We start from the raw sequence: 63,363 nt of genomic DNA on the forward strand, positions 1-63,363 counted from the left end.
CCCTAGTATTTTCTTGCAGGTGCAGATTCCATTTTTTGAATCAACAAACTCCATTTCACACAATCAAATACAACAACCTGGTCCAACTGTATAATATATACATTTGTATAACAAACTGTATTTTCTTTTTATTGAAATCTACAATTGGATTCACAATAAACACTTAATGACTTAATTTTATGCTACAAAAAATGAGAAACTGCATTTATTCCATTTTGGGTTATGATGCTGTAAGTAGGCGGCCACTTGTCTGAATTTTAATGATGCCATGTTTAGTGAGTAAACATTTGATGTAATATATTCCAATCTGCTACTTTGTTGTTGTTTTTCTTGTTATGCCGTAAGCACTATCTCATAGCAAACTCACGAGAATGTAAACCTGGTTATATGGGTTCCACCACAAATGCGTGAACGAAAAAAGCGCGCCTGACTAAACCGCGGTGACAAAACTGTGCCGACAAAACCGCGCGACAAATGAGCCCTGAAGCGCGCCGACTACAGCGCGCCGACAGAAGCGCGCTGTAACCTAACCCTAACCCTAACCCTAACCCTAACCCTAACCCTTACCTTAACTTAAATCGCGCTTCTGTCGGCGCGCTGTTGTCGGTGCGCTGTTGTCGACACGCTTTTGACATCGCGGTTTTAGCGCCGCGGTTTTGTCGGCGCGCTTATGATGTTCGCGCTTTTGTCGGGTCACGGGTTATATGATAAAGTTCCTCTTTTGCCATGACATATTGCAAAAAGCTGGGCTGGCTGTATCAGGCAACAAAATGAAACAGCTATGTCAAAAAGTCAAATGTACAGGAAAAAAGTGATGTTCAAATGGAGAAACGAGTAACAGCTTTAGCACTGAAGCATTTCATACTCCACTTGTATCAGCAAATTCCCATGAGATAACACTAGGAATAACTGGGGGAACATTGCAAACTTAAAAGTAGCCTGAAGTAAGGCAGTTTGAATGTCTGTGGTTGTGGCACTTTTATTTTACCATCTTATATCCCACCTTACTATTTCAATGGTGGCGTGGTTATGCTTTCCTTTATTTTTTAGCAAGGCAAAGATAGCATTCTCCTCATAGTAGCATGGGTGCATAAAAATGTAATGAGTGTTCAGCTTTGTTATAGGCAGGAACATGACAAACACTCTTGTGTTGGTCATAGCCTGAAATTGCTTCCTAATGATTGGTTACACAACCATTGTAGTCTTGGCAAGTTTTGTTTTGCAACGGAGCTCCGTTTACACCTGCATGTACAGGCAAATTACGTTGAGCAAGGAAACGTCCCATCTTTGCATATGCAAGACGAGTCAGGATTCCAGAACTGATTTTCCTTTTCAACTGAGAACTCTGGACATTATTTGAAAGTATATTAATAAGACGGAATGTAAGAAAGCCCCTTGTAAGTGTATTTGAATATTATTCCGTAGGTTATATTTCTTACTTCGGGTTCTATTATGCCAAGTTTAGACATAGAAGAGAGTGTGTGCTTAATTATAATCTTTTCGGGGTAAGTCCTGCAACATTTCATGCCATATATGGCTTACAAGTGTGATAAAGGGCAGAACGATGCCGCCTTCTTCTGGCCTTAAGTTTTGTCCCTGGAACTTATAACCCCGGCTGCACTGCCACCCACCGCATGCAGAGAGCCCACCTCTTCTTTCCCCACTCCCCTCATACCAGGGTGGGAAGAAGAAACGAAAAAAGCTGGTAGCAACTCCCCATCTCTCCTCCCCTTCCTCGCTTCTTCTTTCAAGATTCGCTCTGCAGCACAACTCTCGCCTTCGGCCGCCTTCCGTACTTCCAGTAGATGGCGCTCTGGCTGATCAGAACTACTAGACGACGCGAGTGGCGATTGGCTCCTCCAAGAATTGACGTCTCTGTCGGGGTGGGGAGAGGCGGCGCGAAGAGAGCAGTTCAGTGCGTGTGACTGGCCCAGCCCCTCTTTCCTTTCCTCTCTTCTGCTCTCCCGCCGGGCGCCTGAGGGGTAGTTTCTTAGCGGTTCGGAAGATCCGCTCTCGTTCGGCAACGGATCTCCGCCGTCGCCGCTCGGGTGCCCGGGAAGCAACCGCTCCATCCTGCCCATCTCTCGCTCGCATTTTGGCCTCTGCCAGCCATGGCCAAGAAGGAGAAGAAACCGTTCCGCCAGTCTATGGCCGAGTGGCGGCAATTCATCTACAACCGAAACAGCGGAGAGTTTCTGGGGCGCACGGCCAAGAGCTGGGGTAAGGGCGAGTGAGGGGAACGGGCACCCGGAGCCCAGAGGACGGGGTGGAGGGGCCGGCTCGGTCGACCTGCGACCCCAGCCGCTTTGGCCAGTCCCGGACCACGAGGCGAGTGGCGGGCCGGGAACTGCCGCGAGCGCCGAGCTAAAAATAGCCCAAGCGTGACAGCACGAAGCTGAGGAAGGCGGGGGGGGGAGGGCAGTTGGACCCCCTCCCCTCGAGAGGTGACTTGGCCCTCCCCTCCGGGTTCTGCAGGGTGGGGACGGGATAGCCGTCTGGGCAGCGCTTGGGCAGATGCGGGCTCCTTGGCTGCGGGGAAGGAGGGTGATTTCTTAACGCGTGTCCCCATCTGACTGCCCGCCTTCCTGTTCCTGCTGGTCCCACTCACCCCCCTGTCGGGGTTACAAAGGGACCACCTCCTGCCACCCGCAGGCTCCTCCCTTTTGGCAGCTGCGTCAGTGCACCGGGGGGAGCAGTGTCTCCTTCCCCCCCCCGTCTCCCCCCCCCCCCAAAAAGCTAGGCAGGGATAAGATTTCTCCCCTCGCCCGCTATGCCTTTGGGGAGCTGTTGCTTGCCACGTGCTACACACTTCGAAGATGCCTCGGTCGCTCTTGGCTATTGGAAGCGGCACGGATGGAGGGGAAGCCTACGTTTTTTTTTTTCCACAGCCGGTTTTTCCTTTTCGTTCCGATCGTTCGTTTTCAAGCCTTCCTCCCCCTTCCTTTCTTCCTTTCTTTTTTCCCTCCCCTCGTGTATGTTTTGGACACGATGCTTTGAATTACCAGCCGTGGTCTACTACTTCACAGAAGTGTTTAATGTTACAAGTTCTGAAGTTTGCCGTGGAAACTTTAAATTGGTGCGTGGGTGTTGCTTTTAATTACATTAGTTCATCGAGAGGAAGGGTGACATGGGGAAGTTAAAAGAAATATGCCAGTGTAGTAGAAGCAGGGATGGGCTTGCCTGAAGAATAATTTGCTTGAATAATTTGCAGCTCCAGTGCAGTGAGATAGGGTCCCCTCCCCTCTTTTTGTGCTTTAGGCACATGGTCAAAATGATGTGGAATAATTGAAAACAGAACACACATGTGTATTCTATTGCCAAGACCATCTGTCACAGTGTTTACTGTGCTGTAAATTTTTCTTCATTCATACAGAAATGGGATTTTTTCTCTCTCTCCTTTTTTTTTTAAAAAAATTGAGGACTAGAAAAGAAATTTCCATTCTGCCCTAATGATTTCCTTTCCCTGGTTTACCTTAAAAGTGTATGCACTCACAAGTGAATGTTAACAAGGAACATAGAAGAATATAAATATGTTAATAAATGATGCAATGTTCTTTACCATTTAAATTCTTCCTTATGTATGTATATCAAAGTAATATAAATGGGATTTCCTTTGATTATTCCCAATGGAATGGATATCTTTTTCAAGAAAAAAATAAGTCTTATACAGCTAAATATTTTAAAACTAATGAATTAAATCTTTGAATATTTTATTTTTTAATAAAAATAACGATATAATGGATTTTCTAAAGGGTATTAAAAGTGCAGTAAACTTTTTAATGCATATACTTCTGGTAATATGCTTATGGTCTGATTTGCTAATTGAATGCCACCTTATTTTGGGTGTGATATTGTTCTTCATGCTTATTGTACATTCTATGTACAAACCATTTGAATTTAGTCTGTTTTAAAAGCTTGGCATGCTGAATTGTAAGCAGTTATTTTTAAATAGAGCCACTATATTTTTCATGTATAAATTATTTTATACATGAAGTGAATAAAATTTAGTTGTAGAAAGATATTTACTGCTTTGGCTCTGAAATGAATTTTTTATAGAGGCTAAAGAAAAAAAATGAGAACAAAGCAGATACACATACTATGAAATCTGTTTTGCCTGTAGGACCTATGGTAGTTCTTACTTCTCTGTGTCATTTGTAGCTTCAATATTTTTAGATATTCTCAACTTAATTACATAGTTATTTAAAAGCTCTTTACTCTCACTATGGGAAAAAAAACAACTTGTACAATCTTGTACCAGTATATGTCTAAAAGTAAATCCCAATGTAATGGTCTTACTTTGAAGTAAGTGTATATGCTTTAGAAGCATGAAAGATCTAGAACGCCTGGGTGAAAAACATCTCTTCCCCCACCCCTTTTCTGGTCTTTAAATTTATAAACAATATGCCATCATGAAAGTATGAATCCATGAACATGTGAAAGTAGGTCTACCATGTTTAATCATGGTTTTTCTCTTTACCTGTTTCTAAATGTTATTCAGCTCTTACCTTCCGTAGAGTTATCAACTTATACAGCTCACTATGAAGTTTGTATCTAGAGAATATCCTAAATAATCAGCTCCATCAGTTTATTGCTAGGATAATTGGAAAGTCAATCATTTTGATTTTAGGTCTGGATCTTGGGCTTTAGAAATGATCTGATTTATTCTGAATTAGTGCGGCTGTCCAATCTTGATATGATTCCTGAATCAAGAGAGGGACCTTCCCTCCTATAAACTATTATACAGAAAATTCACTTGTTTTTTCCCACACTAAAATAATATGAATGTTTTTGGAAAACCAAACCATTAATTATAGATCTGTTTACCAAGCATCATAGAACTATATGATGATTTCAGATTCTTCTACACCACCCTAGATAAGTGAAAAATAATGGTAATTTAAAATTTGGATAATAAAGAAGCTTAAAATTCATTGAATGTTTAATAATTGCCTTGACAGAAAGTGCAATACAGATAGTCCTAGACTTACAACAATTCATTGTGATTGTTCGAAGTTACAACAGCACTGAAAAAAGTGACATGACCATTTTTCACACTTATGACCATTGCAGCATCCATGGTCATGTGATTTACATTCAGATGCTTGACTGCTGGTTCATATTTATGATGGTTGCAATGTCCCTGCGCCATGTGATCATCTTTTGTGACCTTTTAACAAGCAAAGTCAGTGGGGAAGGCAGATTCACTGAACAAACTGGGTTACTAACTTAACAACTGCAGTGATTCAATTAACAAATATGGCAAGAAAAGTTGTAAAATTGGACAAAACTCAAAAATTTCTCAGCAACATAAATTCTGGGCTCAATTGTTGTCATACGTTGAGGACTACCTGTATATGTCAGCTATTTCATGCTGGAGTGCTGTAATCTGTTTCATATGCCTTCTTTTACTTATATTCATATCAGCCTGAGACAATATGAGTTGTAATGAATATAAGAGTTATAGTCCAAAATATATGGCGAACACTATTCTGTCATTGAGCCTTGGTGCTTCTCTCCTGCTTTTACTATTGCCATGAGGAGAGTTGGTATTATTCAGATTCAATAAGCTAATTTATTTAAATTGTGGTTAGTAGTATAAACTGATTTATAAAACTTTGTTTTCTTTAATGATAGTCAAGATTACCCACAAACAATATTTTAATACCCTTGAGAAATATTTTTTGTACTGTTGTAATAAAAAGATATGATTTTATTATTACATCATTCCAATTCTTATTGAAATTTAGTCTATAAAAATGTGGATGTAGAGTGGGCACAGTGGTTTGGCACAATGTACTACTTACCTGTTAAAGCTTGCTGCAATACAGATAGTCCTCTAATTACAACCATCCGTTTAGAGTTCAAAGTTACAAAATTTGGATGCTTGGCAACTGGCATGTATTTAGGACAGTTGCAATGTCCCAGGTCATGTGATCACCTTTTGCTACCTTGTGACAAGTATACTCAATGAAGAAGCCAGATTCATTTAACAATGTCACTACCTTAACTGCAGTGATTCAGGCAAGAAAGGGCAAAACTTGTTTAACAACTGTCTTGCATAGCAATAGAAATTTTGGGCCCATTTGTTGTAGGTTGAGGTCTATATATATTATCAAAATCAAAATAGGACTTCCAAAAAAGAATTAATACATTCTTAACGATGATAGAATTCTACAGCTAGAAACGTTTCAAACTAATGGAGGAAACTGGCTCAAGATGAGTTGAAATTCCTAAAAAGCGAGAGGGAGAGACTAAAAGAGACTGTAAACAATTCTAATGTGAAAAAACCATAACAGCAGAATAAACTAAAACAAGTGTGACTGTAATATAGTGGATATCTGAAACAAAATAGAATATAAGATGCAAAATAGAAAAAGGAAGAGGACCTTAGATGTGTTAGGAGAGCAAAAGTTCAGAAGGAGCTGAGCTTGGAAGAATTGCTAAGAACAAGGTATCTAAAGATTTCTTTATATACATTCAAAAGCAATTAGAAAGAAAGAGAAGGATGGAGTGGGTTGAAACTTGACATTGATAAACAAAAACATGGTCAGCTGAATGGCATCTTAAGGTACTGAAGGAAATAACCTGACCATTGCCAACTATTTTAAAAGAAATTTTAAGGAATGGTGAAATGCCAGATTTCATTTAATACATACAAAATTATTTGAAATCCGAGTGTTACCTTTTCTCTAGGCTTTGCTACAACTCCTTCTGGACCATGCCATTCAATGGCTTTTGCAAATAAATCTTTTGAACCAGAAATTGCCAGAGGTGTTCCAAGGATAGGAACAACCTGCAGGTCTGTTTTGACCAGAATGCCTCAAACCTTTTTTGGTTTGAAGGATATATTTGTAGAAACTACTGAACTGTCCCTAGAACAGAATGTTCTAGAGGGAAACAGTCTGTTTTTGAATTGACAAATTTTGCACATCCATAATAAGTTACTATTCATGAAACCAGGGTCTTGATTTTCTAAGATATGTTTCAATATCTGTCTAAGAGCCTACCTACTGGGTGATTTCTGTACTTAAACTTTATGCCTGCTAATTATATGACCTTTTAACATGGTCAATTTGAAATAATGTATAATCTTTAACCCAACAATCTCCAACCTTTTGGCTCAGCAGACTGATGGAGGTGGCAACAGCAATGGTGGTGAGAAGAAATGATTTCACGCATGCATGTGCAATTTTCATAAATGCAGCTTCATGCACGCTTGCCCCCACTTCTGCTGCCTGGTTCTAAGTGGGCTGCGGCCCACACTGGGCTGCAGATCAGAGCTGTAGATCAGGGCTTGTTCTATCCAACTGCCTATATATTTAAACTGATTTCTGGAGATTTTAGGAGACCTATACAGGGAAAGGTACTTACTGATAATGCAGGCATCTTATTGCTCTCAGGCTGGAAGCCAGAAAATAAGTGTTAGAAAGCATATAAATTATAGATAATGCAAAGATGAATGCTACATTTTACTGTACATTCTTGACTTTTTACCGGTCACTTAATGATAGTTCAAAATCACGACAGCCACACATACACATCTGCAGTCATGTGATTACATTCTGGGACTTAGCAATCAACTCGTCTTTATATGTTTTTGCAACATCCTGAGGCTATGTGACCATGATTTGTAGTGTTTTGTGCCTGTTTCTGGCATTTACTTCTGGTTTCTGGGGGGAAAAAAAGTCCACTAGAGAAACTAGAGCCTCTTAAACACTGTCATAAAAAAGAGTCATAACTTAAAATCCAGTCACATGAAACCTTCACTTACTACTGCAATGACTTACAGTTGTATTTAAAGATTCAGTTTCAATTGTAAGTTGAGGAAACTTGTATAAAACCAGTGAGCTATTGGCCGCGGTTTCTCTCACATATGAATTATGTGTGCTAAGCAATTGCTTTCAGCTGTTCCTGTTTAATGCTTTTTTCTCAGGTTTTTCTCCCCCATTTGTTATATGCCATGTCATGTGTTTTGAGACAGCTCAAAACACTGTTGGACATTAGGGACTGGTTCTGTGGAGACAGGTTTTTCCGCGGAACAGAGGGGGCATGGTTTCGCATGCTGCCTACCAAATCGGGCTTCACTTGTTTGCACGACCTGGTTTCTGGCATGCCATTGCTTGGTCGAAGTCCACAGACCTGCTGTAAAACAATAAAAACAACAAAAGATTAACAACAAAGAAACAAAAAAATAATTTAAACCTTACATTCTGAAATTTTAGAATAAATAATGTCTTCACCATTGACCAACATTAAATCAGTCTTGAATCATAAACTTCTGGAGAGTTCCCCTAGGAACTGAACATCTTTAAGCCCCAAAGGGTCATCTCCAAGCAAATAAAATATTGCTTGGGAAAAAAATGTGCTATCACTATTTTTGGATTACTTCCTCATATCAATCCTGCATATGCCTATTTAGAGTTAAAGTACATTTTAGTATAGTGAGACTTATCTCCAGTGATGTAGAATTTGTGACTTTGAAACTTCTAGATTAGATTGTAGAAGCACTTGAATTTCTCCATTGTTGATGCACAGGGAAATTTTTTCCTAATATGGCGAAGATTATAAGTCTTCCTTGTGTTATAAAATTCATCTGGAAAGACTCCATGGGTTCTTTATTCTGAGTTTCATTAATTTTGAAAGTATCCAACATTTGAAGCAAAAACAAACTGGAGCAAAAACAGCTTTTTCATTTACCTTCCATTATTATTAAGAATTGATTGAAAGAGCAAAGAAATACTTATAAATCTTCCATAGTTGTGGGATAGCAATCATAACACTGAGATAATAATGAGTAGGGGGGTGTTTTGGAATTGTCATGTATGTTGGGCTTGGTCTCTGGGTGTTAGGTGAATTTCGTTGTATGGGTATGCTGTGTATATATATGTAAATGACAATAAAGTAATTTCATTTAATTTCATGTTTCATTTCGAGATTCTTTCATCAAGAGCAACCTCAATAATAATCAGTTTTATTATTATATCAGATTTCACAGTATGTAATAATCAAATATGTTGATTTTTGAAAGTATAACAAAATTCTCTCTTTCTTGTACAGAAGGTTACCATGACTATCCTTTTAGAAGCTTGTATTATTTAGAAGATAAACCATTTGAAATATTCAGCTACATAGTATCAGTATTATTTAAAATAATATTGTGTCTCGTATTATGTTAGGTTTCAGATGAATGTCAGTCTTTGCAATATAAGTGACTAAACTAAATTATTCAATGCATGTTTTGTTCATATTTTTTACATTTTATTTTTATTTTTTAGGCTTAATTTTGCTATTTTATCTCGTCTTCTATGGCTTCTTAGCTGCACTTTTCACATTCACAATGTGGGTTATGCTCCAGACATTAAGAACTGATATACCCAAGTATCGTGACCTGATTTCTACTCCAGGTAAGTATAATGAAATTGTCATTATAAATTAATAGAAAAGGTGTTTTACTTATGTTTATTTTCTCAACATTTACCATGTAATCATAACAATGGATTTCTAGTTCTTTCTGAAATATAACTCTGCATGGTTTATAACAGTATAGAAACCAGTATAATCAAAACAGGGCACTTTAGGCAGCATTCGCCAATAAAATTCAATGATACAATCTTCAGCTCCAATCTCACCCTATTCCAATGGTTGGGGGAAGAGCCAGCTATTATGGTGTTCCAGAGAGCCAAAGGATGGGGCTTGTGGAATCCCTGGAGAAGGATGTTGCACAAAGCAGGGACTGTTGCAGAAAAGACATGTTTTGTAGAGATGGTGGTACGTAGGAAGGAAACTGGAGTGTCATTCTAGTCATTCTCTACTACCCATTATTGTAGTAAATTAATTGTTTGAGTGTATTTCTCATTAATGTAGGTCTTTAGTTCATATTCTACATTGAAACACATTTTCTGAATTGATCATTAGGATTTGACTTCTTAATATATATTTATCATGGAATTAATACAAAATCGTTTCAGTGTTCTCTTCTTTGAGGTGGCTAGTACAAATTAATGACTAAGTTCAAATGAACTTTGTTTAATTGACAGACACTATCTACAGAATATAATTTGTTACAGGCATTTACAGTTTGCATGTCCAGATGGGCAAAGTTTAAAAAACTTATTCCATTCTGAACTGAAATGATAATTCAGAGCTAAAGATGAATATATTATTAATGGACTGGTTTAAAATAAAATCTGGATTATAGATATATGTCACACATGCAATTTTTTTCTTGCTGAGAGTCATGCTTACTTTTGAGCTACCTCCTGAGTACTGTATTCTCAAAAATAATGGATAGAATCATGATAAAAGCCAAAGTTGATTTCATTTAAATAATATTAATATGATTACACTCACACAATTAATTTAATTATTCCTTTATTTCAGATTAAAATTTAAAATTTAGTAACTTCATCATCCTTCTCTCTGTCTTCAATTGTCCACTTCTTCATATAGGTGAATGTCAACAAAAGATTGATATCTATTATATATATAATTCTATGTATGACAGTCATGTGCTATGACAGATATCACTGTCTAAAATAGCCATGCCCTGCAACTTGAGCTATAAGGTACAATTTATCCAGTAAAAAGTCCTACTTGTTATTAATGGATTGAGAATATTCCTGGGTAATTTTGCTATATTTCATGCAAAAATATACTGAAATAATAGGAAGTGGACTCCAGTGCACTTCTGGACACAATTTAAGATCCTAGCCATCTTCTAGAGTTCTTAAAGGTATAGGGGTCAGGTGTGGATTATTTGTGGGACTGCTGATCTCCAATTATGGCTATATAATTGGCATAATGGATACCTTTAAAACAGTGCTGGATTCAAGAAATACACTTTCTTTGTCATGGCATTTGCTCTACGGATGATTCTGACCTTGCTGGCCTTCCATAAGACAATAAAGACCCAGTTTTACTTTGAGATTTGAGCCTAAAGAAAGGAAGGGGAAGTAGAGTAGAAAATGATGGAGGGAGGAAAGGATGTAGAAAGGGGAAGGAGAGAGGGGGAAGAAAGTGTCGTATAAGGTATAAATATGGTGTATGGAGAGCAGAAGAGCCAATAACTGGTTATTTTTTCCCCCTTTCTTTGGTAGTTGATGGTAAGATGAATTGATGTAATTACTACATGATATTGACTATGTAATAGTATATATGTGATTATATACTATGAAAATGGAAAATAAAAAAAATTTCTATCGAGAGATTTGAGCCTATGTATTGAATAAGCCTGATTTTAATTGTGAGGATAGTTATTTTATTGTTTTTTAACTGTTCAGAATTGTGTGATGCTTGGGTAACTATACATACCATACAAATAGGTAAGTAAAAGTAAATTGTGCTTTGTTAGGGTGTTAAATAATTTTAGTATTGCTGATTAAGTAACACAGTGATGTATTGATAATTTAATGTACAATAATGACAAGATTTAGCTATTTAATCTTATGCAATCATGTAAAACCCAGTTCTTAAACTGTTTCTTCAAACTATTTTTATACATTTAGAAATTATCATTTTTGAGGGATACTTTGGATAAATAATTCACTTTTTTATTTTTGTAGGACTAATGATTTCACCAAAACCAGAAACTGCACTGGAATTTTCAATAAGCAAAAATAACTCAGGAAAGTATAATTATAATCGTTATGTGGAATCCCTTCATAAATTTCTAGGAGGTTTGTATACTTTCTCTTTTTTCCAAGAAATTTATATAAAGTACTAAGGGTCCCTGTTTTTCTAGCACTAACAATAATTGTTAGTAAAAGCAGCTATTTTTGTGATGATTAGGAAATTTTTTAAGGTTGTCAGACTTACTGACACCTGAAAAGCAAATTTTTTTGTGACAAATAAAGATCCTGAATTTAAAATGTGGTCACATTTGTTTATATACTGCTAAAAAAAAAACAATTCTTTTGGGAGCTTTTGGAAGATTAGTAGCTTACTAAATTGGCTGAGATGAATAACTATTAACTTATGGCTTTATGTGGAAATGTGATAGTGTTTGTTGCTCTAGTTATGAATATCTTTGATGTATATATTCAGTTTGTTAAACAAACATTTAAAGAGAGGCAAGAAGGAAAAAAGGGCAATTAAGATAATAAAATCACATTCATCTCTTCTGCATTACAGGCCTTTGTAAAAATGCAGCAGGCATTTGATCAGCTTAACCAAAAGCATGCATATAAGATAGTAAGCTTTTCTGTAGAATTCTTTTTCAGGTAATACTGTCACTGTTTCCTATGCATATTCTTAGAAAAGTTAATCACACTGTTCAGAGTAGCCTATTTTAAATAAATGTGCAGAGAGCTGAAACTCTTAACTGCAGCATTTAGGTGAAAAGGGAACATAGGAAAATGTTGAAAAGAGCAAGGAAGCCATGTGTAAGAATCAGCATAAAAAATCCGGTTCAGAACTTCATTGAAAGCAGGTTGCAATCAACTTAATTTGTTTGAGCGCCCTCATATTTTGTATTTTACATATTGCAGGCATGAGAAAGTAAGAGGGTAGAGGAAAGTCAGAGGGCAAGGAAAGGTGACAGAAAGTGGGGAAAAAAAAGAAATTGTCAAAGGATAAAATACAGAAAAATGAACAAAAATGGCAAAGGCGATGGCAGGTGAAGGTGAAAGAAGAGATGAATAGAAGGTAAACGAGAGAGAAAAAAAGAAGATAGAGGAGAAAGCAAACTAAAAAGAAGTGAATTGAAATAGATTTCAATGGTTACAGGTGCCTTTTTGGTAAGAATGTGCAAATGTGAAAATACTTCTTTAGTTGACATTAAGTACAGGATTACTTGTGCTGGAAGAAGTAGATTACCAAGGCCACAGTGCGAGTTCTACATTAGACATTGGCAAATACAACTTTTCAAATATTGAAACCACAAAAGCTGTTATGGTAGCACTCTAGCTTTTAAAGAAAAAAAAATAGATGGAAGCTTGAGATTTGCATGAAAATTGCTGTATTTTAAAAATTAATGTCAACTAGAATCCACAGTTAAAATGTGGTAGAACTCTACATTCTCATGTGGAAAAAAATGAACAATTGAACTAAACACAAGAAGTTTATATTGCAAACTGCAATTAATATGGATACTGAAATATATAGTAGTGGTTTCAAAATATAAATTTAAATTTTTGTTGAGCACTACAGTCAAATATCTGAGAACACTTTCAATGATTTAAGGCCATAGATAATGAGTGCCAACCTCTCGGCTTGCCTAAGCTGCATTGAGTGAAGAAGAACTGTCTTAAGCCACATACCGTGTTTCCCGAAAATAAGACAGGGTCTTATTTTCTTTTGACTACCACCCCCCCAATTTTGCGTGGGCCTTATTATTGGGGGGGCTTATTGGTTTGGGGTTGCCAGGTGGCTGCTCTCTTGAGAGCAGGCGCCCAAAGAGCCGGGCACAGCCTCAGGGGCAAACTGCTGTGTTTGTCCCACCAGAGTCTTCCAACAGCCAATCCACAACCATAGAGCGTAGTCCTAGAGCGGCTGCTGTCGGAAGACTTGGCAGCGGATCTCCGGAGTTTGGAAGCCAGTTATGCTTGGAGCATGGCGGCGGCAGAGGGGCCGCAGCGGCGCCGGCACCCTTGGCCAGCCCTGCAGGGAGAGCTGGGCATGGTGAGGCTGGGAGGCACGCGAGCTAGATGCAGAACAAGTGCTCGCACAACCTCTTTCCAGCCGGGCAGAACACCACGCAGCTTAGCACCTTTGGGATATTACTGGGTTGGTGAATAGCGCTCTGCCTGGCTGGAAAAGGGAAATTCCTGGGCGGCTGCTTGTGAGAGCAGCTGCCCGGCAACCCCCCACTCCAGCCGGGCACAGCACCACCCACTAACCTAGCGGTATCCCAAAGGTCTCAAGCAATGTGTGCGCCTTATCCCCCCATTCCCCCCGCTCCTGCTGCTTTGCGCCTTCAGAATATCGCTAGGTTGGTGAGTGGCACTCTGCCTGGCTGGAGGGGGGGGTTGTCCAGGGGGCTTATTATTGGGGGAGGGTGTATATTTTTGCCCACAGGAAAAATATGTCATGGTCTTATTATCAGGACATGTCGTAATTTTGGGGAAACACGGTATTAAACATACAACATCGTTAATGTATATAAAGACAAACTTCCTTTATTTTTAAATATTTTTTATTGTTTTATGGGGCGACACCTGGCTGTCCATAGTTGCAGGTTGAATACACCTGCTATAGATAGTCAGCATATAAAAACTAAAGCATTTGCAATGCATTAAAAAGAATCAATAAATATTGTGTTCAGATAGTCCTTAATGACCCTAATTGACCAACAACTCCATTGCTATGCAATACAGCCATTAAACAAAACATATATCTGCTTAGCAATGGTGGTTCTAGCAATCATAGTTGACTATCACTTTGTGAATCTACACAGTGGTTAAGTTAAAAACTATCCAGATCCAAACCATTTTTGGAAAAATGTAAGGGTTTGCCTCCAACTCAGCTTACCCCAGGGATGCAATGGCTTAATGGCTAAGACGCTGAGCTTGTTGATCAGAGAGTTCGGCAGTTTGAATCCCTAGTGCCGTGTAACGGAGTGAGCTCCAATTACTTGTCCCAGATTCTGCCAACCTAGCAGTTCGAAAGCATATAAAAACGCAAGTCGACTTCCGGGGGGCGTGGCCTGTTGCCGAGGAGGGCTCCACCGAGCTCCTCAGAGATCTGGTCTGTATATCTAAATAAAATCATAGATAGCACCCCTTTCTGGCTAAGAAAGGGGCAGGGAGAATAGCCCCGTAGGTTAGGATCTAATCGTAAACCACAGCCTTTTTTCTTTTTTTGGCTGTGGAAAGAGATTAGTTCCGGCCGAAGCGGAGCTCTTATCTCCAGCCATTTCTTCTCAGCTGCCTTTTTTTTTGGCAGCCCCAGACAGGCTAGCCCCCCCCCAGGACAAGACAAAGTTTTTTTTTCAAGCTAGAATTGATACGGGCGGGTCCCACCCCTGTGAGATTTATGTTTTTAGTACTATCGTAAATACCAGCACCATTCGTCTTAGAGACTTCTTTGTCTAATTAGACCTCAAAATGGCGATTTCTCTCCGTGGATGATTGATATACTTAGCCGGTGTTATCTTCCTGCAGACTGCTCCTTAAGAAAATAAATTTTTCTTTTTTGGAAATAGAGGGGAGCGAAGCTCTGCTTACTTGCTTATTTATTATGCCATCCAAATCAAAGAAGCGTCTTGCTACAAAAGAATTTAAAGAATTTTCATTGGAAACACAGCCTTTGTCTCCTATGTCTTCTGTTGAGGAACTTTTAACACAGGAATATCTCCTTAAAATGCTTAACGCTTTTAAGAAAGAAATCAGGGAATTTGTATTGGAATTATTTGATGATTTACAATCTAAAGTTAATCAAATGAAGGCGAATACTTTTGCAGCTGTGTCTGCCCTGTCAGATTACTCTGCTGAAATAGAAAACAAATTGGAAAGTCTGGAGAAGGCTAATTTTAATTTGACTACCAATATTCAAATTTTACAAGAAAAAATTAGAAATAACGAAGAACAGCTTATGATACTAAATTTTAATAGGAAGGCATTTGCAATTAGAGTCAGAGGATTCCGTGAAAAGAAGCAAGAGAATTTAAAACAGACCTTTGCTGAAGCCTTCAGCCACGCGCTGGGAAGCCCGGGACTTAACTTTGATTGGCAGATTCGGAAAATCTATCGCCAGAACTCATTGATAGCGGAACAGCGACAGCTCCCGAGGGACATAATTATATATTTCTCTACAAAAGAATCTAGAAACGCGATTGTGCAAAATTTTTATAATAATAGGCTCCGAATTGATGACCAGGACCTGATTGTCTTCAAAGAGATTCCTTTCCAGATATTGAGAGCAAGAAGGGACTACGCCTTTTTAACTAAAGAGCTTAGGAGTCAACAGATTCGATACAGATGGGAGGCACCTGCCGGCATCACGGTTACATTTGAGAATCAAAGATTTCGTCTTAACTCTATTTCGGAGGCTCAAGATTTCTATTGTAGGATTCTGAAGGCGGGACTTCCTGACGCGCTCGGAAGAGAGGAGAGACAAGCGGAAGGAGAAAGCAAACGGCTGGCCATGCGGCTGCAAGATGGAGGGGGTAGCCCCTCCTCTCTCGGAGAAGCAGAAGAACGCAGATCGAGAATTTAGATACTTCAAAAGACTTCCTAAAGTTGAGGACTGAATGGGGGTTTGAGACCTCTCTCCGGTAGAAAAAGTGGACTAATTTTTATCAGAAGGGAAAGCTGGATGAAACTACTTTGAGCTAGATTCTAAAGTAACGTTAGCACAAATTTGATAGTGGTTAAAAGAATGCGGAATGATTTATGTTGTTTAAACTTTGTTAGATGGGACTATTTTAAAATAGAAGGTTAACTGACTCTTGCTGAAAGTATTATTTGAAAATGATCCATGCTATTTAACTTTTATTTGAAGGGAAAGTTGGTTGTTATAGTTACTTTTTAAATAAACGCTAGTATAAATTTGATAGTGGTAAATATTAGACAAGCAAGAGATGAGGGTAAAATGTATGTGGAATGAATTATGTTATTTGTGGTAAATACCAGACAAGCAAGGGAAGAGGGCAAAATTTACGTTGTTTAAAGCTTATTAGAACAGGAAGCCGCTTGGGATTATCTTAAGATAACTGTAAAAAGAATGCGGAATGATTTATGTTGTTTAAACTTTGTTAGAAGCGACTACCTTAAAATAGAAGGTTAACTGACTCTTGTTGAAAGTATTACTGGAATATGTGGAATGATTCATGCTACAAATCGCTCTGAGCTATATTTTAAACAAATGTTAGCATAAATTTGATAGTGGTAAATATCAGACAAGTGGGGGATGAGAGTAAAATGCATGTGGAATGAACTAAGTTATTTAAATTCTACTAGAAGGGGAAGTCGGTTGGAATTATCTTAAGATAGAAATTGATTCCTGTGTAAAGTAATATCTGATCTATGTTGCTTAACTTTACTAAGAAGGGGAAATCTGGTTAGATTATTTTGAATTACGGTTTGAAAAAGGGGTAAAGAAAGATCATTCACGTTGTTTAAATTTTACTAGAAGGGAAAGTTTGATTACTTGTCTGTAAAGTTATATTTGAATATATGGCAGGAACTATGCTGCCTAAATCTTATTGGAAGGGATCATGAGGTTTAGGAAGGGAACGGGAGAGTCTACAGAAGATCGGGGTAAATAGCAAAGAAGTAAGAGACGAGAATAAAATATAGATAGAATGATTTATACTATTTAAGCATAGATAAAGATGGGGGGCTGAGATCAACACAAAGAGTGGTTTTTTTTTTTTTCTTTTTTATATATTACTTTTATTTTTAATCCATATATTTTAGATAGAAGGTAGTGCCAGGTGTGGGCCCTGGGAAGCCGGGAGGATTAGGGATGGGGATTGTGGGGGGTGGGGTGGGGGGGGGTTAACATAATCTTAATAAGAACAAGAATGTATTTATATACGGTGGTTCCTTTTTTTTTATTATTATTATTATCTTTTTTTTTTTTCCTTGGTTCATTTTACATTTATTAGATCAAACAACACTCGAATAAAGGCATACACCAAGGAGGGAGGTAGAGGGAAGGAAGAGGGAGGAGTAAGGAAGGAGTAAGGGGAATGTAAGGAGTATGTAAGGAGGGTGTCTGGGGAGTAAGGGGAGAAGGAAGGTTTGAGGGGAAAGGGAAGTAGGAGGGGAGTGTTAGAGGGAGAAAGGAAAGTTGGAGGGGGTAGATGGGGTGTATGGAGGATGCAAGGGTTAGGTGGGGTTGGGAATGATGAGTTGTGTTTCCTTTTTATCTGTTCGTTTTATTCCTTTTTTCCCTTTTTTTTTTTTCTTCTTTTCTTATAGTAAATACCCTGTGTATAAATGATTGCAAATGGAATGTGAAAATTGAAAATTGAATAAAATATAAAAGATAAAAAAAAAAAACAAAAAGCAATTTCAAACCGAAAAAAAAAAAAAAAAAAAAAAAAAAAAAAACGCAAGTCGAAAAAATAGGAACCACCTTTAGTGGGAAGGTAACAGCATTCTGTGCACCTTTGCCGTTTAGTCATGCCAGCCACATGACCACGGAGACGTCTTCAGACAGTGCTGGCTCTTCCGCTTTGAAACGGAGATGAGCACCGCCACCTAGAGTCTGGAACAACTAGCACATATGTGCGAGGGAACCTTTACCTTTACAGTTTATCCCATTCCCCTATCTCCTCCCCGGCATTTGCATTTTGGTCACCTGTTACTAGCTGCCTTTGCCACCATGATGCCCATTGCATCACACACCACACTATATCAGTGGGCAGTGTTCTTTCATGTTGCCTTCTTTCCCACCAACACAGCTGGGGCTTTTCTTGCCTTCTTACCAGGGCTCCTTTAGCACTCTGAACAGGGCCTCCATTTGTGTCCTTTCGTGAAAGAAAGAAGGGCAGAAGGTGCAGGGGCAAAAGGAGAGCCTGAACAGGGTGCAGACGGATAGCCTGGCTGATGCCTAAGGGAAACACCTAGCTGTACCAGTAGGAAAGAAGACTCCAGCTGCTAGAGTAGGGCAGTGCAACAAGTAGGTGGATGGCCTAAAGGTGATCATATAAGCCCATGGTTCTGAATTTTATTCACATGGCCAGGAGGATGCAGCAACAGGTGAAACTTCAAGGACTGTAATAAGTCCCATTGTTCAGTATTATCATAACTTCAAATGGCCACTGAACAAATGTATATTAAGGGAGGATTACCTGTATTTTTCTTGCATAGTTGAGATATAGTTCAGAAAAAGAAAGATTGGTTGCCAAAATTATGTCATTATGTTTATTGATTTACTTTGCTTAATACTATTAAATTTAAAATAGATTTATTAGCTTTGTATACAGAGAACTATTTGAAACAGATAATCACAATCAAATATAGAAACAAATAGATTTTTAATATTAACATCAATGTTTATAATTTTGAGATTTGTTGTACAATATTGTTCTCTTGAGTGAAACAAACCATTGGCTATTTTTTTTTATTTGACAAGTTCTGGTTTTGAAACCAGCATACCTTGCAAACAGGTTTAGTTGTTAATGTATCAATATGCAGAGAAATGCAATGCTTCTTGGTTCTACAAGAATTTTTCTGTTCAATAAAATGCTAGAACAATTTCACAAAGGAGAAGAAATGCAACATATGGACATTTGATACCTTTATGCCAAAGTTTGTGCGAAGATATGAAATGGAGTAAAATTGCCTACAGTGTGGATTTAGACATACTGAAATCTAAGATTAATTGAAGAGAAATATTCTCAACTCTTCTATGAATTTATGGCACAAGATTAAAGTTGTAAATTCAGGAATAAAATTTACTGAAGTTTTGGATTTCTCTTAATAAAAAGGTAGTAGGTGATGCTATGATCACTTCTATTTATTTAAGTTCACCTTTTGTTTAGCATGTATTCCCTGCCAAATAAAATTAAGGACAGATTTAGTAGCATATTTTATTATGAACCCCCCCCCCCCAAAAAAAAAATCCAGAAAACAAAGTACAATGAAACAAACATTGAAAGAAAAAAATTGTGAATTCTCAGAAACTTTCAATTAATGTAGTCATTAAAGCAAATACTGTGCAGCGTTTGAAAGTTAATCTGGTTATAACCATCTATTGCAACACTTTGAATTGCTTTTTTTCTCGTTGGTAATTCCCTTAAATGCATGAATCTTGGAATTGGGTTTGTGTTCACACTTCAAATGGTTCCCAGCTCTTGACAAGTTGAACATCTCTGCGCAGTAATGTTTTCTCAAAAGTTGGAAATGAATATTCTCCAAAGATTTTCACCTGCTAAATGATTCTTTAGTCTGTATATTTATTAAATAGTTAATGTCATGCACTCAATTGTTTTTTCTAGCATATAATGAATCAAAGCAAACCAGAAACATTCGGTGTTCTCCAGGAAAGCTCTTTGACCAGAAATCTGGAAATAAATCAGTGTGCCAGTTTAATCGTGATAACCTGGGACCTTGCTCTGGACTACAAGATGAAAATTTTGGTTATGACAAAGGAACACCATGTGTTATTATAAAAATGAATAGAGTAAGTTCAGTTACTCTTTTGGATTTCATAAGGCTTTCAGTTTTTCCTGTGGAAAACTGTTCAAAATTTGTAGCTGGATAGTATTTGCTTGAAGGTAAATTTCTGTGTATGTTTCTGGATGCTCTTATAATTCCTTCTTTTATGATCTTTTCTGATTTTTATGTTGAAGATAGCAGCTCATGGAAAAGATTTTGTCTCCCTGTGTTAGAGTTTCTAATTCAGCCCTTTTATGTTAAAGTTGGATGGCACTTTACCATTCCCAATTGCTTAGAAATGGTTAATTTTTGCTTATAAAAGAAATAATCCAGTTCTATGTTTTTGGTCTTAACAAATAATATAGCCAGTAAAAAACAACTCACATAAGTATATATCATGCAAGAGTTTATCTACTGATCAGAAATGTCATCACAAGGATACATAGTATATATTTCTGCCAAAAAAGATTATTTGATTCATTAAACATTTCTGATGGACATTTATAGTTAAATATTTCTCTTTTTAAATAATTAATTATGTGTTATATGACATGTTATTTGTATATGCCTTCTGAATTCAGCCATTAAGGTTATGTGCTTAATTTGAAATAATGAATGGCTGTTGTTGGAATCATCACATGGATTTTAAAACAGGATTATGTTAAACACACATACATCTGCAGTCCAGTAATTATTTTCCTTCCTTGCTCTCTGCCTACCAACAAATGCAGACATAACATAACTAATGGATAAGGTGTTATATTTGTGGTATATCTTACAAAACAGTTCAAACTGAATGAAGATTGTTGTAGAATTCATTTTTTTTATATATGTTCAGCATATATATTTCTAGTAGCCACAGGACATACATGTATGAATATTATGGATATCCATTTGTATACTGAATAAATAGCTTTTATGTGGTTGAAAAAATGATTTTCATTACTATTACCTTATATTTTGAATATATTGATTTCTAATATGTGACACAGTAATTTCGGGGTAAAGTTATACCACAGAAATATTTATATAATGACCTATATTAAAATTAAACATGTGGAGTATTAGAAAGTGCTACTTTATTTAAATTATTGTTAATATTTATTCCATTCCAAGTTGTATAACATTTTTTCTACATTTCAGATAATTGGATTAAAACCTAATGGAAAACCATATATAAACTGTAATTCTAAGGTAAGCATTTTAAAATAAAAATATGCCCACTTTTATGTCATTAAAAGAGCAAGTGGTTTAATACAAATTAGCCTTAATTATTATATTTCCCTGTATTTTAGATTTCCACTCACTAATTTAATTTTTTATGTTACAGTCTCCATTTTAAAAAGAGATGGTTTCTTCATTATTACTTGCTTTTTATTTTGTTTCATTTCATAACCAGCATTTTGTTTTTCTCTCCATGCTGCAAATGCATCTTACACAATATTTTTATGATGGGTAAGAAAATGAGCACTGAAGCAGAATATGAAATTTTAGTGTTTGCACTGTGAAATAATTCACTTGTAAGCATTCCATTACTTTAAAAACTTATTCATTATAAAAGTTATGTTTTAAAATGTTTCCCTTTATGTAGATGATTTTACCATATACTTGTATATTTTTTAAGAAAAAATATTTTTATTATCAAATTTCTACATTACCTATCACACTTGTATGATAGTGTCTGGGGAGTTTTCCAATTTATATGTCTACTGATTTATATATTTGAATGAATTTGGGTTTCAAGATCACACACTGATGCTTTCCACATAAGTCCCATTTAGAATTGTTGTAATATTTGCCAAACTGTATTAAGGTAAAGATGTTCAATTTACTATCAAGATAATTTTATTTTAATTTGAACTCTGAGGGTCATATAGTACCAAAACTGACAAAAGGCAAGTGAGTGTAGGGTGCACGTGCAATAATCATCTGTTGTGATCAAATTATGAAAACCAAAATTAAGTGGTTTGAATCACACCTTTTGACTATTAAATTTTCTTTTTTAAAATAAACTGAAAAGATGAATGTATTAAATCTTGTAATACATGCCCATGACACCTAAATCAAAATGCATCTTCTACGTATATACTGAAATATTGTTGAATATACTGTGTTTCTCTGAAAATACGACCACCCCAATAATAAGCCCAACCCTAATTTTTTTTGGGGGGGTGGGCCTAATATTACCCCTACCCTGAAAATAAGCCCGGGAGGATGGGCGGGGCCAGCACAAATGGTGGCATGGGGGAGGGCAACTTCTGGCTGCAGCCCGCTGGTCCCTTGGGGCAGCGCAAATACCACTTTTGCCCTTCTCTTTTTGGGTGCAGCACTTTTGCTTGTTGGGGGCCTGAGGGCAAGGGGCGAGGCGAAGCTGATCGCTTTCTCTTTACCTTCTCTCCCAAAAGCGCTCCTTGGCATGGCCACTTCTGCAGCAGGAGACACACACCTTGCACCTCATGCTGGGCTTCTGAAGGGTACTGTAGCAGCAGCTACCAGTATCCACATTTTTTACCATTATTTTGACACCCACGTGGCCTAGTATAATGTTAAAAGTTAATATTTCAGAAACGCTACCGTAGCTATGGTGGAAAGGATGATGTGCAGGAAAACTCCCCCTCCCCACTGCAGATTGTTCTTTAAAATCCCCCCTGCACAGATACACATCTAAAAATGCTCCATCCATGGCTTCGGAGCCTCCAGTCTTGCAATCCTGTGCAGGAAAGCAGAGGTTTGCTCCAAAGTTGCGATGGCAGAGCATTGCACAAGGAGAATTATGCAGGTATGGTAATATTTCTGAAATGTTAACTATTAAAACAGTACTGGACCACATGGTTCGGGCTGAAATAATGGTACAAAAATGTAGATACCTGCTGCTACAGTACCCTCCAGAGGCACAAGGTGCATGGGGCGCATTGCTTGGCCTCCTGATATTTTTGCGGTTGCAATCAACGGGAAAAGCAGCCAATCTTGTGGGAGGCGGCAGCTGGAGTGGCACCCACAAGGCAGCTGTTCCGTGGACAGAATTGCCTGCTGTGACTGTCACCATTAGGTAAGGAGGGCGCGAGGGGTGTGGGGTACATCGCTTATCCTCCTGCTTCTTTTGTGGCAGCAATCAGCTGCAAAAGTGGCCACATTCGCTGGAGGCAGCAGCCTGAGCAGCAGCCACCTGAGCCGCAAATCAGCTGTTTGTGGATGGTGGGATAACCTGTGACCCTTCAGGAAGCTGGCATGAGGGGCCACTTGCCCTGCCCCCTGCCTCATACTGGTAAATGGAGGGAAGAAAAGTACCCCCCCCAAAAGCCCTAGCTGTTTTTTGGGGGGGAGGGGTCACAAGAAAATAAGTCTTCTTTTTGAAGAAACACGGTATCTGTATTTGCACTATTTTTAAAATCTTTTCCTCTGTACTTACATTTATTAAACCAAAACAAAAATAATGCTATAAACAGCATCTTTTTCCATCCTTCAAAATCCCCGTACAAATAATCCTCACTTGGAGGGAGCTCTTCTAAAGGAGAGAAGCCTCCACAAAGAATGCCTGTCATTAGGCCTATCCCATTATATTAAACCCTCCTCAAAAATGCCTGCCCCTGGGATTGTATCTGAATTATTCAGCTAAATGCCAGTATAAGATAAAGGTAAAGTTTCCCCTCGCACATATGTGCTAGTCATTCCCAACTCTAGGGGGCAGTGCTCATCTATGTTTCAAATCCAAAGAGCCAGCGTTGTCCGAAGATATATCCGTGGTCATGTGGCCAGCATGACTAAACGCCGAAAGTGTGTGGAACGCTGTTACCTTCCCATCAAAATGGTCCCTATTTTTCTACTTGCATTTTTATATGCTTTCTAACTACTATGTGCGGCACTAAGGATTCAAACCACCGACCTTTCTTAATAAGATCAGCATCTTAGCCACTGAGCCACCACTTCCCATTAAATGCCAGTATAGATTTCACTAATACATGCACAATTGCCATAACATTGCTCATAATTTATGGCGTCATCTTTTATGAAATTCCTATTTTGAAGTATGACATCTACTCCATGTGATCTGGATAGTATATAGCTCCCGTTGATAAAATTCTTTCGGATAGAATTTTTTTAAATTGAACTTTCAATCATACAAAAATAGATATAAACAGCTTGAGGTTTTTAAACTTTTATTATATCTGAGGGTATTTCAATTAACACAACACTTTAGAGGCCTAATTTGCATATGTTCCATTATTCAATATAAAGACTCATTTATCCAGACATTTAAAATCTATGTGCTTGAAAAATTCAGGAAAAATGGTAATGTAATTTATTTATGAATAGTAGTCATAGAATTACACATCAAAATTTTATTCCTATTTTTTTTATTTCTTATACAAGAAATCCTCAATTTATGAACACAAGTGAGCAAAAATTTCTGCTGCTGAGTGAGAGTTGTTAAGAGTTTTGCCCCATTTTATAGATGTTTTGCCACAGTTAAGTGAATCACTGCAGTTAAGTTGATAACATAATTGTTAAATGAGTATGGCTTCCCCATTGATTTTGATTGGCAGAAGGTTGCGAAAGGTGATCACATGGCACTGGGACACTGCAGCATAAATATGAACTGTTTGCCAAGCATCTGAATTTTTATCACTTGATCATGCTGCAATGGTTGTAAGCGTGACAAATGGTCATAAGTCACTTTTTTATTGCTGTTGTAACTTTGAATGATCAATAAATGAATGACTTACAAGGACTACCTGTTCTTGTAGCTTTACCTCCCAAAGTCAAGTTAATGTCTCTTGAACAGAACTTGTTTTACTTGTAAACTGCCCAGAGTCACTTAGTGAGATGGCATGAAAATAAATTTGCTTAATAAATAAAGGGCAGGCATTTTTATTAAAATAATTAACTATAAAAATTAAACCAATTAATGATTCTGTTAAAATTCTCTCTGAAATTTTAAAATTCATGTTTTTTTTAAAAACTGCAAATTGCCTATTATGGCTACATTAATGCTGTTATATTAATGGTCGTATTTTCTTTTTCATTGACAATTGCTATAAGATTTCATATACAGATGCTCAAAAGTAAGGAATCTGGTTGAACACTTTTATAAGGTGCTGCGTATCCCTATGTTGGCACATTCAGGTTGATAACTGGAGGTTTCAAATCAACCTATTTGAAGAAGATAATGGCTTTGTCTTTGGTTTTGATTAAATTAATTGTATTGCAGGTTTTTAATACCTGATGTTTTGATTATCTGTTCTGTGATGTTTGATATTAAAAATATCACCAAGTTATGAATTGGGCTTTTAAATGACATTTTTCTAGTTTTCTAGAAAAGCATTCGGATCCTAATCCAAAGATTCTCAAACTTAGCAAGTTAGATGGTAGACATGAAACTCTCCATTGCCTCCAGTGTAAAACACACCTAGGCTTTCTTATATGTGTGGATTTCCTATTGTTAGGGGTAGTTTTCCGTTTCCCAAAAGCTGTTCTGTACATTTGACATATTCCACAATATGAAACATATTTTTTCCTAACAGATCTCTTTTAGTCAATTTGAGTTTAAGATGAGATGTTCATAAACAAATTGGAACAGACTTTAAATGGTTCCTAGACAATACTTTACAAATCAGTATGGCAAAATAATATTGTTGTAATAGTAACATATTTCCTATTTATTTTTGTATACAGGTTTAAGGTATAGATGTAATGCTGTTAGAAGATTTTTTGCTGATTAACTGGTTATTATTTATTTTTATATGACACATACAGATCTTTCTCTAGTATTGCTAATTCAGAATTCACTTTATTATGGTTTAAATAGGCAATTGAATAAATCTTACATCTTGGCTCTTAAAATTCTTTTTATACATTTGTCCATGTACTCAACATGAAAAATTTTTAAAAATGTTACATTTATCTTTGACAAATTTTCTTTCTTTATAGGAAGAAGGCAAGGTTACAATAAGTTATTTTCCTCCTAATGGAACAATTGATTTGATGTATTTCCCATATTATGGAAAACAGCTACATGTGAGTTTGTCTTAATTCTGCATCTGTGAATTTGCTTTGTTCATGTTCATTGCTAATAGTGTCATTCTACTCAACTGCATTCTTCTAAAAATTAGTATGTGCGGCTGTGGGAGGCAGAGTTCATTGCCTCTCTATGGGGCGGGGGGGGGGCTGGCCCCATTCCCAGCTTCTACTTTGTGAGCAAAGCAATCCAGTTTTGCTGGAGCTTCTAGTCTTTATCCCTATAGAGAAGCCTTAGGTTTTGAATGGCGCAGTGGCGCAGTGGTTAAATGCAGCACTGCAGGCTACTGCTAGATCAGCAGGTCAGCGGTTCAAATCTCACCGGCTCAGGGTTGACTCAGCCTTCCATCCTTCCGAGGTGGGTAAAATGAGGACCCAGATTGTTGGGGGCAATATGCTGACTCTCTGTAAACCGCTTAGAGAGGCCTGAAAGGCCTATGAAGCGGTATATAAGTTACTGCTATTGCTATATATTGCTTTAAAAGAAAAACCACTTTTATCTGGTTATCTATCTTGCCTTCTCTTCTTACCTAATAACACATCAGCAGGATTTTTATAAGGATACCTTATGCATTGGCTTGTGCGAGTAAGAGGACATGGAGATTGGGAAGTTTTTGTTGCTAACATGACAGAGAAAGTGATCCCTATCATGCAACTGGGCATAGACGTGATGTGGATTGTGTTCCTCTTAATCTTTACAAGCTCAGAGAACAGTAATTGACTTGTGAGCAGTGCAGGATGAAAGAAGGGTGGCAAAAAAGGAAAAATGAGAAGGCTTATGAGCCAGATTTTTAATATTACAAAGATCCTAGCTTGTTGACCACAAAAATAGTTAAAAGGCTTCTCTGGAGGAGAAGCCATTGGCTTTTTAGGAGGGCTGATGGTTTCCTTTCCATTCTTTCTTGTCTTTGCCATAGCTTTAATAATTCTCTCAAACTTGAGGAGGGTAGTATTTATACATGTTTACTTGGAAACATTATACTGAACTAATATGCATTTGGTATAATTAAATGCCTGGTTTTTAATTAAACAATTATAGCTTGTTTTAGTTATATTAAATTTACTTTTGTATTGAAAAAAATCCATTTTTATTTCTGCCTCTTTTGAACCAGCCTGACTACTTACAGCCACTAGTGGCTCTTCAGCTAGCATTTAATACAACCAGTGCCAAAGAAGACGTAAACATTGAATGCAAGATCCTCGGAGCAGGGAACTTAAGAAATGACAATGAGCGTGACAAATTTCTGGGACGGGTTTCATTCAAATTTCAGGTATCTGAATAAAAATCACCAATATCACCAAAAAGTCAACCTTATCAGCAGGACCTGCCATTCTGAAAGATGAAACCACCAATAAGAAACCTAGAGTGGAACAAGGCATTCAGGGTAGCATAATGTGCTTCCAAATCATGATTTCAATTTGTCACAATGTAACTGCCCATCATGTTTTTGCCTATTGTACCACTGTACAGATATAATCATTTTAATGACCTGTAAATAGATTCCAGACATGTAATCATGGTAATTTTTGACCTGTTGAAAATGTGGGCTTTCTCCCCAAGTGAGTGTCTGTAATGTATGTGCTGTGCTATGTAAATATTGTATTGGTTTAACACTGGTTAATTATCATATCAATACCAACAGTCTTAGAGTGAGAGGTAAAATATTTCAGACTATTCAATCCAACACCGTGAATTAAGTTTGTGCAGAGATGCCTTAAATCCTGTGACGGGTGGAGCTTCATGTGGATTTTAAGTGTTAGCATTGATTTTTGACATTATTTAAATACTGAAGTAGATGTTGTGCTTATTGTGCAAGTATTGTGTGTACATGCAATGTTTGGTCTAGATTTGATATTTCAGTTTCAAATTATTGTGTTAATTGCTGTTACATGGAGCACAGATAAAACCAATACAATGTCACTTTTTAAAACTTTTTAATTGAAAATTATCAATATGAAACAAGTCCTTTACAATGTGTATGGTTTAGAGATTTGGTAACAGTCATATTACAAAGCTGCTTGAAATAAAAATAAGACCTCACAATATGAGACTAGATGTACAATTTCCAATTAAAAAATATTCCAGAATGGAGAAATGTCTGTTTAAATATTTTAAAACTCAGTAAGGACTGTCCCGATTAAACATTCCTTTCTTTAATTTATATAGTTTTAGATGAATTTTGTCCTTTGTAAGTAGTATTTAAAATGTGGGTTTTTTTCTATTAAGCATCCTTTCTATTAAAGATTAATATCCTCTGCATTTCAAGATGTATTTTGATCACCTCTCTGTATTCCAGGATATGTTATTGATCTTTCTTTCTTTTCTCTACACTCCAGGCACTTTAAGAACCAAAAATAAGTGGTTCAGAATGTGCATTAAAATACACAATTAACTTTTATGCAATCATTTGGTTTTTTAAAAAAAAGAACAATAACATAACAGTAAGAGCAACTGTATTAACAATAGAACAAGTTCTGAGAGGAAAAGTTTTGAATTGTTTTAAATATTTAACATCCATATTGAGCATATCCAAGATAGCTAGAAAAGATGTTCAATGAAGGTATAACCAATCCAGAAAGATTGAATACATAAATTTGGACCTGGTGAGTCAAAATGAAAAAAGCTAGTGAATAGCAAAAAGAAATAAAATCCTCTTGCAGTTAAAGAAGAGCCACAATGCTTTATGACTTGCTATTGTTGGGTTTTTTTTAAAAAAATGATTCTAATGCTATATTTGCTATTCTTGGCCTGTTAGAACTTTTGTCTGTGTTGTGAAAACTACTATAGCAGTGTTGGTGAACCTGTTCGGCACCAAGTGCCGAAATGAGAGCCTGTGTGTGCCGAAAACCGAAAGAGCAGCTGCGCACGCTGGAAAGATGATCTTCTGGTTTCCGTCACACATATGTGCCCCCATCCCCTGGTCTTCTGTTTTCTGGCACGCATGCGCTCACAAAGATCAGCTAGCTAGTGCATATGCATGCATCGAAAACTGTGTGCACTGGGTGGCTGTTCTTCCGGTTTCTGCCGCTCACTTGTGTGTGAAGACAGTTGGCCAGCGCGCTGGGACCCAGAAGATCAATGTGTGACAACTCGTGGGCCCGTAGAGATGGCTTTGTGTGCCATAGGTTCGCCATCATGGTACTATAGCCATAGACTTGAGCAGGTCAAGCATTAGGATAAAACAGTGAAGCTTGAGATATGGTTTGAATTTTTATTCAAAGATAATGTTTTAAATACTTCTGCCTTTTGATATAACAGAGAGTACCTAAATATGAGATAAGTTGAATCAAGATGCTGGTAAGGCTGGCAAAAGATTCTGGCTATGAATACAACTCTAACATTGGCTGTTTAGAATATAGCAAGTATCTCTGAAAAGATGTGGCATTGGGGAGTCACAAACATGGGCAAAGTTGGTATTTTTCAGGGGCAAGAAAGGAATAATGGATGAGTTCACTATTGCCTGAAAGACCATGTTCTGGGCCCCTCAAAGGTTCTGTGTGTAAAAGAAGTGACTACTCCTGCAAGGTGGACAGGTGAACTTTAGAAATTTGCTGGATCAGACCAAGGCCTGTCTCAGCCCAGCACTTCCTTCCCCACCATAGTTAAATTCTCCAGTGCGCTCGCAAGCAGGATATGGAGAGAGTTCCTGCTTTTGTGCCACTGTAACTAATATTCAAAGGCATACTGATTCCAGTTCACAGAAGTCTAATAGCCTTACATAGACCTGTTCCCTATCAATATATTCAACTGCTTTCTAAAACCATGAATGAGACACATTGTGTCTCTCTGTGAGTAAAAGAATATGAAAGGAATGGGACACAATTTTTATCTCAAGTGTCAAAATATGTTACTTGACTTATGGAGAACTAGTTGGTATTCTGCCTTAGGAAGTAAATTTTCTTTCACGTTGGATCTTGATTTGTGTCAAATGTGTCAGCCAAACTTCACATAAGTGTTGGGCGCTCTGTTTTAAAGAATAGTAAAATAATATTTGATGTCTTGATGCATACTGAATTATGAGACTAAAATACTTCCTGCAAGGCTTATAACTGCTTTTAGCAGTTCAAACCATAAAATAGAATTGTCAGTTTCTCTGTCCTTAGAATAATACAGTGGCAATTCCATGAAAAAATACATATTTTGCTAATCTGCAGAACCCTTTATAAAGTCTGAGCAAAACATTTCAAACACAAAATGGCTGTTTCGTTTGTTCTAACCTTGGAACAGACACTTGTTCTGATTTTTTGTACCAGTCTTAAGACACAATGGAATTTTTGTTGTTTCAAGTATTTTGACATCCTGTAATTGACTTGTTTGCTTTTCCTTTATTTTCTCCAAGCCATTGAGAGTTCATTAGCCAGTGAGCAAAGATTACATTGTTGCTAGCATATTGGCTGGCACTAGTTCAGAGGAGGGCTGGGTGGGGTTGGGTAGGGGAGATTCAGTTAAGTATCTCTTCAGTGAGTCAGAATAATTTTGAATATAAGTCAGACTTCTACCTGATGGAAGGCGAGTTGTGGTTTTTAAAATACCTTGCTATAGGGTAATTAGATGAAATGCTTCTTTCCTTCTGAAAGGCTTTTCTTTTTCAGAAACCCTCATAGAACTGATAGTGAGAAGTTATTTTGTAGTAGCATAAGGAGGGGATTCCATTATTGTTGCTTTTGGGGAGGCATACTGCAGTTTTGTAGGTGATGTTTTTTGATTGTTTAAAGCTTAGCAAGTTGATCAGTATTTCTGTAGATCAAGTGACAAACATTCAACATGGAATGTTACCACTTCTAATTTAATGATACTTGAAGTATTTTGAGCTATGTTTGAGGTGTCTAAAAGTTCTAAATCAGGCTGTTTGTTGTCAAGCTTTGAGACCATTTTTATAAAGAAAAATTGAGTATATGTTTATTTTTGTGTACTGTCAATCCAACTCGAGATGGGAACAATGTGGGTATTTCTAGGCAAAGCTCTAGTAACACCACTTTGACTCATAGACTATTTACACAACATGCTAACCTTTATTTTACTTAACTTTTATTTTAATCATTGTCTGTATGACACCTAAACTACATAGGCTACGTTTACACAAAAATGACTTGAGCAAAAGTGTCATTGATTATTTTGGTTCAGGATGTCCTATGAGCACAATCACAGATGGCATTCAGTTCTCTTCATGTTTTATTTGTAATTTGTGGAAAATAACAGCAGGAGACTTTCCTGTGTTTCTTGCATGAAAGTTTCTATTGGAGCAAACATCAGGTGAATGCCATCCTTCTGAGAGTAAGTTAAAAAAATATGGGACAATACAATGTTGCTATTAATGCAAAACAGACAGAATGCCTAAGTTGTTTTTAACTACAATTGCATTAGTTTTGCTCTGGAACAATATGCACACTTTTAAAGAATTTCTCCATATTTTAAATTCTCCTTCATCCTAAGATAACAACTGCTGCTATGAAATAATCAGGGTTGAACAAAGCAGTTTTATTTGGCTGACTGGCTCGGATCAGATCTTTTTTCATTAAGCAGTTTGGTGATGAAAACTTGGTAACACATCCTTGAAGAGCAAATCTAGTAGTAGTCACATACATTTGAGTTAATGATAATAAAACAAGCTATTTTGAAATCTCTCTAGATTCTGGGATACCTGACTATCAGGTATATATTTTTTTCTGTCATTATTTGCCTATGCTTTCTATAAAAAACACCAACAGAAAAATGATTTTAAAATATTTAAAAGCCAGTTTTCCACCATGTCCTCTTTGGAATTAAATAAATTTGTACAGATTATTTGTGTAAGAGAGTTGCATCTTCTTAATTAAGTCATATGGAATATGGGGGTTAAGTTAATACTACTTGCTTGATAGGAATTAGTCATAAATCAGAATCTTACATTGCATAGAAGTAGGTACCAGTAAATTTCCAAGACTTTTAAAACATTTGAATCTTTTTAAAAATTTTAAGGAAGATTGTGAAACAAAGTTAACTTTGTTTCTGCCTTCTTTTAAGGTCTGTCCTCTCCAGAACATATTGCGCTGTGAAAATACTCTCTTATACACTTTCTTTTTTTATAAAAGTATAAGTGTAAATGTAAGTCCTTCAATGCTTTTTCCTATAAATTATCTCTTATGCTGATATTTCTGGTTTTGGCCATTTGTAGTTGACTAAATATATTTACACTGTTAACTATCTATCCTCTTTCCAGAATTTACTGGCAAGGAGCCCTGTTCTAAAATTACTGCTGAAATCTTAATATTAATCGTTATGCAACTTTTGTGATAATCAGATGTCAGAGATACACATTTTAGAAAGAAAAAAATAGGGATTGAAAATAGCATACAGGAGTATGCCTGAGCAAGTAGTCATGAGGTAAGAAACTACAACAAAGTTGTTCCAACTTTACCAGAAATGTTCTGACACTGTTCTGAGCTTGGAAGACTTCCAGAATGGTCAAACCAGTTTAGACAGAACAGTTTTTGAAAGATTTTGAATTTGAAATGTTTTTGCCCAACACCAGAACAAATGTCTTTTATGGCTGCATAGAAGCAACTAAGTAGGAACTTGTTCTTGAGATTGAAGATAAACAAATCTACTTTTCAATCTTAACAGTTTCATGCTATAGTGTTCCTGAAAACTCTTCCCTAATCATTTTTGGACATTAAGATTTTGTCAGATTTCAATTTCCTAGGCGATTCTGCTGGTAATATAAGTCATTCCAAAGCAAAACAAATTTTCATAGTGAAACTGCAGCAAAAAAACTTTTCAGCAAGTCTTATTTCATTTTAGACTTGAAATAAGACAGTGGCATCTTTTTCAACTGCAGCTGTTAAATTCAAGACCAGTTGATCTTTAATTAACAGTTACTGTGCTGTTAAGATGTCAGTATGCTAATAGTACTGTGCAAAAGTGTTAGGGAGTTGTGCAAAAATGCTGTAAATTAAGAATGCTTTTAGAAATAGAAGCATTAATAGTTTATTTTTTATCAATTATCAAAAAGGAAAGTAAATGAACAGAAGAAAAAATCAAATCAATATGTGTGACCACCTTTTGCCTTCAAAACAACATCAATTCTAGGTAATTTATACACAAGGAGCTTGGTAAGTTTCTTCAAAAAGCATTCTTAATTTACATATTTTTGCACAATTGCCTAACATTTTTGTATGGTATTGTAAATTTTCAAGGTGCCCTTGTCATAAATTATTGGCTGCTTAGTCATATTTACATTTTTTACTTTTTGGCTTTTGAAGAAAAACACTTATGAATATGATGTTGCACTAGCCCAAATGAATATTTTTGCACCCTGCTTATATCATGTTTTCACTGTTCCTCAGTGTTCCACTGGTTAAATGGGCAGCAACATTGGAATAGAATAGAACAGAAACAGAATACTTTATTGACAAAGCGTGACTGGAGTTTGTCTCCAGTGCATAGGCTGTCAGTGTACATACAAGCAAAAAGTGATAAATCATGATCATAAAGTACAATCATCATAAAGCATTGATAGTCATTGAATATTAAATAAGCAATCAACATAAACCATAATAGGATACTAATAAAAGCAATTGACATAAATCATAACATGCAAACAACAAAGTTATACTCATAAGAAGCTAAGGAAATAGGTAATAGGAAAGATGAGAAAGATAATAATGCAGCCCTACTAGATAGTTTGACATCCCAGGGCATAAGACAATGTTGTGGGAATTAGTTGTTTAGCAGAGTGTTGGCATGGGGAGGAAAACTGCCCTTGTGTCTAGTTGTTTTAGCATGTAATGCCCGATAGCGTTTTGAGGAAAGAAGTTGAAACAATTTATGTCCAGTTTATGTCTAGATATGGGGGTCAAGATATTTTCACAGCCTTCTTTCTGGCTCTGTATTCATGTATTTATTTAGGAGAGCAAGCCATATCGCTTCTATTTACCAAGTAAACAAAGTAGACTGATAATCTATAAACAAATGGCTGTTAATAGATTATCAGTCTACTTGGGTTTGATGTAAATATTGATTTAACTAGATGTCATCATTATACTAATACAAGACTAATTTCCCTCTTGTATCTCACAGCATGAGGAAGTGCTGTCAAAATTTCTCCCCAAAGATCAAAATCAGATCAGTCTAGTCTATATATAAGACTTTCCCACCAAGTATATGGTTGCAGTACCTGCTTTCTTTGATACAATGAAAGTATTTTCAGCTAACAGGAGAAAGTTTTGAAGAGAAGTTCAAAATTAGTTATTTGACTCTTGCAAATGAGTCCAGCCGCTGTACCATATTTTTTCATGCTTCCCTCAAAAAGGAGAGCTTTAATGACTAACAGAACTGTTCTGAACTCACAGAAGAGCCCAAGCTCTTACTCCAAATCATATTAAGAATGCACTACCCTATTCTAAGCATTCTTTGTTCTGTTCATTTTAGTTTTTTTTATCTTCTGTTCATTACTGTATATAAATGCCATTTTTTTCTTACAGAATTCCATTGCCAGATTTTTTTAAAATATAGAAGCCTTCAAGATTCATCTCAAATGAGTCAAAGTATGCTGGAGGAAAGAGGATGAAATATAATCAGACAAAAAACCTATAATAACATGTTCTCATCTAGGAAGGAAAGAAAACAATTTAGTGGTATGATAGAAACTTGACCAGACAAGAGGCTATTGTTTTACAACTCTACTTTGTCCCTTAAGGTGTAGCTAGATTTATAGCTTAGATCACCCGGTATTATGATGACTCAGCACCATTGAACCCTTTTATTTACACCACCTCATTAGTTCTGGAAAACAAATTTATTCCAGCAAAAATATAAAGGCAAAAAAGTTTCATTCTGCTATTAGAAAGTGTTTGGGGGACCCCAATTTATTGTATTAGATATAAAAGCCTTGTAGTCCACCCCTCCCGCCATTCAAGTGCTGTAGTCTTCTGATCCTGTTCCCATGTATTTGCATGCTAGTGCCATTTGAATCAGTAATGTGAATTCTGCTTTATTTGTTGCCTCTTTTTATATGTACTTTTCTACATTATTTTTTTATTCTCTTTCTGACAAAACCAGAACATAGTACAGAACAGTCTAAAACAGTGTTTTTCAACCACTGTGCCGCGGCACACTAGTGTGCCATGACATAGTGTAAGGTGTGCCGTGGGAAAAACACCCGCCTATAGTCAATATAGGCACAGAGTTAAAAATGTTTAACATTTTCTAATGGTGGTGTGCCTCGTGATTTTTTTCATGAAAAAAGTGTGCCTTTGCACAAAAAAGGTTGAAAAACACTGGTCTAAAAGATTTACAACCAACGCAGAGAACAAGACATAAAAATATTTCTCAACAGACTGTGAATTAAAAATGCACAAGGAAAAATGATGGGATGGGAAAAAAACGTAGATCTGTATTGCTTTGCCTGAATGGATGCTAGAGCATTTTAGTGAGTAATTAAAACTTGGAAGCTTCCCATGTTTATTAGACATGAGTTTCCTTGAAAACAATGTTGGGATCATAGGCCACATGTAGAAAAAAAAATATTCAAAACAACTCTTTAAATCATTTGAATCCTCAAGTCCTGAATCAACATAGACAAAACTTTAGTTCTAGCAGTTGTGATTTTTTTCAATAACTACTAGCAAAGGTAAGCTGTACCTGATTATTCTCCTCTAAATAAAGAAGTAAAAACAAAATACCCAGACATATAAGACAACATTGATAAGATTTTCAGTTATTGATTTCCGGATCCTTTTTTAAAAAAAATTAAGAGACTTCTGAAGGAAAATTGTGCTTTAGCTGTTTTGGTTACATGTATCAATATTTTAATGTAATTAATGATTGACTAATTAAGTGCTATGTCATTGTCAACTCCTACTGGTAGTGATTGCATAGATTTTTCTTCATGACCCTCTATCCCTAACCTTGTCTTCTAGAAGATCTATTCCAAGGGTGTATACGTCACTACAGGTCCATTGCTGCTGGTTGTCCCTTCCTTCCTTCCTTCCTTCCTTCCTTCCTCCCTCCCTCCCTCCCTCCCTCCCTCCCTCCCTCCCTCTCTCCCTCTCCTCCCCTGTTCTCTCGTTCTCTCCCTCTTCCCTTCTCTCTTACTTTCCATCTTTCCAGCATTACAGTCTTCATTCCATGATTTCCTAGTAAATTCAAACTGAAAGTTCAAAGTTACAAGATCTGCGATAGGTAATCAATTTTTGATTAGATCCCCCCCCTCAAACAAGGTATTAAAATGATCCACATTTTTAAAAAGACTTTCTATTAAATAAGGTGTTTTTATGACAAAATGTACCTGCAATTTCCATTATCACAATAATAAATAAATCCCCATGTCTAAAGACAGTAATTTTGACTTCTTAATTAGAGTATGTGTGGGTAATTGTACAGTATCAAAAGCCAAAACTGTATCTACAGGTTGGGACATACTCTGGCGTGAAACTTTAAAGCAAATCCTAAATTGGTCCTGGTTTCAGAATGTTCCAGGAAGTACACACCCTTATGGTAACTTTTTCTTAGTATATTTAATTAACTTGCCCATGCCAGCGGCTACAATAATTGTCCTAACCTGCTTCTGCCTAGAGTGTTAGGTAGTGCTGAGAGGGGTAGTCAAATTAAAGGCAAATAATTGCCCATAAGCACACATTAATTAGAGCTAAGTCTTCTGACTCATTTCCTGAACATTTCATGCTTAGCAAATGTCTTTCCTTTCACTACAATAAAACAATATGATAGCTTTACAGTATTCGTAATTGCCAAACAAAGAAAAAAGAATTCCCAGAAGGAAATGCAAAGAGATTTTGTATTTATTATTTAGCAATATGTGTATGACCACCATTTCCATTAAAAAAAAAGTACAACTGCACAAATATAAATATATCAGCAAAGATTACTATTTATAAATATAAACTTTAGGAATTATCAAAGTTCATACAGCTGCCATCTGCAGAAGGATTTTATAGTAACTTCAGGCATAGTCGTGCATAAAATCCAGAAATGTCTTGCAGTTAAGTACATTTTTCCAAAAATTTTTTGTTCAATGTGGCAACTAACATTTTGTTTGACATGACAATTAATAGATCATTAGTTTGTACTGACACAAACTCACAAGATGATTGGAAAAGGGGGTGTGGCCATTGTTATCCGGGAGTCGTTAGTTCCTCGTAGGGTCCCTGCTCCGGAGCTTGTCGGGTGTGAGTCTCTGCTGATAAAGTTGGACCTTAAGGGTCAAGTGGGCTTGCTGTTAACGTACCTGCCTCCCAACAGCGTTGCAGCAGCCCTCCCCTCGCTCCTCGAGTCAGTAGCCGAGCTGGCAGTTGAGTTCCCTAGGTTGATGGTCCTGGGGGACTTTAATTTGCCATCGCTCGGTGAAAACTCTGATGGGGCGCAGGAGTTCATGGCTTCCATGACAGCCATGGGCTTGACCCAAGTAATTCAGGGCCCAACCCATTCGGCGGGGCACATGCTCGACCTCGTATTTCTCTCGGAGCAGTGGATTTGTGATCTTGGTCTGAGGGGTAATGACATCATACCCCTGTCGTGGTCAGACCACTGCCTACTGAGGCTCGACTTCCGGAGACCAAACCCCCACTGTAGGGAGGAGGAACCGACCAGGTGGTTCCGCCCCAGGCGACTTATGGAACCGTTAAGGTTCCAGACGGAGCTTGGGGTTATTCCTGACACTTTCGCCCACAGTCCGGTAGAGACTCTGGTTGCTGCTTGGCACTCAGCAGCATCGGAGGCTCTCGACCGGATTGCGCCACTGCGGCCCCTCCGAGGCAGCGGATCCCGGAGACCTCCTTGGTTCACCGAGGAACTCCGGGAGATGAAGCGCCGGAGGAGACGCCTAGAGCACCGATGGAGGTCCGATAAGTCCGAATCGAGCCGAGCAATGGTAACCACCTGCACCAAGGAATACACCAGGGCACTTAGGGCAGCTAAAAGATCCCACATAGCCACCTTGGTTGCGTCCGCTGAGTCCCGCCCAGCCGCCCTGTTTAGGATAACCCGCTCCCTACTGAATAAAAGGGAAGCGGGGGAACCCTTGCAGGGCAGAGCTGAGGATTATGCCCAATTCTTAGCGGACAAAATTGCTCGGTTTCGGTCGGACTTGGACTCCTCCCCCGCAGTTCCAGCCGAGGCACAGGAGGATCAGGTAGAACATCTCTGGGTTGAGTTTCAGGATGTTACCCCCGGGGATGTGGACAAGGCCATGAGGGCTGTAAGTGCCTCCACCTGTGTACTGGATCCGTGTCCCTCATGGCTGGTTACTAACAGCAGTGAGGTGACACGAGGCTGGATCCAGGCGGTTGTTACCGCCTCTCTCCGGGAGGGGAACTTCCCCGCCTCACTGAAAGCGGCGGTGGTGAGACCCCTCCTAAAGAAACCATCTCTGGATCCAGCTGTTTTTAATAACTATCGCCCAGTCTCCAACCTTCCCTTCCTTGGGAAGGTTGTTGAGAAGGTGGTGGCCTTCCAGCTCCAACGGTCCTTGGAGGAAGCAAACTATCTTGACCCCTTCCAGTCAGGCTTCAGACCCGGTTACAGCACTGAAACCGCTTTGGTCGCATTGACCGATGATCTCTGGAGAGCCAGAGATGGAGGACATTCCTCCATCCTGGTCCTCCTAGACCTCTCAGCGGCTTTCGATACCATCGACCATGGTATCCTTCTGCGACGACTGCGGGAGGTGGGAGTGGGAGGCACCGTGTTGCGGTGGTTCTCTTCCTACCTCTCGGACAGGTCGCAGTCGGTGTTAGTGGGGGGGCAGAGATCGTCCCCTAGGCCCCTAACATATGGGGTGCCTCAGGGCTCGGTCTTATCCCCCCTACTATTCAACATCTACATGAAACCGCTGGGAGAGATCATCCGCAGGCACGGGATCAGATACCATCAATATGCGGACGATACTCAACTGTATCTGTCCGCCCCGTGCCAACTCAATGAAGCGGCTGACGTGATGAACCGAGGCCTTGAAGCCGTTATGGACTGGATGAGGGTTAACAAGCTTGTACTCAACCCAGAAAAGACCGAGTGGCTGTTGTGCTTCCCTCCCAAAGATTCGATCAATATTCCATCAATCAGGCTGGGGGGTCAAACTCTATACCCCTCAGAGAGGGTTCGCAACTTGGGAGTCCTCCTGGACCCACAGCTGTCGTTTGACCACCACTTGACGGCTGTGACCAGGGGGGCATTCGCCCAGGTTCGCCTGGTGCGCCAGTTGCGGCCCTACCTGAATCGGGAGGCTCTCACAACAGTCACCCGGGCCCTTGTGACCTCTAGGCTGGAATACTGCAATGTGCTCTACATGGGGCTGCCCTTGAAGAGCATCCGGCGACTTCAGCTAGTACAGAACGCGGCCGCGCGAGTGATTGTGGGTGCACCTCGGTTCACCCACATAACACCTATCCTCCGCGAGCTGCGCTGGCTACCTGTCGATCTCCGGATGCGCTTCAAGGTGCTATTAGTCACCCATAAAGCCCTTCATGGCAGTGGATCTGGATACTTGAGAGACCGCCTTCTGCCAATTACCTCCCTGCGACCAATAAGATCTCATAGATTAGGCCTCCTCCGTATTCCATCGGCCAGCCAGTGTCGGCTGGCAACTACAAGGAGGAGGGCCTTCTCAGTAGTAGCCCCGACCCTTTGGAACGAACTCCCCGTGGAGATTCGTACCCTCTCCACCGTCCAGGCCTTCCGCATAGCCCTTAAGAACTGGCTAGCCCGTCAGGCCTGGGGACAAGGTTAGCCGCCCCTCCCGAATGAAGAATGTATGTTGTTGAATATTTTATTATATGTTTCTCTGTTAATGTTTGTCTTCCCCCTCCCTTGATTTTATGTGAGCCGCCCTGAGTCCCCTCAGGGAAAAGGGCGGCCTACAAATATTAATAAATACAAATACAAATACAAAAGGAGATTTGGCTAGTACCTTGCACTAGGAAATTCTGAGATGTACGTTTAGAAGTAATACATATTTACAGCATGAGTTCTACTCCCGTTGTTGGCTTTTTATTTCTTATGTCTTTGCAATTTAGGGGGCACCAATGGAGCTGCTATTCATTTTGACTGAGCTATTATTCCACCTACAAAATTCAGTCTTTCTAAAAAAAATAATATGACAAAAAGAATTTAGCTGCTATAAAGATGAATATAACTCCCATTTTTCCTAGAACTAAACAAATTTATCTCAGTTCTTATTTGAATGAAATAGATGCAAATCAATCATTTTATCCAAAATTATTTCATAAGCTTGGGTAGTTACACAAAACTGGCATGCACTCAGAGGGCTCAGTCTGATGGCACTAATCCCTTTCTACGAGCAAAAAACCTCACTTAGTCAACACATTGCTAACCGGCAGTTAGCCAGCTAAAAATAGCAGTATGTCATTTTTAATATGTTAGACAAGGAGTCTTTTCACTGTATTTGCAGCAGCCTTATCCTGACGGTACCCAGCAACTGAAGAGCTACAACTTTAACACAGATCACTAAGAATGGAAATTTTATATCAAAAATAAAGTTTGTAGAAAAGGTAGTGGAGTTAAATGCATATTCAGACTTCATATTTCCATTCAATAATATATTTTATTTCCTTGAGAGAAAAATTATGTTAATTAAATGAAAGAAATATATGCTTAATATTTTATACCTTGGAGCGTATAGTTCATTCCAACTATTCATCTTCAGAATTAAGAATAATGAAAAAGTGAGTTAGAGCTTTATGCCTTTTACACCCAGGTTTCCATGATGGCTTCAAGGATCTCACAAAAAAATGAAGCCTAAATCTGCCCAAAACTGATTCAACAACAACAATGGACTGATAATTAAGTAAACACATCCAAGGCATGGACTGGTCTATTTCTGTTCCTGTACTTTTCCACTGCTTTTTACTAGGGTGGAATTTTACTCTACTTATTTCAAAGTCCCCAAAAAAATGATGGTTATTTAAGAAATCATTTTTATCATTCTCATTAGCAGATCAAAAACCTCAAAAATTTCTTCTTAGGAATAATCAAATGGGAGCTTCCAACAAAGGAGCTGACTTATGTTTGATCATAGATATGGACTTTCTATAGGTAGTCCTTGTCTTACAACTAGTTACTTTATGACTATTCAAAAGTATGACAGCTTTGGGAAGGATGCTTTATGGACCATGAAGCACATTTGGTTGTCATTTTTTTATTTTTATTTTTTATAGACTTATATACCGCTTCATAGGGCTTTCAGCCCTCTCTAAGCGGTTTACAGAGTCAGCATATTGCCCCCACAGTCTGGGTCCTCATTTCACCCACCTCGGAAGGATGGAAGGCTGAGTCAACCTTGAGCCGGTGAGATTAGAACCGCTGAACTGCAGATAACAGTCAGCTGAGGTGGCCTGCAGTACTGCACCCTAACCACTGCGCCACCTTGGCTCATTATCATAAAATTTTGTGACACACACACACACACACACACACACACACACACACAGGTCACGTGGTTGCAATCTGCATTTATGACAGTTACCAAGCAATCTGTAATCATGTGATTGCCATTTGTAATCTCTGCTGACTTCCCCAGAAAGTGAGTGGAGAAGAGAAGATCCACCTGTTGTGGAGCTGAAATTCCCTCCTGGCAGCCTCTCTTTAAGATGGAAAGAGCTGCCTGCCAGGAGGGAATCTCAGCCAGGAGAGGATCTCAGTTCTGCATAAAGCTAATCACCACCACCACCCAGGCATTCCTTCAAGAGTGAAAGGTCTGCCTACTGGCAGAAGGGGAACTCCTCCATTCAGCTGCAAAAATTGAGCTCAGATCCTGAAGATTCCAGCTCTGTTACTGCATCCCTCTTCCAAACATGCAGGGAAGATGAATTCCTCTGGTGGGCTGCACAAATGAAACACATTTTTGGGATCCAAGGTTTCTTTCTGCAGCTTGTAACGAGTTCCTTTGCACACATTCAGGGAAGCTGAACTCCCATGGCAGACTGCAGAAATGAAGTTTGGATCCTGAAGTTCCTGGCTTTTTTCTATAACACATTACAAGAGATACCTTCTGCCCTCCTTCACTATGCAGCTCTTTTTCTCCATTGGCTTAAGGACCACAATTGGGAGAGCTGGGATTGCAGTTGTTGAGCCAAGCAGTCACATGGATGCTCAAAAACAGATTCTGGTCCCAATTGTAGTCATAACTTGAATTCGATGGTCGTAAATCAACAAATGAATATGTAGATGGGATTAAATGTACTATATGATTCAAACATTTTTAATTGTGTATTTTACTCATCCTTAGAGCACCTCACTTTTGCATATTTATTACTCTCACCCAAGTTATCTAGTTTGGCTTCACTCACAAATGCACTTCTGAGCCCTTCTCACTAATCTCAGCAGGAGTTGATTTCAAGTAAAAAAAATAATAGAATTAGATTCTTAGAAAATATCCTATTTTTATTGTATTTGAATTACAAGCAGTATGTAAAATGGAATGAGAAGTGGAATCATGTAATTAAGAAACACAATCAACTGCATGGTGTGCAAGAGCTTATGAAGTGTTGAAAATAATTTAGCTTTCTATTTATTTTGAAAATACCAATTTGGCTTCACCCTCATTTCCCCTGTAGTTTACTCTCTAAGATAATTTTTTGAGATGGAGAACACAGGCAACAAACACTAACCTTTGACTGCTTTCTTCTGCCATGGTGTTTTGCATGAAAACAAGAGCAACCCCAGTTGTCTTTAAATTATTTTATTCCGCTCAACGGTTTAGTTTTACTTCTCAAGTCACAAGCAGCTGGATATTATTTTTCCTGAGAATATGCATGCTTTTCACTTCAGTCAAATGCCCTGTTCTGCACGCTTCATTTCACCTTTTAATAGTATAGAAATAACTTGAAATATACAGAAATAAGATTTCTGCAAATTTATTTGTAACACCCATAGCTCATCACAATATGCTGGATCTTTTTACATAGCTCAGTGCTACATTCTTGAAGTGATAACGTGTTTCTTACTGCTTCCTATGCTTAGGAGCTGGCCTTTGGAATCATTGCTATTTTCCATGTTGCCAAAGTTTTAAAGAACGAGAAACATGTACACAGTTAAGTAGGAGAAATCTCACTTTCAAAATTGATTTTAAAAAAGCTGAAAGGAAAACAGTAGGATACTTTCTATTGGATTATTATTTATATGGAACATAAAAGTTGTATATAATTTAGAATAGAATTATAATGCTTTGGTAACTAATCAATTCTGCGCAGTTAGCTTCTCAGTTTATGAAACTTATAATATTATATTCTAAGGTTTTCCAAATTTTAACTTTTAAAAAAATCATTTAAATTTAAATTGTATTAGTTACAGTGTGCTAAATTTGCATGAAAATTATTGATAGCAAAATTAAATTTGAATTAAGGCATTTTTGTCAAAAGACAAAGCTCACTCCAAGTATTCCATAAACACATACAGGTAGAACTTACAGCAGTTCATTTAGTGACTGTTTGAATTTGCAACAGTGTCTTATGACCGTTTTTCCCACTTGTGACTGTCAGCATCCTCATGATCACGTGATCAAAATTCAGATGCTCGGCAACTGACTCATACAATATATATGACAGTTGCATTGTCCTGGGGTCACGTGATCACATTCTGTGAAAAATCATGAAATGGGGCAAAACTCACTTAACTCACTTAGCAAATGTGTCACTGAACAACAGAAATGTTGGGCTCAATTATAACTTGAGGACTACCTGTAAGCATTATAAAGAATATTTCAGTATTGTTTATAATGTCTAGGCTCAGAGTAAAATTCTAAAATTGTTGCAAACATAAATAGGAAATATTTTGTAAACACCCATTTTAATTATTCCAAATTTACAGACTTAAAAAAGGTAAACTTTTCCAGCAAGGTGTTCCTCCTACCAATAAAATAATGCAAAATAAATGTAACCCAAAATTATAATTAAGGTTCTCAGAAACACAGCTTTCTGAGAATGTGTCAGCCTTTTGAGGTAGATGCTAGAAAACCAAAATTATGAATGCTTATACTAGTTTTATTGTACGGTTACGGTGACAGAGACCTTCAAATATGAATGTACTTCGCCCCTCCTTCCTTCACTGCCTTTATCTTTCTGAGAAATAGGGAGTGTCAAGTCTGAGATCCTTTTTCAAATTATATTTCTGTCTAAGAGTTGACATTCTTTTCCTGAATTTTGCCTTAGTTGCTGCTCTACCTCCTAATTGTCAAAGTTATTTCTACTACCCACTAGAGAATCATATATGAGAATATAACTGCTTGGGATCTCAGGGAAACATAACAGGATCCTTCCCCCACCTCGCTTTTGCACCTCACGTTATCACAACTAGAATGATGCAGAAGAGTAAATACATGCAAAAAATTAGAGCATGAAAATGTAACCAATTTAGTATTGCATGTATGTAAAATGTACGTTAAATGTAGCATCTATAGGAATTATTTCCTCTTGAATCATAAAAGTAGCCAATAGTTCCATGTAAAGCTTTGTTTCAAAGAGCTCATTTCTAAAGCTGTTTGTTAAAATCTAAAGTGGAGTATCAGAACATTGGCCACAGGTCACACTTCCTAATGATTTTGTAATAAATTCATATTTTAGCTGCGGTGCCTTTTGTAGTTTTGCTTTCTGCAGAGAATTGGGCAATTGTAAACAAAATGTTTGATTCATTTCCAAGTAAGAATTAAAAACAAGTTCTGCAATGAAGTTCAGAGATCTACTCTTAGCTACACCCCAGACTTTGTACTGGCTATTTTTTGTACTTCATAATAGCCAAATTCCTGGGTCAAAATCATTTGCAATACGACTTATGATGAAAGGCGATCTCTATTGTTCTTTTTAAAAGAACAAAAAAGTGATGCATGCTATTGGGCCATATGTAACATTTTAAAGGTTCAGTATTCTTTATCTCATTGGATAACATTCTGATGTAAAACATCAATTAAAGGTGTTCCTATTTAACCTTCTATGCTTGCACCTAAAAGAAATCCTAAAGTCAAGATACTCTCTTGAGGATCTGTTAACATAGCATTGCTTTTTTAGGGGTGGGGGTGGGTGGGTGGGTGCAGCAAAGAGGACAAAAATAATAACCATAGTGTTTTGGGGGATTAAAAAAAATTCATAATGTAGCTTATTTCTTTGTAAACTTTATTATAGTCTCTGATCAATGGTAACCACACCCAGCCCTCCTTAGCTTCAGATACAGTTCTTAATATCTGCTGAGATTTAGCAGTTGTTCATGTATAAAACAAAAATCACTATAGAACAAAACTGTTATGTAATACACCAATACAAAATATTTCATTATCCCTAAAACTAAGCACAATGCTTTTGGCTCAAATGTAAGAGCAATGATATATTGCCATCCATACCATTTCTCTGAAGAAATTGGAGTTTGTTATCTAATTAGCTCTACACAATTTACAAAGACATATGGTTATGGATTTATTGTTACATGTTTTTAAAAGTTGAAAACAGATTTTTTTTAAAGTTGTGGAAATGTGGAAATCATTTGATACCTTTTCTTTTTTAAATATTTGAATAGCCCTATAATTTCTTTAAATATTTGCACTATTTATCTTTCTTCAAAAACTTTAACAAAGGCCAGAGTAAAATACATATACTTAACTGTTAAGTCTGCAAACAGTGTGAGGATTAAACCAAACAAAAGGTAAATAAGTGATCCAATTAAAGTGAATAAGACTTTCATTTTTTTCTTTACAATCTGCTGTATAGACATGGGCCTAGACCAGAGTATTAGGAAGGCCATATACCTTCATGCCACAATGATAATGAATCTTTTGAAAAGTTCATTTGTCTATTAAGCTTTGCACCCTTATACGGTTTAATCACTTACCCATATTTCTTGTTTGCCTTATATTGGTATATCTTCTGTGAACAGTTATAAACAATTATAAACAGCTTTCAATTTCTCTGATATGAGATGCCTCTTTTCTTTAAACCTCTTTAAACACAATTAAAGAAGTAAAATGTGGAATAAGACTACATGAAGAACATTATGAAAATAATATATAAGGGCAAAATTTCAATGGGTGGTATATGTTTATTCAGATGAAGATGAGTTATATTCATCCTCATTAAATGCATGAGAAGCACAGTGATTGTGAGTAACACAGTGTTGCTTTGCTATACTGTTGGCTGCTAGAAGATGACCATTTGCCTTATTGCTAAAGATGCTCCAGCATCTACACATAGAATTTTAACTAGGAATAGAGTAGAATAGAATGCAATGCAATGCAATACAATAACACTTTATTGTCACTTTAAATGTGCACTAATCAGCATACATTATATGCAATACAAAATATTAAAAAGAAAAGAATCAAACAGTGTTTTCCATGTTATACCTAAAACTTACATTTCACTAAATTTTATCATGACCAGCTTGATTCACAGAAAAATATTCATAGCCGGTCAACAAAAAAGACCAAATCCATGTGGCATGTGTGATTAAGGCATTACTAGATTTAAAGACAGAATTTTCAAATGATTTGTCATCATATAAACTCAGACAAATTATAAACTCTGGAAAAACTACCATCGTGCACTGTCCATAGGCAATAAACACAACATACATATTACCTTAACTTAAAAATAGCAGTGCTCCCATTTATTATCAAAGCGGAACCTGATTTTACAGAATTTAACACTAGTTCAGGCAATACATTCCTTTAGGCATATCTAAAATAAATCACAGAATACAATCCAGCATAGCATATTTTAGTTATGGAATACAAAGCGAAAAAGAGATTGTTTTTTCTGTATTCCTCAATTTAGCAATATAGATATATAAAGTCCTGAAAAAGATAACTCTCAACTTTTACTTCATAAGAGCATGCCCTGTCAATCATTGAAGCTGGATTTATTATACTCGTCCCTTCTCCAATTGCAGAATATGACATTTTGTGTTTAACTACACTATATGAAGGAATTATAGAATATTTCCCCCTAGAAGGTTTAAAACATAAAATATGAATTCAATTTTTCTAATTTATATAATTATGATTCCAGAAATGAGACTCTCCTGTAGTATTTCATGAAAGACATTAACTAAATAGCTATTGTCAATTTCTATTCCTCAGCAGAGCTACTAGCCTTCTTTCTTTATAAATTAAACAAGCATGAACAGTCTCATCTCAGTAACATAATTTACTGAAGAAACTTTATGCAGTTTCCTTGCTATCTTCCTTAAGCGCTGTGCTGTAGTGAACAAGACATAGGAATGGTGAGTTGTATTCTATTATATCCCGTTAATTACTGAATCCAGTGAAAAGCGTAGTTTTAATTTAAGCCTAGAAATGGTATAGAAAAACAAAACACAAGCATAACTCTTAAAACCTCACAAAGATAAGATTTAATTCCTTGTATTTAGAAAAAAAAGGATGCTTTGATATCACGTTGCATTAATGCAGTATTTTTTTAATGCGGTGTTCTAGGATTTACAAAAGCAGAGAAAACACTGACATAATGGTGAAATATGGATTGAGAGAACTATTCCTATTACAAAAAGTGTAACTTCAAGAATAGCTCAGCTGAGACCAGATTTTTCCTCATCTCTGTTATTTACATATAACACCTATTTTTTTCTATCACTTTCAGGATAGTCAGACATAAACAACTTTTTCATACACCCTCTTCTATTTGTTAAATATGACTATCTACCTTTTATTTGCAGCTATCTTAGATTTCAACACTAGTCATACAGGTTTTTGAGTAATGAATTGAAAAAAAACTGTCTGACAGATGTATAGATTTTCCACAGAACTGCTAAAATATGCAGATAGATCATTTTTCCTAATTAGCAGGATGACAGGAAGAATGACTGATGAGGCCATTTGAAATAGTAACCAATTTAAATATCACAGATTGTTTATGAGTTCTAAATCTCCAATTTCAGAAATTTCAAAGTACCAATTAGTTGTATAATCTGCCAGCTTTTATAAATCACTCAATACTTTCATCCTCATGCAATCTGACATCATTAGAAATATTTCACTAACATGAGGTTTTGTACTTAATCTACAAATGCAAAAAATGGTCACTTTACCTGCAACATAATTTTCTAAAGCTTTAGGCACTAGTTGTTTTAAAATCTTCTGATGAGCATTGGCCTGTCTCTGGGCTAAGTGACATTCTTATTTGTTTCAATACTTTATTGTCATCATGGATTTCAAAAGCATCATTAAAACTGAACATGTATTCAAATCTGCAAAAGATAAAAAGTAGTAGAGGATACTTCCTATAGAACTTGACTGCATTTTCTAAATTGTACATTAATACATGCCCACATACAATTATATTTCCTTGATTACTTCATAACTCAAAGATATTTAAAATATAACTAGGTTCGGCTAAAGCTATATATGCATTTGTGCAATTGCCATCTCAGCAGGTTCAAGTGCTATTTTTCTAATTAAAACACATTTTTCATACCAGGCAATAGGAGTTGATAAGCTTTTCTACCTCATTAAACAAGTTTGAAATTGAATAAAAAGGAACTTGGTTAGGCCGGAACCTTTTCTTGAACTAAATCCAAGGGATTTAAATGTCAACAGCAAAATACATTTTCTCCTCCTTTCATCTTGATGATGAAAATAGCACTTAGCATAGCTCTTCAATGCTTTAAGAAAATCTGTTCTTGAAAAATATTTTTCGTAGCCGCATTATTGGAAATACTATAACACTATACAACATTACAACATTTTCAGTATAATTTAAGGTCACCATGGTCCAATCTTCTTCTTCCACGCTGGCGTCTCCACCCAGCTGCTTCCGGACAGGTGTGAAAGTACAGAGACCTTGGCTTCTAGTAAAGAATGAAAAACAGTACATTCCACAATCCTACTCCTTCTATTCCCCACTCCCATTGACTATACTAATGAAACAGCATAAGGAAATAAGAGAAAGTGTGGCAGGCCAAAATTCTAAAAGGAATATAAATGCAGGCCTGACACAGCTTATATGTTATAATAAAGGTGGAAAGAATTCTGAATCTGGTTTATTTTAAAACTCAAAAACCTGACACTTCAACAGGAGACTGTAAATTTTTTATGTTCACTGTATGATGCTAGGTGTTCGTTATTATTACCTTTAAAACTCTAAAGCCCTACCTGGCATAGGACATGCTCCAAGGACCTTCTTTTTAAGCTTGTCATCTTAAGGATGCCTTTTCTGTGATTGCCTCTGCTCTCTGGAATGATCAATTCCCCTCCCCATATACCACAGTGTCAACTCTTCTCACCTTTAAAAAAACTATTAAGACCCGGCCCTTGCCCTGGGCCAGTTGAATGGGGCTCCCTTTGTTTCCTATGTGCTTGGTTGAAATTTTGCAGTTGTTTCTTGTACATTGTATTGTTATTTGGGTTTATTTCAGATATTGAATATTTGCCCAACTATATACGCAGCAAAATTATTGGGGAGGCATTACCTACCGATGTCTTTATTTTAGGGAGTTTTCAACTATATGTTTAGAGCAGTGTTGGCAAACATTTTCGGCAGCAAGTACCAAAACAGGACTGTGCATGAAGGGGAGCGCCAGAAACCAGAAGAGCAGCTCCCTGGCACACACACATCGGAGTGCTGGAAATTGGAAGAGTACTTATCTGGCACATGTGCATGCTGGTCACCTGGTCTTCCGGTTTCTGGAATGCATGCGTGCATGAAGACAGCTGACCAGCGTGCCAGAAACGGGAAGAGCAATGGCTGGTGTGCCCAAAGAGATGTTTCTGCATCCCACTTCTGGCACACGTGCCATACGTTCGCCATCACGGGTTTAGAGAGATCCTTTGCTCACTTTGAAAGCACCCTTCCAAACTGTTTGCTTATTGATATGAATCTTTCTTAAATTAGGCAAACTCTTGCATTACAAAATTGTTTTAAGCAATATGAACCATAGTGAAAACAAACCATATTGCATACACATTGACTTATCTTGAGTACCTGCATGTAGACATGTAAGACATGAAACCTGAAGACACAGTTTTGCCAGTGGGCTTGGGGACGCCAGGTTATATGGAGCCCGTCAAGTAGTTTGTTGAGAGCTGTTACTGGAGGGGGCCTTAGTAAATATTGGGTTTTGTATTTGCAGTTTTATCTCTGTAAACTCTGTAAGAATCACCATGAGTGAATTGGGTGGCCTTATAAAAAAAATGAATAAAGAACTAAATAAATAAAATATAAGTTATTATTATAACTATGGCTCCTATGTAAATATATACAAATGAAATGTAAAATTCATATTAATCCTGTCCTTGTAGCGGAAATTACTATATTCAACCATCTACAGTCTCTATGCCTTCCCCCGAGGTTTTTGGCATTTTTTTAGCTGTGTTTATAGGAAGCCTTATCCATTTGATCTCCTTTGAAATAATGTTCATTATCGTCAACACATTGAGAGCAAACTCTCTAATATTCTTTTGATAGTAAGCCTACTGATAGTAAACAGTACTGATAAATAAATCAGCAACTCATTACAACTGTTTAAAATAGTTAAAATCCATGTAATATAATTATATAAACAAGCTTTCATAAAACTACTGTAAACACACTATTACTATAAATCACAAAGCTATTCAAAGGCCTGAAATGAAAGTCACAAGTGCAATTACATGAACTATCCAACTCTTTTTTCATGATGATACATTTAAAAACCACTTTATGATTAATACAGTATGCTTAGTTAGCTTTCAAGTGTGGAACGCGAAGGAAAAATGTGAATAAAATGAATTGTTCTGAAGTTTGTTACACAAATAGATATGCAACAAGCTATAATAACATATTTGGCATTTTATGCAATTATCAAGTCCTTCCAAAGAACCTAAGATACTGTTATTATCACTTATATTTTAATCATTTATTATCTTATCCACCATTTTAATATACAACTCAAGGGAATAAACATACATAATACTCCTGCTTCCTATTTCCTACAATAACCCAATGAGATGTGTGGGCTGAGAGTGAATAGCCTGATGTCATTCAGCTGGCTTTCACACCTAAGGTGGGACTTGAACTAAGTCTCAAACTGTACTTTATACCAAACTGGCTTTAAAATGTTTCTTATTTCACTGGAAATGAGGCAAATGTAAGGAGAGCTGATATTTTGCTGTTGCTATTGTTAAAAATCAGAATCTCTGCTTACAAGGTATGTTTTTCTCGGTCAATGTCTAGGTTTGTGGCCTATATGGACAAGAAAATGTTCTTAGCACTTAAAACAGAATATTAGTTTTGACTCAAAAACAGTCTTGTGTTTAATTTGGCTTAATTTTTTGTCACTAAATTGGATTGTCTGTAACCAGAAAGCAGATTTCTATCTTGAAGCCAAAAGCCAAATGTTTATGTTTGACCTAGTGTTTCGGAAACTGCATTCATTTTCCAGAACCATAATGCAAATTTTAAAATAAACCCATTTATTCACCAAAGATGGATTTTTTTAATGGGGAATGATACAGGGGAAGTTTTTAAAATTCAAAAAGAACTCAGCATTTCAAACAATACTGGTATTTTCATTTCTGATGTCACATATCACATTGATCTTCTGGAAGGCAAATATGATTCAGAAATGTTGATACTGTTTTAATATTATTTTCTTATATTAAAGGCTGTAGTTATGCAGAACATCTTATTTGAATTTAAATCAACTTTTTTTGTGAATAAGATTTTATTTAGTCTGAGAAAGCTGTGTTTCCTCTTGAATCCGGAACAGATGCTACCCATAAGTTTTATGCCTTTGCTTTTGCTCTACTGCCATCTGCTGTAAAGATAAAGGATACTGATTGCAAGATAAATTCTTATAAAGAACTAGTTCAAAATACAGCTCAAAATTACCATGGCCCTTGTCCCAAAGGTGCTTTTTTCAGGGGCAACTTGACTTTCTGGTTTTTCTTTGAAGACGTTTTGTTTCTCATCCAAGAAGCTTCAGCTCTGAGAAATGAGCTGAAGAAGCTTCTTGGATGAGAAGCGAAATGTCTTCAAAGAAAAACTAGAAAGTCCAGTTGCCTCTTGAAAAAAACATCTTTATGACAACCATGACCTGGATGACTGAGAATATCCATAGATAGCTTGATCTTTGTCCTTCCATTTAATTTCAAGGAAATTAACAAAATTTGCTGCATAGAACAGGCGTGTTAAACCCAGGGCCTGTGGGCCACATCTGGCCTGCAATATGGTTAGTTGCAGGCCACGCAGCCATCTTGGAAACTGCAAGGGGCCGTCCTGTGTCATCTCAACCTGTCCCACCCATCCCAGCAGGCAGGCACACAGGAGGCAGAAAGTGCAGGGAGACTGGCCGTACTCATTGGCCTCACCCCGTCTGGCCTCTTGCCTTTGCGCCCAGTTTCACCTTGCTTCGGCCTGTGGCAGCAACAGCAGCAGCAGCCTTGAGGAGGAAATATGTGTGGTCGGGAGCCCCCTCAGAGAAGCCGGGCTGGGTAGGGTGCCAGGGGAGGTGGCAGGCAAAGCCTGCTTGCGCGTGACTGTTTCTGATGTCTGGAAGGTGAGCTGGCAGGGCATCAATGCTTGCGTGCAGCTGGGAAGGGTGCCCAGGGTATTGAATGGGGCGTGGCGGGAGGGGCAGCTGAACTGCATTAACTGCAATGGGAAGGGGGAGTGAAAATAGGAAACTGCAATGGGCAGGCAGCAGTGGGTGAGCGCCAAAGCCTCATCCATCAGACAAGCCTCACCATTTTGGGGGGCGGTCGTGCAGGCAAGCAGCAAGGCCGGCACAACTTCTATAATTACAGGGGTCTGGGAGTGGCATGGCAGGCAAATGGAGGTGGCACGCGCTTGGGGGTAGCCGAACTGCCTATTAGGTGTGAGGCCGGAATGGTAATGGCGGGACTCCTCCAAACTGTATACCACCTCCGTTCGCCTACCTGCGTAGTCCCCCCCAGGCACCTCAACCGCAATGCCAGAAGCCACACCGGCCTTGTTGCTTGCCTGCATGACTCCCCCCCCCACCGTATAGTGAAGCTCCTCTGATGGGTGAGGCTTTGGCGCTTGCTATAGTCTCTTCCTCTGCTGGAGATCTCTGGATCCCCCCTTCCAGCCTTGTCTGGCCCAATGGTCAGGTCGAATTGGCCAGGCCAACATGGTCACATGACCACTCAGTCATGCCCACCTGGTCCTGAGGGCACTCATAATACTGATTATGATTAACCCTAACTCTTGCCGTTTGCCTGTGTGACCCCCCCCTAACCCCCCTGTATTTTCAGAAGCTGTGCCAGCCCCTGAAGTAGGTGAATAGCAGTGATGCACAGCAAGCCAACTATCTGATCCTGCCTGCCTGTCAACAGGAGCTCAGAGGCGAGAGGCTGGGCAGGGAGAGGTCAATGAGCATGGCCATTTTCTATGCACTTTCTGCCTCCGGTGCGCCTGCCTGCCTGGATGGGGTGGGCCAGGCTAAGGCGATGCGAGCCGGCGATGTGGGCCGGCCCCTTGCAGTTTCCAGATCCAGCCGCATGGGCTGGATCTGACCCGCAGGCCTTAAGTTTGAAACCCCTGAAATAAGACATACAGATATACATATTTCAAGGAGCGATTAGACACAAGCAAGCAATGAATATAGGATTCAACAACTTAGAAACATTTGATGAGATACCACATAAATGTTCTAATGTCTGTAATCTCCAAGTTCTTGAAAAGTCAGGAAATAAAAAAATATAATTCTGCATCACCATGATGTCCAGAACTGAACTGACAGGAAACAGACTGTCTATGAAATTCATCATGTACTGTACGTAAGTGAAAAATTGTCAAAAATGACTCATTTGATTTCAACAAAGGAAGTTACAACAGAGAACAGTTAAACAGAAACAGAATTAAAATAAGATTGATAAAAACAGAAATGGTTAAACATTATTCAAATATCTACCATTGTCAAATAAACGTTGAATTAAAGGCTCTGGGTAGGATTGTGTCCATGTGACCTCTCCTAACCCATGGACCTCTTTGTCCAACATGGTATATAGAGAAATTGAGAGGGATGACATGAAGAGATGCCTAGAGCGCTGCTGGCAGAAAACAAACTCAAGAGGACGTGGGCAAGACCTGCTATTAAAGCCTAACTCATGGTGATTCAAGTAGTGAAGCATAAGTACTTCTCCACACTGTGTCTGCAGTGATCAGCCAGCAATCCTTTTTATAGTGAGCTGCCTTCTCCTGGGTAAGGAAGCTAGAGATCCACCAGAAGAGGTGTGCTGAATGTTGATTTTCTAGAAGACAAAATTTCACAGCTTCATTCCCAGTTAGATGCTGTGGTTGATGGTTCAATGGAGGCACTTGTGGAGGTTCTTGCTGTTATCTGGGAATGGTTTGAGCTCTGAAGAAGGGCGAAGTCAGCTGGCCAGCACTTGCATGTGCACTGGAGCTGACAGGGCAACGCCTCACGTGCCCTAACAAATAGCTCCGTGTGCCACCTGTGACACGCATGCCATAGGTTCGCCATCATGGGCATAGTATGTAAACAAAGCCTCTGTAAGGGTCTAATTTGTCTCTTGCTGGAATAATTAAAATGGCAACTGAAAAGGGATGGAAAATTAGAAGATACATATTCACATCCAGATTGCACTTGTAGAAATATTTATGAATCAATATAAAATGTAGAGGAGTTTCCAAAATGTTTACTTTACTGTTCTGATAAAAATTGTTTCCATTGAAAGCATGCTAGTAGAGGATCTGAAAACTAATTGATCATTATTTCATTGGTAGATACTGTATATTCTTATCTGAAAAGGAAAGAGGTCAATATAAATCAATTCAAATGTTTGCTGATTTAAAAATATATCAAATTTCTCCCGATTTCAAGGTCTTACACAACTATGACATTTTATCTGTTTTTGTCTTCTTAATAAGATTCTGCAGTTAACAGATGCATAGGGGCCTCACAGAGCATACTGGTTGGGTGGTAGTACTTGTGAGAAATATCTGGGCATCCTGATAATGACAAATTAAATAGGAGCCCGGAGTGTGTTGCAGCTGCCAAAAGAACTCAGACCATCTTGAATTTTGCTGCAACAAAGTTGCAACAAAGATCACCAGAAAGTAAGGATTCTGCTCTATGCAGCTATTTTATTTATTTATTTATTTAAAACTTTTATATGCCACCCAATCCCAAAGGACTCCGGGCGGCCTACAAACAAAATATAAAAAAACATAAAAACAATACAATTTAAAACAACAATCGTCCATCAAATTCATTCTAGTCGGGGCCGGACCTCAATAGTTAGGTCAACAGGCCCAGGCCCGCCGGAACAGCCAAGTTTTTACGGCTTTCCTGAAGGCCATCAGAATGGGGATGGTCCGGATTTCCGGGGGGAGCTAGTTCCAAAGAGTCGGAGCAGCCACCGAGAAGGCTTTCCTCCGAGGGCCCGCCAGCCAACATTGTATGGCCGACGGCACCCGGAGGCCCAATCTATGGGATCTTACTGGTCGCTGGGAGGTATGCCTGCTCAGCACCTCCCCCCAACTGACATTAACCCTTCCAGCCATTTCAAACGCTTGGGCCTTGCCCTTTTTTGCTGGACTCCGCAGAGGAGATCAAGAACACTAAGTTTTTCCTCTCTTGCGCAGTGCGCAAAAAAAACTTTTTAGGAATGCGGTGTGACTGGTATGTTTGATTAATGATTGTACCCACTTTTTTAACCTCATTATTGTTGTATTTTTTGTGTTTTAACTTACTTATGTGGGGAATGCATGGATGAGTGGCTGTGTTTGTGTGAGAGGATGACTGATTCTGAGGGCCTGTCGGGGAACGCGGGAGCCATAGGGGTGGTTGGTGGGACTACAGACACGGGAGTGGGCCGGAGCATTACGGTCTTAACAGGGAGGGGCAGATATGGCGGGGACTTTAGGGCTGGCCATTACCGGGGAAGGAGGGCTCGCTACGTTACAGAGATCCCTCCTTCCGGCCCTATGAGTCCCACTCCAAGGCCAGATGGCGCGAGTAATCAGGACCCTGGTTTCAGGCTGCTGTCGCTAAATGCCAGGTCTGTAGTTCACAAGGCTCCCCTTGTCCGGGACTTAATTTTAGACGAGAGGGCAGACCTGGCATGTATTACTGAAACCTGGCTGGGCCCGGAGGGAGGAGTCCCCCTCGTAGAGATGTGCCCAGAGGGTTTTCAGGTGCTACATCAGCCGCGATCCCAGGGAAGGGGTGGAGGTGTGGCTATTGTTATCCGAGAGTCTCTAGTACCTCGTAGGATCCCTGCTCTGGAACTTGTCGGGTGTGAGTCCTTGCTGGTGAAGTTGGACCTCAAGGGTCAAGTGGGCCTGCTGTTAACGTACCTGCCTCCCAACAGCGTTGCAGCAGCCCTCCCCTCGCTCCTCAAGTCGGTAGCCGAGCTGGCAATTGAGTTTCCCAGGCTTATGGTTCTGGGGGATTTCAACTTGCCTTCGCTCGGTGAACACTCTGATGGAGCGCAGGAATTCATGGCTTCCATGACAGCCATGGGCTTGACCCAAGTAATCCGGGGCCCAACTCACTCGGCAGGTCACATGCTCGACCTCGTATTTCTCTCGGAGCAGTGGAGTTGTGATCTTGGTCTGAGGGGTAGTGAGATCTTACCCCTGTCATGGTCGGACCACTACCTACTGAGGCTTGACTTTTGGAGACCAAACCCCCACTGTAGGGAGGAGGAACCGGTTAGGTGGTTCCACCCCAGGCGACTTATGGACCCGTTGGGCTTTCAGACGGAGCTTGGGGTTATTCCTGATACTCTCGCCCACAGTCCGGCGGAGACTCTGGTTGCTGCCTGGAATTCAGCAGCGACAGAGGCTCTTAACCGGATTGCGCCTTTACGGCCGATCCGAGGCAGTGGATCCAGGAGGGCTCCTTGGTTTACTGAGGAACTCCGGGAGATGAAGCGCCGAAAGAGATGCCTAGAGCAACGATGGAGATCCAGTAAGTCCGAGTCAGACCGAGCACTTTTAACATCCAGCATCAGAGTTTACATCCGGGCAATGAGGACGTCAAAAAGAACACACATTGCCTCTCTGATTGCTTCCGCTGAGTCGCGCCCAGCCGCCTTGTTCAGGATAACCCGTTCCCTCCTAAATAGGAGGGACACGAGTGATCCTTTGCAAGGCAGAGCTGAGGACTACGTCCAATTCCTCGCGGATAAAGTTGCTCGGCTTCGGGCGGACCTGGACTCCAATCTTGCAGAACCAGCTGAGGCACCAGGGGATAATCTGGTAGGACATCACTGGATTGATTTTCAGGCTGTTACCCCTGAGGACGTGGACAAGGCCATGAGAGCTGTAAGTGCCTCCACATGTATACTGGACCCGTGCCCCTCCTGGCTGGTTGTTAACAGCAGGGAGGTGACACGGGGCTGGATCCAGGCGGTTGTTGCCGCCTCCCTTCGGGAGGGGGTCTTTCCCCCCGCATTAAAGGCGGCGGTGGTGAGACCCCTCCTGAAGAAGCCATCTCTGGATGCAGCCGTCCTAAACAACTATCGTCCAGTCTCCAACCTCCCCTTTGTGGGGAAGGTTGTTGAGAAGGTGGTAGCCTTTCAGCTCCAGCGGTCCTTGGAGGAAACCACTTATCTAGATCCCTTCCAGTTGGGTTTCAGGCCTGGCTACAGCACGGAAACCGCTTTGGTCGCATTGATCAATAATCTCTGGAGAGCCAGGGATGGAGGTCACACCTCCATCCTGGTGCTCCTTGACCTCTCGGCGGCTTTCGATACCATCGACCATGGTATCCTTCTGCGACGACTGCGGGAGGTGGGGATGGGAGGCACTGTCTTACGGTGGTTCTCCTCTTACCTCTCGGACAGGTCGCAGTTGGTGTTGGTCGGAGGGCAGAGATCGACCCCTAGGCCCCTAACGTATGGGGTGCCGCAGGGTTCGGTCCTGTCCCCCCTCCTCTTTAATATCTACATGAAACTGCTGGGTGAGATCATTCGACGGCACGGGATAAAATACCACCAGTATGCGGACGATACTCAGTTGTATCTGTCCGCCCCGTGCCAACTCAATGAAGCGATTGACGTGATGTGCCAGGGCCTTGAGGCTGTTAGGGACTGGATGGGGGTTAACAAGCTTGTACTCAATCCAGATAAGACCGAGTGGCTGCTGTGCTTCCCTCCTACTAATTGGCCAAGTGTTCCACCTCTCAGGCTGGGGGGTCAAACAGTACACCCCTCAGACAGGGTCCGCAACTTGGGAGTCCTCCTGGACCCACAGCTGACTTTTGAACACCATTTGTCAGCTGTGACCAGGGGGGCATTTGCCCAGGTTCGCCTGGTGCACCAGTTGCCTCTCTACCTGAACCGGGAGGCTCTCACAACAGTCACTCGCGCCCTTGTGACCTCCAGACTGGATTACTGCAACGTGCTCTACATGGGGCAGCCCTTGAAGAGTATTCGGCGACTTCAGCTTGTCCAGAATGCAGCCGCGTGAGCGATCGTGGGTGCACCTCAGTTCACCCACGTAACACCTATCCTCCGCGAGCTGCACTGGCTGCCTGTTGGTCTCCGGGTACGCTTCAAGGTGCTAGTCGTCACCTATAAAGCCCTCCATGGTATTGGACCTGGGTACTTAAGAGACCGCCTACTGCCAATTACCTCCACTAGACCACAGACTAGGCCTCCTCCGAATTCCATCAGCCGGCCAGTGTCGACTGGCGACTACCCGGAGGAGAGCCTTCTCTGTGGCTGCTCCGACCCTCTGGAACGAACTCCCCGTGGAGATTCGTACCCTCACCACCCTCCAGGCCTTCCGCATAGCCCTTAAAACCTGGCTGTTCCGACAGGCCTGGGGCTAAAGACTCGCTGCCCCATTCCGAATGGTACGATTGTTGTGTTTTTAACTATGTATGGTTTTTCTGTTTCTGTTACTTTGTTTGTATTTTCCCCTCCCTTTTGAGTTGTGAGCTGCCCTGAGTCCCTTCAGGGAAAAGGGCGGCATACAAATAAATTAAATTAAAAAAAAAATTAAAAGGCGGTCTCGAAGGTATCCTGGCCCTAAGCCATGTAGGGCTTTAAAGGTGATAACCAGCACCTTGAATTGAGTCCGGCAGCCAGTGCAGTTCATGGAGGATAGGTGTAACGTGGGTGTACCTCGGCGCACCCACTATCACCTGCGTGGCCGCATTCTGAATTAACTGCAGTCTCCGAACACTTTTCAAGGGTAGCCCCATGTAGAGCGTGTTACAATAATCCAGCCTCGAGGTGACAAGGGCATGAGTAACCATTAGAAGCACATCCCGATCCAAATAGGGCAGCAATTGGTGCACTAGGTGAATTTGGGCAAAAGCCCCCCTGGTCACAGCCGACAGATGATGTTCCAATTTCAGCTGCGAATCCAGGAGGACTCCCAAATTGCGGACCCTCTTTGAGGGGCGTAAATTTTCTCCCCCCAGGGTTAAGGATGGACTGTCCAAACAGTCCTTCGGGGGCAACATCCAAAGCCACGCAGTCTTATCGGGATTGAGCACAAGTTTGTTCACCCCCATCCAGACCCTAACAGCCTCCAGACATCGGCACATCATGTCCACCGCTTCACTGAGCTGGCAAGGGGCAGAAAGATATAATTGAGTATCATCAGCATATTGATGATACTTTACCCCGTGGTGTCACATGATCTCACCCAGTGGCTTCATGTAGATGTTAAATAGGAGGGGGGACAGGACCGAACACTGCGGCACGCCACACTCGAGGGGCCTAGGGGTCGACCTCTGCCCCCCGACCAACACCGACTGCGACCTGTCAGAGAGGTAAGAGGAGAACCACCATAATACAATGCCTCTCACTCCCACCTCCCCCAGGTGTCGCAGAAGGATACCATGGTCGATGGTATCGAAAGCCGCTGAGAGGTCAAGAAGCACCAGGATAGAGGAATGTCCTCTATCCCTAGCCCGCCATAGATCATCGGTCAGGGCAACCAAAGCAGTTTCCGTGCTGTATCCGGGCCTGAAACCAGACTGATAGGAGTCTAGATAATCCGTTTCTTTCAAGGTCCGTCAGAGTTGAAGCGCCACCACCTTCTCAACAACCTTCCCTAAAAAAGGAAGGTTGGAGACGGGACAATAGTTTTTCAAAACAGCTGGGTTCAGGGAAGGCTTCTTGAGGAGGGGTCTCACCACTGCTTCCTTTAATGGTTGCGGGAAAAACCCCTCCTGCAAAGATGCATTGATAATCGTCTGGAGCCAGCCTCGTGTCACCTCTCTGCTGGTCGAAACCAACCAGGAGGGGCACGGGTCTAATAAACAGGTGGAGGCATTCATTGCTCCCATGGCCTTGTTCACTTCCTCTGGGGTGACAAATTCAAACTCATCCCAAAAAATCTGATTAAGACTAGCCCTCGGCATCTCGGCTGGCATTGCCCAAATGGAGTCCAGGTCTGTCCGAATCTGAGTGATTTTATGCGACAGAAACTGAACAAACTCCTCAGCTCTACCCTGCAAGGGTTCCCCCACCTCCTCACCTTTCAGGGGAGAGTGGGTCACCCTAAATAGGGCGGCTGGGTGAGATTCCACGGACGCAATAAGAGCGGAGAAATGCGCACATTTTGCCGCCTGTATCGCCACTAGATAAGTCCTAATAAAGGCTCTTAGTGATCGATCAGACTCAGAGTTACTAGCCCTCCAACATCGCTCTAGGCGTCTCTTTTGGCGCTTCATCTCCCGGAGTTCCTTGGTAAAGCAAGGTGCCTTCCTGGAGCCGCTGCCACGGAGAGGCCTCAAAGGCGCAATCTGATCCAATGCTCCAGCCACTGCACTATTCCAGGCAGCGACCAAAGACTCGGCCGGATTGCGGACAAGGGAGTCAGGTATCTCTCCAAGCTCCTTCTGAAACCCCTCAGGGTCCATCAGGCGCCTGGGGCGTAACCACTTAGTCGGCTCCGCCTCCCTGCAGTGGGGGGGATAGTGTCCTGAAATCAAGCTTCAGCAAGGAGTGAGCTGACCGTGACAAGGGCAAGGTCTCTATTCCCCTTAAATCAAGATCATGTCTCCACTGCCCCGAGAGAAATACAAGGTGAAGCGTGTGTCCCGCCCTATGAGTCGGACCCTGAACTACCTGGGTCAGGTCCATGGTTGTCATGGAAGCCATGAACTCCTGTGCTCCATCAGAGCATTCACCGAGAGACGGCAGATTAAAGTCCCCCAATACCATAAGTCTGGGGAACTTCACTGCCAACCCGGCTACTGCCTCTCGTAGCACAGGCAGGGATATCGTGACACAGCTGGGAGGCAGGTACGTCAACAGCAAGCCCAATTGAACCCTTAGGTCCAACTTCAAGAGGAGAGACTCAGACCCCACAATCTCTGGGGCAGGGATTCTGCGAGGAACTAACGACATTCGGACGATAACTGCTACTCCCCCACCCCTTCCCTGGTGTCGTGGTTGGTGGAGCACCTGAAACCCATCTGGCCACATTTCTGAGAGGGGAACAACCCCCTCTTGGCCCAGCCAGGTTTCGGTTATACATGCCAGGTCTGCCTCCTCATCCATTATTAAATCTCGGACAAGGGGAGCTTTATTCACAACCGACCTGGCATTTAGCAACAACAACCTGAGACTGGGGCCCTGTACTCCTCTGACACCAGATCCTTGAGTTGAGCCTGAGGATCCGGAACAAGCAATCGCTGTAATGTAGCGAGTCCTTGTTCCCCGATAATGGCTAGCCCAACAGCTTCCCCCTATCCCCGTAGACCCCTCCCTCTCTCCCTCGGCCCCCCTTCTTCCCGGCAGGTCATATATTCCATTCACACCAGGCCAGATGAGTCTGGGCCCCCTTCCACTTCTGCATTCAGCGGAGGGGACTCCAGGCCGCATCCCTAGTCCTACCATACTTACCGATCAAACACTCTCTTCAAACACACCCCACACTAATTACTCAAATACAATGCAATAAATTAAAAGTGGGACATTTTCTCTCAAACATTCATACTATTTTCTTATAGCAAATTTGCTACTCTTAAAAAAGCAACCGAATCTAGAGGCTATGGTTGCAATCCAATCCATATATACATATACATATACAAGGGCAGAGGCTAGAAGAGCCCAGAAGAAGAAAGGTTAACGTGAAGAAGTCCCCCCGATCCAGCCTGTGCATGGAAATCTCAGTCCAGGAGAAAGCAAGAAAAGAGTTCACCTCTGCATGGGGTCCTGAGGATGCCGGCATTGCCATGTTTATTTTTTCTCGTATTTTGCTTTGTTTTGCCATGGAAGAAAGCAGTAGGAAAGTACATGATATTACAATTGGAAGCACTATAGTGGAACGTGGAACCATTGTAAGATTCAAAATCTTGTGTGGAAACACCCTTGGATACAAGTCATATATTATGGCTTCTTTCTTTTCAGGGATATTTCTTTTTGATGCAGGTACTTATCAATCTGTCAAATAGGTTATGTTTCTTTATATCATATAGAGTTAATCAAAATTTCAGGATTCGTGTTCACGAATGAAAGGACAGAGAGAACTGTGATGTTATGTACTTTGTTTATAATGTGCACATGAAATGAGATTTATTCTTTGCATTGGACTGTGCTAAAATATTGCAATAGCCCACTTATATGGCATTATAGAAACTATCTCAAAAAAGGCAGCTCAGATATGAAAGTCATGAGAGAAATGCATGTTAAAAAGATTGAGTATTTTCAAGATGGGGACTTCAACGTTCTTAATATAACCCAGGCTTGTTTTATAGATACCTCCTTGAAACATGTCATTTTTACTTCTTGGCTTTGCTAACTATATGGGACTTTGACAACAATAAACCTTAACATCAAGGAAAATATGAGAGGTTCAAAATATATTGGTGTGGCATTGGAAGCTAAGGAGAGTTGGGCCTGGTTACTATTTGGATGGGAGATTTCACAGAAATTCTGCATCCATGAATGATCTAAGAAATTGAATATATTCCAGAAGAAAGCAATGTTAACCCCTTCTCTATTGCTGGAAATTATATACTGTATTTTTCGGAGTATAAGATGCACCTTTTTCCCTCAAAAGAGGCTGAAAATCTGGGTGTGTCTTATACACTAAATACAGCATTTTTTGCCTCCTGAACCCCCCCCCCCCTTTCACCAAAATGGCTGTGCATAGCCTTTAGGAGCCTTGCAGAGTGATCCTGGGGGCTAGGGAGGGCAGAAATGAGCAAAAAGTTGGTTGTTTTTTGGTCAATTTCCTCCCCCCCTGCCCCCAGGAGCACTCTATAAGCCTCCTGAAGGCTATGCATGCCCATTTTTGCAAAAAAGGGGCCATTTTTAGGAGGTCTGCAGAGTGCAAATTTTTTTTTAAAAAAATTGCATCTTCAAAACTTTGATGCGTCTTATACTCCAGTATGTCTTATACTCCGAAAAATACAGTA

The 63,363-nt window shown here is 39.5% G+C and overlaps 1 protein-coding gene across 1 annotated transcript; it reads left to right on the forward strand.

The window, feature by feature from the left end:
- Positions 1-1,929: 1,929 nt before the first annotated feature.
- Positions 1,930-28,326, forward strand: ATP1B3 (ATPase Na+/K+ transporting subunit beta 3). The gene is made up of 7 exons (XM_032225921.1): positions 1,930-2,220; positions 9,276-9,404; positions 11,562-11,675; positions 19,886-20,070; positions 21,189-21,239; positions 25,974-26,060; positions 27,173-28,326. Exons 1-7 carry the CDS (start codon positions 2,112-2,114, stop codon positions 27,341-27,343), a joined length of 846 nt encoding a protein of 281 aa, XP_032081812.1. The 5' UTR covers positions 1,930-2,111; the 3' UTR covers positions 27,344-28,326.
- Positions 28,327-63,363: the final 35,037 nt, after the last annotated feature.

Source organism: Thamnophis elegans, chromosome 10, assembly GCF_009769535.1.
Source record: "Thamnophis elegans isolate rThaEle1 chromosome 10, rThaEle1.pri, whole genome shotgun sequence".
Taxonomy (NCBI): Eukaryota; Metazoa; Chordata; class Lepidosauria; order Squamata; family Colubridae; genus Thamnophis; species Thamnophis elegans.

Coding starts and splice junctions, on each gene's coding strand:
- ATP1B3 (XM_032225921.1), top strand. CDS start 2,112: ATGGCCAAGAAGGAGAAGAAACCGTTCCGCCAGTCTATGGCCGAGTGG. Junction 11,676..19,885: donor CCTTCATAAATTTCTAGGAG/GTTTGTATACTT, acceptor TGTTTTTTCTAG/CATATAATGAATCAAAGCAA. Junction 21,240..25,973: donor ATATAAACTGTAATTCTAAG/GTAAGCATTTTA, acceptor CTTTCTTTATAG/GAAGAAGGCAAGGTTACAAT.